This window comes from Telmatherina bonti (genome assembly GCF_933228915.1).
Source record: "Telmatherina bonti genome assembly, chromosome: 23".
NCBI lineage: Eukaryota > Metazoa > Chordata > Actinopteri > Atheriniformes > Telmatherinidae > Telmatherina > Telmatherina bonti.
In genome coordinates this window covers 25,059,211-25,131,299 of record NC_136632.1, presented here as the reverse complement: position 1 = coordinate 25,131,299, position 72,089 = coordinate 25,059,211, and the positions used below count along the sequence as shown (strand labels likewise).

General features: G+C 40.5%; 2 protein-coding genes across 2 annotated transcripts; one reads left to right on the top strand and one right to left on the bottom strand.

Moving 5' to 3' along the window:
• Positions 1-12,344: 12,344 nt before the first annotated feature.
• LOC306773565 (E3 ubiquitin-protein ligase TRIM21-like) lies at positions 12,345-14,012 on the bottom strand (the record flags this gene model as incomplete). The annotated part of the gene is made up of 2 exons (XM_079263420.1): positions 12,345-13,590; positions 13,777-14,012. The coding sequence occupies 2 exons, from the start codon at positions 14,010-14,012 to the stop codon at positions 12,345-12,347; spliced, it is 1,482 nt and encodes a 493-aa protein (XP_079119546.1).
• A 9,866-nt stretch (positions 14,013-23,878) lies between these two features.
• Positions 23,879-59,324, top strand: cpm (carboxypeptidase M; the record flags this gene model as incomplete). The annotated part of the gene is made up of 10 exons (XM_079263419.1): positions 23,879-24,152; positions 32,225-32,404; positions 36,667-36,764; positions 46,005-46,177; positions 51,616-51,718; positions 54,109-54,214; positions 54,491-54,655; positions 58,487-58,639; positions 58,721-58,869; positions 59,028-59,324. 10 exons carry the CDS (start codon positions 23,879-23,881, stop codon positions 59,322-59,324), a joined length of 1,698 nt encoding a protein of 565 aa, XP_079119545.1.
• Positions 59,325-72,089: the final 12,765 nt, after the last annotated feature.

The window sequence follows — 72,089 nt, the reverse complement described above, 5'->3', positions numbered from 1 at the left end:
TAATATATTGTGTATAGTCTGGTTGGAAAGACATGTAGCTTAGGAGGATCGTGTAATGAGCAGCACAGCTTAATATTTTTGTATTGATGTCGTTGATTCAACGTGCACCATGTCACAAGCGTCCCAATTTCAGCATCTTAAAAGCTGTTTGTTTGTTGGGAATGAAAGCAGGTTTTATGAGATTTGCAGAGATCTGGCTTAATTCATATTTTACTCTGCATCCCAACTGTTTGGGATGAAATTATTGTTATTATCTCGGTGCCATAGTGTTTAGGTCTCATAGAAGGAAGGTCGCTGGTTTAATGCTAGGTTGGTGGAAGGCTCAAACAGTGGCCTTCCTGTCGAGAGGGGCTTGGCTGCAGACTGGAGAATAAAGCGGGGCTGGAAATTGGACAGTATGTCCAGTCCTGCCCCATCAGCATTTTGATTGGTGGCCATTGCTAACCCTTACCACTAACACCCATTGTCTTTCTAACCATGTCCATCTGACATCCAGCCCTGCCCCATTCTCCAGGCTACAGCTGGGGGTTATTGTTTTGGTGTGGAGTTTACATCTTCCCTCCGTGTACTTCAGCGTCCTCCCACCATTTAAAGAGATGCATGTTAATTGGTTAATCTAAATTGCCTGTAGAAGTGAGTGGTTGTTTGTCTCTTTGTGTTGGCTTTGTGATGGACTGGCGAGCTCTCCAAGGTGTTTTTAGGTTCCCCGTGACCCTTAATCGGACGAAGTAGTTTGGATAATGAATGAATGATTTGATTTGACTTTTAACATGGGACTCTATTAGGATTGAATCCCTTTTGGCTGACGTTGCGGTAACGTATTGTGTCATTTCCTGTTTCCCTAGCGTGTATCACTGCGGATTGCTTCGAGCCGTTGGCTCCTTTAACTTCTTTCTAACTTCTATCTATTGTTAACCAACCACTCACTTTAGCGCACAATATCTTCCCAAACCACTGTTCTATATATTGCATTTATTTTTGGGATCTTTTGCTTTCTGTTTACTGACTTAAACAGCTCAAGCACTCGGTTTTAGCATGGCTGCTAGCTCTCTTCCCACATCCCGGTCCCCTGCCTTTTCTTGCTCGGTGTGTCTGATGTTTAGCTACTCCTCCGCCTCCTTTAGTGATAACAGTAGGTGTATTAAGTGTAGCAGCTTGGCAGCTTTGGAGGCGAGGCTCTGTGAGTTAGAAGCCCAGCTCCGCACTCAGTTAGGGAAGCAGTTAGTCAGCAAGCCCCCATTAGCCAGTGCGGAGCTACCAGCCAGGGCAGCCATCCCGAGCCGTCCCTCAGCAGTTCCCGCGCAGCCGGGAGCCGAGGCGGGCTGGACGACGGTCAGGCGGAAGCGTAGCCCCAAACCAAAACCCACTGGCCACCACCGACCTGTTAACGTTTCTAACAGATTTTCCCCACTCGGCGACACACCCGCTGAGGCAGAAACCCTGATTATAGGTAGTTCCATTGTCAGAAACGTGGCTCTAGAGACACCGGGGACCATAGTCAAATGCATTCCTGGGGCCAGAGCGGGCGACGTCGAATCGTATTTGAAACTGCTGGCTAAGGCTAAACGTAAATACTGTAAGATTGTAATTCACGTCGGCAGTAACGACACCCGGTTACGCCAATCGGAGGTCACTAAAATTAATGTTGCTTCGGTGTGTAACTTTGCCAAGAGCATGTCGGACTCCGTAGTTTTCTCTGGTCCCTTGCCAAATTTAATCAGCGATGACATGTTTAGCTGCATGTCATCCTTCAACCGCTGGTTGTCTAGGTGGTGTCCCGATAAGAACGTGGGTTTTATAGATAATTGGAGCGCTTTTTGGGGAAAGCCTGGTCTTATTAGGAGAGATGGCATCCATCCCACGTTGGATGGAGCCGCTCTCTTATCTAGCAATATGGACTCTTTTATTAGTCAGCTAAATTGACAACTCAGGATTGGGACCAGGAGGCAGAATTGTAGTCCTACACACTTTTCTGCAGCTTCCCACCTGCCGCCGCCCACCCAAAACCCCATTCCAACCTTATACAACTTCCCAGCAGTAAGAATTAAACAACACAAAAACACTTCTGGGGTTAATCGTGAAAACCTCATAAAAATAAAAACAATGGATCTAATAAAATCTGAAAATAAGACAATAAAGTGTGGCCTACTGAATATTAGATCCCTCCCAAATAAGTCTTTATTAGTCAATGACTTGATAGGTGATCACCACATTGATTTATTCTGTCTAATGGAAACCTGGTTACAGCAAGAGGATTATGTTAGTATTAATGAAGCTACGCCAGCTAACTATTTAAACTTCCACATTCCTAGAACTACAGGCAGAGGAGGAGGTGTTGCAGCTATTTTTAAGTCAGAATTTTTAATTAATCCTAAGCACAAAACTAACTATAAATCCTTTGAATTCCTGACATTAAATTTATCTCATCCAAAATGGAATTCAGAGAAACTGCTCCTTTGAGCATTAGTGTATCGCCCACCTGGACCTTACTCCGAGTTTCTGACCGAATTCTCTGATCTCTTGTCTGAGTTAGTGCTGACTACTGATAAGGTCATTGTACTAGGTGATTTTAATATTCATTATGACGATGAAAATGATAGTTTAAACATTTCCTTTAGCTCTATTCTAAACTCAATTGGGTTTTCACAAAATGTCAATGGAGCCACTCACTCTCATGGTCATACTCTTGATCTTGTTCTAACATATGGTATTGAGACTGATAAGCTCAAAGTATTTCCTCAAAACCCTGTCTTGTCCGATCACTTCTTATTAACCTTTGAATTCACTTTATTTGATTACTCACTGACCAAAAATAAATTCTACTATAGTAGATGTTTATCAGACAATAATATTACAAAATTTAAACAGTCAATTGAATCAATTTTTTCACCTCTACCATGTGTTAGCATGACTGAGAGTCCCCCTTTAAGCCTTACTCCTGCTCAGATTGATCAACATGCTGATACTATAACAGCTTCAATGCGTACAACCTTGGATAATGTTGCTCCCCTAAAGAAGAAGAAATTAGGTAAGATTATGAAGGCTCCCTGGTTTAATTCCCAGCTTCGAGCTCTAAAACAGGCATCAAGGCGTTTGGAAAACAGATGGCGTTCATCAGGACTAGAGGAGTCTCGCTTAACCTGGAAAGAAAGTTTAATTGTATACAAAAAAGCCTTACGTACGGCAAGAACAGCTTATTATTCATCATTGATAGAGGAAAACAAAAACAACCCTCGGTTTCTTTTCAGCACTGTAGCTAGGCTTACTAGGAGCCGGAGCGCTGTGGAGCCATTTATTCCTTTCTCACTTAGCTGTGATGATTTCATGTATTTTTTCAGGAATAAAATTGACACTATTAGAGATCAAATTCACAATACTCTTCCTTCTACCTATAATGTTGAGCCTGTTGTGGTCTCCAAAGCATCCTTAGAACCAGGATCTGACTTGTGTCTAAATAGTTTCTGTCCTGTCCAACCCTCTGAATTAACTAAAATAATAGCTTCATCTAAACCATCCACCTGTATCTTAGACCCTCTCCCAACGAGCCTCTTTAAGGACATTTTCCCTTTAATTGATACATCACTACTAAATCTTATCAATATGTCTTTAGTGACAGGATATGTACCACAATCATTTAAAACTGCTGTAATCAAGCCTTTACTTAAAAAGCAATCTCTGGATCCAGAGGTGATAGCAAATTATAGACCTATATCTAATCTCCCGTTTATGTCCAAAATTCTAGAGAAAATAGTTTCCGCTCAGCTACATGCCCACCTGAGCAGAAATAATTTATGCGAGGAGTTTCAGTCAGGATTTAGAGCTCATCATAGCACTGAGACAGCATTGGTGAAAGTTACTAATGACCTTCTTATGGCCTCAGACAAAGGACTTGTGTCCGTACTTATCTTGCTTGATCTTAGTGCTGCATTTGATATAGTCGATCATAACATTCTGTTACAAAGACTAGAACAGGTGATTGGAATTACAGGTACAGCGTTAAGCTGGTTTAAATCATATTTATCTGATAGACTTCAGTTCGTTCATGTAAATGACAAGTCCTCCTCACAAACTACAGTAAGTCATGGAGTTCCTCAAGGTTCTGTACTTGGACCAGTACTCTTCACGCTATATATGCTCCCTTTAGGCAAAACTATTAGACAGCATGGAATAAACTTTCATTGTTATGCAGATGATACTCAACTATACTTATCCTTTAAACCAGATTAAACAAATCAGCCCAATAGGCTACAAAATTGTCTCATAGACATAAAGACTTGGATGTCTAGAAATTTTCTCCTCTTAAACTCAGATAAGACTGAAGTAATTCTCGTTGGATCTGAAAAACTCAGAGCTAAATTTTCCGGTTTTGTAATGAACCTGGATGGCATCACTTTAGTTTCCAGTGCTACAGTGAGAAACCTTGGAGTAATATTTGACCCTGACCTGTCCTTTGGCCCACATATTAAGCAGGTTACTAAAACAGCCTTCTTTCATTTACGTAATATAGCCAAAATTAGGGACATTCTGTCTCAGAGTGATGCATAAAAACTGGTTCACGCTTTTGTTACTTCGAGACTAGATTACTGTAACTCTCTATTACTGGGCTGTCCTAAATATGCCCTGAAAAGCCTTCAGCTGATCCAGAATTCTGCAGCCAGAGTCCTGACCAGAACCAGCATGAGAGATCATATTTCTCCAGTTTTAGCCTCTCTTCATTGGCTGCCTGTTGAATCTAGAATAGAATTTAAAATCCTTCTCCTTACATATAAAGCCCTCCACAACCAGGCACCACTATATATCAAAGACCTCATTGTTCCTTATATACCAAGCAGAGTACTTCGTTCGCAGACTGCAGGCTTACTTGTGGTTCCTAGAGTCTCAAAGAGCCGAGCAGGAGGCAGAGCCTTTGGTTATCAGGCCCCTCTCTTATGGAATAAGCTCCCAGTTAGTATTAGGGAAGTAGACACCCTCCCCACCTTTAAGACTAGGCTGAAGACTTATCTTTTTGATAAGTCCTATAGCTAGGGATGGTTAGCATCCCTTAGTTATGCTGCTATAGGTTTAGACTGCTGAGGGACATTTCCTGATACACTGAGCTTCTTTCTTTTTCTCTTCATCTCTCTCTTTTATCCCCCATAACAGTGTTGCATCATTAACATGTCTCCTGTCTCAGCAGGTCTCCCTGGCCGGGAGTAGCAGTTCCTGTTGTCTGTTGTCTTTCTGTCCTCTTCCCCCCACACAGCAGAGGCAGATGGCTGCCTGTCCTTAGCCGGGTTCTGCCGGAGGTTTCCTTCCTGTTAAAAGGGAATTTTTTCCTTCCCACTGTCACCAGTGTGCTTGCTCAGGATGGGAGATTGAGTTGGACTCAACTCAATCTGTTGGTTTCCTTATATAGGCTGTTATGAATTGGCCTTCATTATGTTTTCCCCTCTGTCTGTAAAGCATATTGAGATGGCATTGCCGTGATTTGACGCTATATAAATAAAGTTGAATTGAATTGAATTGAATTTTGGAGCCCCTGGTGGATGAGGGGGGAACTGCAGTTTTTGGCACTTTTTTAACTGCTGGATGTTACCGCTTGGTTTCCACTCAGGAACAGCGTTGTTGTGTTGCAGGCAACGACATTTTGAAACCTAAAAGTTATGGATGTCCGAACAAGCACAGAGTATTCACAAATCTTCATTTTAGCCTAAGGTTTTGAAAGAATGTCGTAAATATGCACTTTTTGTCGGTATGGCAGGCCAAACTGTAGGAAAATCTCTTTGTTTTGTGATGTATCCTGCTACATGTGGACAAGGCTTAAAAGGAATAAAACACTGAAGGAATTCTTTCTCATCGGGAGGCATGGCTGGTGCAGAGGATGAGCATGTGGATGAAAGGAAAGGTTTATAACCCTTGAGTTGTTGGCGTTTCTTAGAATAAGTTACTGTCATATCTGTTTTCCTGTGTAAATATTAACAAGCAACAGTAAATGCTGTTGTTTGCCAAGCCAAAAGTAGTCCACATCCTTTTCCGTTTTGCTGTATTCCAGTCAAACTTGATATTCTGGTGTTTCATTTACTCTGCCAGGTGTACTCTTCAGCTGCTCCCATCCATGCTCCTGTTAAAGTGAACCGACAGCAGTGTAGCAGTTTTTAATCCTCTGTCTTGTGCAGCGAGGTAATAATGTTGGAGTAATTGTGGCTTCGGGGCAGAGCTGGCTGACTGACAGCTTATTTAATCAGACACGGTCAAGAAGATGAGAAGCGAGGTTTAGAAACAGGAAGTTAATGAAGCTGGAGGGATGAGGGACAGGTACAACAACACTGATACGCTCATCTGTCCCTCTGTAATTGAAACCTCGTTTAGTGGAACAGGAGGATGCTGATGAGATGGTGTTTCTGAAACCTCAGCAGGAAAGTAAAAAGCTTTGATTTACCTCAAAGTAAAGAGCAAGTTTTGTTTTATGTAAAAACTGACTCCCCTGAGTGAAATCTGCGCGGATTACTTGTTGCAGACTGGTCACTTTATTTGGTCCACCTTGATCGGTTGGACTCCTCTTTCCTCCACAGATATCTTTATTCTGGTTCCATATATCCAACGAGGTGTTGGAAACATTCCTCAGAGATATTCCCCCATATTGACATTAAGCATCACACATCATGAGCTACCATCCTGCAGGTTTTAGTGTTTCCCTGATGACCAAAATCAAGGGCTCATTAACAGGCAGGAGTAGAAGATAACAGGTTGTTGGAGAACCTTTGCACCGGGGAAACTTAAAATGCTGCAGGATGGTGGTTCACGAGGACCAAAGTTGCAGATCCTTGTTGTAGACGTAAAAGATGGACAGAGCCCATGGACTGTATATAGAAAGATGGGCGGAGCCTCCGTGACGTCACCCGTAGGTTTCTGAAGAGATGAATTGAAGCTCGGTGGGCGGTTTCTACCATCACCATCTTGGCAGGGGCATGTGTGTCATCTCACCCGGAAAATACAAATATGGGCAAAGAGGTGAAGCTGAGAGGGGGGCTGTGAGCGTCATGGTGGATAATTGACATCGAGCAAACTCTGCGCTTTCTGTAGCTAAGAGCTAACTGAGCTAACCCAGAGCTAACGGGAGCTAACCAGCTAACGGAGGTAAGCAGGCTAAAGCTAAGACACGTTAACCGGCTAAAAACCGCGGTTGTTCTACGTTCTTCTGACTTGAAGCCGGATATTGGTACCTGTCAATCAAAAGGACACGCCCCTAAATATGATGAACTTCGAGATTAAATTACTTTTAAATGGGCGAGTTAGAAAAAAATTCACTCCTCCCACAGTTGTCATGAAGGTAAACCTGACCTATTAAACCTAAAATGGATTTTTAAACCAGGCTGTAAACATGTTTATTTCTGCTGTAAACATGTTTATTTCTGCTGTGAAGTTGGTCTTTTTAACATGGGAGTCTATGGGGATTTGCTCTGTTTTGGAGCCCCTAGTGGATGAAGAGGGAACTGCAGTTTTATACACTTCTGCATAGGCTTCACTTTTAACCGCAATAGGTTGCCGCTTGGCTGCACCTCACCATACAACACCCCCTCCCACTATTCACACCGAGTTGAACCCAGAATGCACTTTAAGTAGTCTCCTTCCGGTTTTTGGTCCACCTGATGCTGAACGGAGTCCATTTCTTTGGATTCAGCAGCACCTTGTAAACACCCCTATCCCATCTAGCCTTGACATGCTCTCCAGAATTTGAACATATCGGAGAACTTCAAATTCTCTATCTTCATCCGTACTTTGCACATAGTACTGATAAGGCTGGAGTGTTGTCAGCACTCAACACCTGACCCTTGTCTGAGAGTTCATCCTTGTTCCACATCAGGATGTTACCTGGATCATCTGGTCCATGTCTCAGAGTTAGACAACCACAGATAAGAGGTTGTATTTTTTTAAACCAGTAAAGTGCACAGTAAATTTTATTACTGTGAAGATTTTACTGTTTTCTCCAGCTGATTGAAGTTGCATGACTGTAAAAGATGTTGAAACTTTTCCAGAGGTGATGACAGATTTTAGGGGCTGTTGAGGAAACTAAAACTGGAAATGCCGGACCGGTAGCTGAAACCCATAAATCCACTTTCACTGAGCCTATCAGGAGTCGACGCCCTGAGCATCTCCTGCCGTTTCTGTCACCGTGGAGACAGCTCAGACACTGAGGGTCCATCTTCCTGTCACACAGATGTTTCCGTTGCAAAGCAGGCAAAAGATGATCCGAGAGAGCTGAAAGGAAGTTAATCTGACTCGGATAAAACCGAGTCATTGAGCTTTAGAGGTAAATCTGACACGTCCCGTAATCTGCCTCATGTGCTAAACATCACACTCTTCTCCTCCCATCATGCACCGGGTCTGTGAGGCAGCATCATAATTCAGTCTGAGCTGGGGTTTTTTTTTGTTTTTTTGCAGACTGCTGACGTGCTGCTGTTTACTACATTTACTCCAACTGAAGCAGTTTACTATCTGATAAGAGAGATGTGAGCTCTATCGTTCATCTGCTTCAGATTCTGTTATAGTTTGTTTGAAAGAACGGAGAATGTTGCTTTAAAAACATGCAACGTCAACACCCTGAAATTAACCAAAGGCTAGTTTCTATTTATTGTCTCCACAGGATGGTAACCCTCTGATACATGAATGATTTAAAAAAATAAAAATAAAAAGCCACATTTTTTTCACATCATATTTTACTCCTACAGACATGTAGAGACTCTTTTCTTTTAATACACTGCTCAAAACAAATGCCAAACGTCCTGCTCGGTGTTGGGCTGTAAGCACAACCCCCACCTCTGTCACATCTGTCTCATGTGCTCAGTGTGAACCTGCTTCCATCTGTGAAGACCACAGGGCGCGATCACAATCTTGATGTTCTCTGGCAAATGCCAAACATCCTGCACGGTGTTGGGCTGGAAGCACAACCCCCACCTGTGGACATCAGGCCCTCATACCACCCTCATGGAGTCTGTTTCTGACTGTTGGAGCAGACACATGCACATTTGTGGCCTGCTGGAGCTCATTCTGCAGGGCTCTGGCAGTTCCTCCTCCTGTTCCTCCTTGCACAAAGAAGGAGGTAGCGGTCCTGCTGCTGGGTTGTTGCCCTCCCACGGCCTCCTCCACGTCTCCTGATGTACTGGCCTGTCTCCTGGTAGCGCCTCCATGCTCTGGACACTACGCTGACAGACACAGCAAACCTTCTTGCCACAGCTGGCATTGATGCATCATCCTGGATGAGCTGCACTACCTGAGCCACTTGTGTGGGTTGTAGACTCCGTCTCATGCTACCACTAGAGTGAAAGCACCGCCGGCATTCAGACCAAAACATCAGCCAGAAAGCATGGGAACTGAGAAGTGGTCTGTGGTCTCCACCTGCAGAACCACTCCTTTATTGGGTGTGTTTTACCAATTGTCTATAATTTCCACCTGTTGTCTATTCCATTTGCACAACAGCAGGTGGAACGGGTTGTCAATCAGTGTTGCTTCCTAAGTGGACAGTTCCATTTCACAGAAGTGTGGTCGACTTGGAGTTACATTGTGTTGTTTAAGTGTTCCCTTTATTTTTTTGAGCAGTGTATTATTTGACTTTTTGGAAGTTTTTTTTATCTATTCTAAATAAATATTTATAAAATGATATATTGTCATATTTACGTAAGAGAAATATTCTATTAAAATGTACTAGTATCCTTTTCTTGTCCCGTTTTATCACAGAGGTAAACTCAGTAATTAGTTGTACATGTATATATAACGTTTTTTACTGCATTAGTTTATTCTTCAGTGGATGGCAGTGTGTTGGGGGACTTTACTAATGTCCACTGAAGTGGGAAAACTGCAAATATTCCATCTTCAATTAAAAATATACAGATATATAGAAAACATCCTTTAACTAGGAGCCCACTGTAGTGGACACGATGCATGAAAGGGTTAAAGTCAGGTTATTCATGCAACATAAAACATGACAATCAGGCTAAAACAAATGGCTTTATATAGTTGTACATTTGCCTTTGCTTGGTAAATCCTTGCTAATGCTACAAACACAACTGATTAAAAATGAAATGCAGTTAAATGATAAACTGGACAACAACCAGTTTATCCAGTTTATCCCAGTACATGAGTCACATTTCAATGTTTTGACTTCTTCTCTAAAACAAAGTGTAAATATTGAATTCAGCACCGTCACGCATCAACCGACACGAGTAAGATTTGATTTGATTATGAACTGCCAGTGGCACTAAGTACGCCCCCACACACACCCCAACCCCCTGCAGACATCCCCCCCCCCCCCCCCCCCCCTCACACACACACACATGCAACATCACACTCCACCATACACACACCCCTACACCCCCACACGCACCACTACACATCCCCCACACACACCCCAAACACACACCCCTACCTGAGCAAACGGACTCGGATTCGTATAAAAATGGACGATGTGAATGTGCCCTTAGTTGTTCCCAAAACCAAAACCTGAGGCCTCTTTCCAACACTGCCGCCCTCCTCGGTGGAACAGCCAAAGCAACCACTGCACCGTGGCACACTGGCGTGCTGTGAGAGGTCGTCAGATGCGCCATGAGAAATCATTCAGTTTCACTTAATTGGTCTAAAAGCAGCTGTGTGTTCATCCAAACAGGCCCAGGTTTGTCACAGAGTAGTAAGAGATGATAAAATAACGTTTTCTAGTGTTTATCTGATTTAACTTCAGGACACTTTGACGAGTGGACTTTTTATTATTGTCTGCTTTTTTAAACATTTTTGGTTTATGGTGTGCCTTGTGATTTATTGAGTTAAAAACTGTACCTTGGTTCAGAAAAGGCTGTAAAACCGTGTGCAGAGAACCTCGGGGCTGCAGAGACTATTAATGTTTATTAAGAGGCTGAAGACCCACTTGTGTAGCTTACAGCCAACCTCTTATTTGATTTTGTTTTATTCTGTTTTATTCAATCCTTTTCATTTTATCATCATTTTAGTTTTATTTCTTCCTTATTTATGTAATTCTGATATTTTTACCAGGTATGCTGCTTTTACTGACTTTCTATCCTGTTGCTTTTGGTGGCTTTTATTTTTGGTCTCATTGTTAAGTGTTAGTAACTCCGGTGTTTATCCTCATGGGAGTCATCATGAGGCTTTGCCTGCTCGGTCTGCAGGGTTGTTGTCGCAGTGGTCGCCCTTGTCTGAGTGACTGTGGTGTCCTGCTGCAGCCCTATGGCTGCGGTGTGGACTTTAGGTGACTTTTTGTATGAAAACTGCTTTCTAAATAAAATTTCCCTTGATTTTATTTGAACTGAAGAGATGCTGACAGGCAGGGATGAGCAGAGGAGGGGCAACGTGAAATCCCAGCTTGACAATAATTGTTTCTGTTTGTTTTATACCATCTTACAGTGAAGTTACACCAGTCCAAGCACTCACATCGTAAGATGACAAACTGGATTAACTGGATTTGTTTTGTGGTGAAAAAAAGTTTCCATAATCTTGATCGTTGCAGTTCAGTAAACCAGGACAATACTAATGTGAAGCAGTTTTCAGCATTTGTATTCAGCTCATGACATCACAAACACATGACTTAAATTTACCTGCATTCAGTATGGGAAAAAAAAGAAATGAAGAAAACATTTTAGATCATAAACTCATTTAAACTTTTGCTGGTTCAGATTTACAGTCAACTTTAAATCTTGCAGACATGCAAAAACACATCTTAAAGTGACCTCTGAGATCAACTTTTACGTCCCAGGTAATGTCAGAATCCAACCTAAACTCTGGTCTTCGTGGGCCGCTACACTGCAGATTTTTGTTGTTGCTCTGCTCCAACACACTTGTTCCAGTCAAATGGATCCACGGGCTTTCATCAACTTCTTCATAATGACTCATACTTTCAATCGGCTGTGTTTGGAACTGAGAAACAACAAAAACCTGCAGGATAGTGGCTCTCGATGGCCAGAGTTTAATGCCTATGATAGATGTGAACACAGAAAATGGAAATGAATGTTTTATTGAAAGAAAATAAAAACAAAGGGATTTAGTGTCAACAGAAATAGGTTTTAATGATATACACATTTTTACTGTCTTTGACCTGTGAAACCTGTGAGATTTGGCTTAAGTAGATTTGGTACATTTAGGAAGCATTTCAGTTTTTCCACTGTTAAAAGAAAGAAAGAAAGTTAAGTGGGAACCTGGACTTCCTTTCATTAAGACAGTGGAGAAGGTAATCTAGTGGAGCTGGGTGTCTCATAGCAACGGAAGCTAACATCGTGTTTCATGAAAATGTGGCTAAATGGAAGTATTCCCCAGGACTGAACCCTGGGGCACACCTGTAGTGTTGTACAGTTGCAGCCGTTGGTTTAGGTTGTGTTAGCAGTCAAGATGATCAGAGGATCTGAATTTCTGCCTCCATCACAGTTACCAGGACTTAAGAATGGGTAGAGCGTCTCAGTGAAGGAACATTCAGGAAAGGAGTATAGAAGAATTGCAGCATCGGCGTCATAAAATGACACAACACCTTCTTCATAATCCACAAAAATTCGCACCTTCTCGAGGTGATAGTTTACAGACAGAGGGATGGCTCTACTCCCAAGTGCAATGTACTCATTTCCATCGCGAAGGTGAAGAGCCCAGTATCCGTTCTCTGGGTTGAGTTCAGTCTCTTCTTTCCTCTTGACCGACCCTTTCGCCACTCCAATAGTCCAGTCGGTCTTCCCTTTAACCTGGACGTCATAGTGAAACCTTCCACAGGAGAAACTCTGCTTTCCTAAGACATAAATCACAGGTTTAAGTCTTTTTAAGTTTTTTGCGGGTGTCTTCCATGCCTCACCACAGTGGACTTGTTTCCCGTCATCAGACAGGACGAGTGCAGGATGAGCCGTTTCCGAATCCAGAGTCACCTCCGCCGCATACTTCCTGATATCTAGTATCTCTTCGTCCTGCAGCTTCTTCATCTCATTTCTAACCAGCTCTGTCATTTGGTTAACGGCACTTATCATAGCTGTTCTTGTCAGTGCTTCATATCTCACTGGACAAATGTTCAGATCCATCCAGTCTCTGGTGGGCGGAGCAGCATTGACAGATGGGAAGCTTTGTAGGAAGTGGAGGCGGTCTTTACACTGCAAGAGCTGCTCCACCTCGACGCGCCGCCTCATCAGCTGGAAGATCTCCTGCTCCAGCTCCACAATGATACTCTGTGCCCTTTGCTTTCTCACTCTCTGCTTCTCCTCAGCCATCCTGATCAGATCTACCTGGGCTTTTTCCAAAAACTGAATCAGAGTTGTGAAGATCTGAACGCCGTCAGCCATTTTTCCATCCATGACCTCCTCGCTCAGCTCCACTGAGTGCTTCAGCTCCTTTAACTTTAACTGCCTCTGCCAGATCATCTCCTGAATTTTAGCCTCCGTTGATCCAAGTATTGTCTGCTTTTCTTTATATTCGTCTTCCAACAAAACCACCTGGTGATATCTGTGATGCGAGGCCGCGCAGGACTGGCATATGGGTCTTTGTTCTAGCTTGCAGTAGAGCTGCAGAGGTTTGTCATGCTCAGTGCACATGCTTTCTGCTGCTTCTCCCACAGAACCTAACAGCTGGTGGCTTTTCCAGCTGGATACAGTTTGATAAAAATTTAAGTTAGCGGCAAAGAACAGGATCAAACAAGTCAGGCTAAGCGCTAACAAAAGATACAACTTTAAGAACTGATGTTTGGGTCCAGCAGGAGCATCTTGGGAAAGTCTTCTTGGTGTCACATCATGTTGATGTGGAGCTTTAATGGGTTTTTTTCCAGCTGACTGTCTGAACTGGACAGCCATCTCCGATATGAAAGTGTTCACCCCTAGCTTATATTTCTTCTCCACCGGCTCTTTGCACAGGGGGCACTGGCGCTGGGGGTCTGTATTCAGATGTTGTATGATGCAGCTTCTGCAGAAGTTGTGTCCACATGGTAACGTGACGGGATCAGTGAAAACATCCAGACAAATGCAGCACCAAAGCTGCTCCTCAGTCAGTAGATAGTTGGCAGCAGACATCTTGAAGATCTGAGGACAAACAGAGTTGTGATCAGGGGAAGGAAAAGCTTGTTTGTTCTGTTGGACCTGGTTAAACACAAGTGCAAAAAAAGGTACACATTTGTAGGACAATAGACAGCTCTGGACAGGACAAATATCTCATGGTCAGACATGAAGAATTTGGTACTTGATCAATCTAGACCACCAGGATTTGATCAGTCCAGATCACTCTGATCTGAATCAGATCCATATTTTTCTCCCTCTGAAGGAAGATAATCATGTTGTTTAAAAGGTGCAGTTTTGCTTCTCAGGTAAGGTTTCGGTTGGCTGTAGCAATGCAACAACAGTACGGTTAACCTTCCTGGATGATGGGGTGCCCGGACTCCAAAGGGGTCCCCAAAGAGGTCCCTGATGCTTCGACTGTTCAGAGCCAGAAATGAAAATGAAGGCCATGCCCACACAGAGACACGCTGAGGTATTTTTGCTTAAGTTTTTTTCTTTTACATGGAATCCATTTTTCGGGAGCCTGAAAATACAAACTTTCCACCATTTTATTGATGAGACGTGATGAAATGCCACAGCGCAGAGGATTTGTCTGGATTTTGGTATTTTTGAGTAAAGCTAGATGTTGGTAACTTGCTCAACTTTGATTTTTATCAAAGAAAAGGATTCAGTCAGACTGCAACAGTTCTGGTGAGAAGCAGGGAATGAAAGCAGAAAAAATTAGCTCAGTTTCACTGGGGCGGCCGGAGGGTCCACAGTCTGCTGGTCGTTGCATGAGGGGGGGGTCTTCGGGGAAAACAGGTTGGAACCACTGCTTTGAGTTGAAAATAAGCCCTCACATTCCTAATGTCTTACTTAACCTAATTTAAAAATCAACTCAATCATTCATAACCCCCACCTACCCAGTTGACACCCCACCCATGACCACAGAAGCCCAGATCAAGGTTTGCTGTTAGTCTGCAGGAAGCCTTGAGTAAAAACACAGTGATCCTTCATCAGGTATTTACTTACAGAGCGATCCGACGTGCTGAGGAAGTGGCATCATGCCTACGAGCCTCCTACAGAAAACATAGTTCTTTCTGTGAACTTACCTCAATAAATGACCTTCATATTATCCCCTTCATCCCACAACGGCTCCGGTACAAAGACAGCAGCTGCTCTCGTGTGTCAGAAACTAACATTCCTTTGTGTGTGCCGTCCTGCTGTGAACATGAAGAACGTGTTCCTTGGAAGGACAGGATTTTTTTCCCCACACCCATTGGCTGTTAGATCAACTCAGTTTCCAGTCAGCTTTGAGTTCAACCTTGTCAATCACTTCAAAATCTTTTTGTTTGTTGTTTTTAATCTTCTAACCATGACAGCACACCACCTTCCAGTGATGTCATTCATGAACGAGTCAGCTCTAAAAACTGATTCTTTGCAGTAAGAACTAATTCCTCTCTCATAGAATCCAATCTTTAGCAGGGGTAGGACTTTATTTTGTAGGGAGTGGCATGCGGTCTATTCCATAGGAGGTAAGATGAGACTATGTAAAGGAGAAAGGACCTCTTAAAGGCAGTGTGGCGGCACAGAGCAGGTACACAGTTGTAAAACAACTTGCTATAATCTGATGTGGAAGTGTGGAAGTGAACTCAACAGTGCCTACTAGTGTATAAATTGACTTTACAACCATAAAATATGCATGAGGGCACCGACGTATGACCACGTTGGAAATGGATGTCCATATTTGTGCACATAAGCGAGCAGAAATGGGTCTTTAACGAGTGAAAATATGGTCTTTTATCGATAACTTAAAGGTCTGACCTAAGAGATAATAGACAGATAATCCTACTTTTTTCTTGGTATTTTTCAAAATGTTTTTTTATTCAAATAAAAATAATGAACATTCATGCACAGTTTATTCCTGTGCTAAATGTATTCTGGTCTGCAGCAGGTTTATGAGCTAAGTTTTAATCATATGTTGATGAAAACAGTGATTAAAAGAAATGTGTTGAAATAAAACAGTGTAAAAATGGCAAATCTGACCCTCTGCAGAGTTATGTAATCAAACAGTCCAGTCCAGTCAAGGAAAAACAGTCATCGTCAATGGACTGTTTAGTGGTTTAGTGTTTTTGTTTGTTTGTTTGTTTGTTTTTTGTTTTTTTGTTTTTCATGCACAGCAAACTGGTCAAAATGATTCAACTCTTGCAGTCGGATTTTTGTTTTGTGTTTTTGTTTTTACACTGGAAGCCAAAAATTGGTTGCTGTCTGCATCTTTCATTTGCTATCTAAGAAAGCTATGCACCAGGTAGCCTACTGTCATCTTAATGACTGTGATATTCTCATTACCGGGACAAAACTCCACAGACTGTCCCACTCGTGTTTACCTCTGGATGTTTACACTTACTGCTCACCTTAAAAGTAGCTTGCATGCTGGAAAGCAGGTGAAATCTGCAGCCCCATCATTTGTCCTCATCTGATTTGCAAGAGATGACTACAGCACCCATCCAGCTCGCTTTCAGAAGGAAAATGCTTTTAATTTATATCTGCTTTTAAAAGTTAGTATGTGGTGTGTAAAGATGATGCACACATACTTGGCATCTGAATGCAAACTTAAACCTTAAACAGACGGTCTCTGCTGGTAATTCACAGTATAAAAGCTGCTGGGGTGTGTTTCCTTTATTCTAAGTGGCTGTCTGGTTTCCTGAGTGTATCTCTTTGTGTTTGTGTGCATTCTGGATTAAACTTCACCTGATTTGTGCTGTGACTCCGACGCCTTCAATTCTGCTTTATTTCAGTGTCACGAGTGCACTTGTGTGTGTGTTTGCGTGTGTGTGTGTGTACTCTGGGTTTTATGTCAAGTTATAATCCTGTCAGATTCCAAACGCCCAGCCGACAAACAAGACACATGAAAGAATCAGACTTTTTCTCTCTCTTTGGGGTAACCGTGGCAACAGAAACAAGCTGAATCTGCACCTGAGTTCCCGGGGGCAAAGCAGAGAGAAACGTTTCCAAAGAACAGATAAAGAAGTAGAAAGTATTTTAAGGAAGCTCTAAAACGGAAAGAAATGTCAAACCAGAGAAGATGGTATTACTGGCATGTTTATGAGCAGTGCTGCTGGTGGAGCCCTGACCTGAAACCCTGCAGCTAAAAGCTTGTTAGTACTTGTGTGGAGGTCAACTTCCCAACTGAAAGTCAGTTCAGGGGACATGGATCAAATCTGTCCTCTAACTATCAGCTATCTATCTCTCTGTCTGTCAGTCTGTATGTCAGTATGTCTGCATGTCTCGAGTTTTCGAAGGTTTTAAACTTCTGATATTTTATCCATGTTGACACAGAGAAACCATCTGTTGGTGGTGGACTTGCAGGACTGTAACCAGCAGGTGGTGCCAAATGTCCATGAAAGTTACCTGATGACGTTGACGCTTCCAGTCCTGAATATCTCCATCAGAGTTGGAAGTATTCTGTCAAACACACACTTCAGTCCTGTTTTAATCTTTAGAAACAGGGTTAAAAATGCATCATCCCAGCCTGGTCAACTAGCAGAGGACCTGGATACTGCAATGGGATCTTTTGCAGATGAAAAGAATCTAATTGTGAGAATTGATTCACATTAAATTAACTAATACTTTTAACATGTAAATATGTATTTATACATGACAGAAGAGTGAAAGAAGCAACAGGGAGCACAAAGGGCCACAAATAAAACAATTTATCATCACAAATTCAGTCTCCCCTCCTCCTCAGCTCATCATAAGGACTTAAAGCCTCTTCAAGGATTCCTAAATCCCTCTCAGAAACCTCTACAACATCCGAAAAATGTGCTATGTTTCAACATATTTGAAGACAGCGTGACTGAGTATCTGCAATGATAATTTGCAGAAATTTAAACAACCAAATGAATGCTGGTAGACTCCCCTGTACAACGACTGGCATGACACACAACAGACTGGAACTATCCAGTTTGATTGAATGGGATTTGCTTTCCAGTGTGTGTGAATGATGGATTGTTCTGCGACTGCGATTGTTCAACAGACCTGACTGATATCTAACTGACGGGTCTTCGTTGCATCTGGTTCTGGCTTTTCTGTTACTCTACTGGGAGACTTCTAGCTGAAGGACACGTTTCATCAGAAAAATTCTGCTAAACACAAGTCGTAAAACATTCATAGCAGAGTTAAACTAGTTCAGAATGTAACCTGTATTTGCAAGAGACCACTGTAAAACTGTAAAACCACAAATATGGCACCTGTAATGTTCAAGTTGAAAGTTATTGTTATCATACGAGTATAATGAGATTAGAGGAAGAGCGGGGGGGGGGGGGGGGGGGGGGGATCTTTAGAGTCTATTTTTGCTCCTTTACGTTGATATGGACGTCTGTTTCAAACATTGTCATATGTTGCTGCCCTCATACTTCCCTGCACCTTTTACGTTGCCATAGCTGTTAAATCAGTTCGTCCGCTAGAGGGCAGTACCGAGTTCAGAGTTCACTCCCACATTTTCATGCCGTTTGCTAGCGGTAATGCATCACTAAAGCAGAAAAACAATGTGTTTAGTGAGTTTTTTTTTTTTCTTTTTAACTTCTTCAGGTGCTTTTCTGCATCATCTTCTACCTGTTTCTCTTCTTCTCTGGTTTGTTTCTTTCTCTAGTTGCACATCAGCTGTACAACCCAAGACTGCCCCCGTGATTTTTGGTGGTATTGCTTTGTTTTCTGAATCAAGTTACCGATAGCTAAGCCCCATTAAAAGTGAAGGGAATTATGTGTGTAAACCAGGGGCGGGCAACTCCAGTCCTCGAGGGCCGCAGTCCGAGTGTTGGGAGTTTCCCTGCTGCAAATCAGTGGGTAGTTAGCAGACCAGTGCAGTTGAATGTCAAGCTCTGCAGCAGTCTGCTAATCAAGTCTGATGTGAATCAGCTGTGTTGCAGCAGGGAAACTCCCAACACTTGTAGGACTGCGGCCTTCGAGGACCGGAGTTGCCCACCCCTGGTGTAAACGATGCAGGAGACAGACGAGACTGTCCATCTGCATGTCCATTTTCTACATCAAGCATAAACAGGCCTTTAATGCAGATATGATACACTGAAATATACAATATACAGTATGTATAGAATAAAAACATAGTTTAAGTCTTTTTAAAAAGACACAAAAAGATTTTAGCCAACAATCAGCGAATAAATAAGTTTAAAAAGTAAGAGTTTATACGGCCTTGTGGGAAATATTCCACAGACATAGTAAGCATTTTATGGTAAAAACACAATGTAATACTTATCTTCTGACCCTTACTGGACACCAGGGAGCAGATTATAAAATATCAATTTTGACATGTCACATGGTTATAAATATCAAATATCTCTAAAAATATTTACATTTTGTTAAATGTAATAAATAAAGTCCTCATAAAATAAGACTCATCTTACCATGTTTTATTGGGCGGGGTCTTGAAGTGGGACAGGGATTTGTTATATTTGTTTGTCCTGGCTTTAATTCACCTTTAGCGCCTACCAGAAGGCAACAGTTTAAACATGTCTTGGCCAGGATGTGATGTGTGCTTCCATATGAGTCAGCAGGTGGTGTAAATGTCCATCAGAAAGGGGACGTGTATGTGCACCCATGGCAAGTAAATATAAATAGCTCATTCTAAGAGAATGCCTGCTAAACTTAGGAATTAGATGCCAGTGGAAGTGATGCCTACATTTTTCTGTCATTAACCTTTGATTTTGTTCACCTTTAATGCATTTCAGTCTGCACTGTAATTTTAGAAACTGCAGAAAATCCAGGTGGATGATGTCTCAACCACCTGGATTTATGACTGCTAACAGACTCACCAGTTTCTGAGACTTGGAGGTTGTGTAACTGAGGAGGTGGTCAGCTGGACAGAGTATGTGGATCTCTTTGATGACAACAACTTCCTTTTTTACTGAGTCAAGTGACCCTGAATCATCAATTAGCTATGTTGCTGCAGGTCTGGACTGCTAGTGGACCTCCCAGAAATGCCATTAGCGCTTCTCCTGTATCATTATTGCGCCACCAAATTTGCGTCTCGTCGCCATAATGACTGTTTTTTCCTCCAACTGTACTTCTGACCTGCAGCAAGTTGCTCAACAAACTTTACCATTGTTTTTAAGTTGCAACTGTGTCTGCATGTTTACACACCCAGCAGTGGTTAGGGCTGTTGGGGAGTATTATTCTGCCCACTGTCCCCAGCTGTGTGCTTAACCCTTTCACCTTTAGACTAACAAAAAGACCAAAAAAAATGTTTTCCGTTCGTTTTCTATAGGAATAAACAAAAGAAATAATATTTAGCAAATGGTTGTAATGTTAAAATAGTTAATAACAATGTAACAACAGTGAAATGGTGGAAATGTGAAACAGTAGTGTTATAACTTACTGTACACTGTTACTTACTGTTATCACACTGTACACCTCAGACTTCCAGGACTTGGGGTTGAAGATGCCATCATATACCTGCTCCAGAGAGCACACTCTCATCTGGACCATTCAGGCAGCACTCTGAGGGTCATGTTCTTTCATTTCTCAAGTAATTTTAATACCATTCAGCCTGCTTTGTTATGTGAGAAGCTCCATAAATTCCAGGTGGATACCTCCACAACCACCTGGATCTATGACTACCTCACAAACAGACCACAGTTTGTGAGACTGAAAGGTTGTGTGTCTGAGATGGAGGTCAGCAGCACTGGTGCACCACAAGGAACTGTACTCTGGCCATTCCTCTTCACTCTGTACACCTCAGACTTCCAGTACAACTCTGAGTCCTGTCATCTGCAGAAATACTCTGATGACTCTGCAGTTGTGGGGTGTATCAGGGATGGACAAGAAGCAGAGTACAGAGAACTGGTCAGTCAGTTTGTTAAATGGTGCGGTGACAATCATCTCATATTAAATAGCAGCAAAACAAAAGAGATGATTGTTGACTTCAGGAGGAAGAAGAATAAACAAAGCACTGTTTCCATCCTGGGAGAGGAGGTGGAGGTGGTGGAGGAATACAAGTATCTTGGAGTTCAGCTGGACAACAAACTGGACTGGAAATGCAACACTGACTACATCTACAAGAAAGGTCAGAGCAGACTGTACTTCTTAAGGAAGCTGAGATGGTTTAACGTCTGCACCAAGATGTTGCATATCTTCTGTAAGTCTGTTGTGGAGAGTCCAGTCAGCTTTGCAGCATCTGCTGGGGTAGTAGCATCAGAACCAGAGACTTGAAGAGAATCAACAAACTGATCCAGAAAGCTGCTTCTGTGCTTGGAGTAACTCTGGAGCCGCTGGAGCTGATTGTCCAAAGAAGAATGCTGCACAAGCTGATGAAGATGATGGAGGATTCTTCACACCCTCTCCACAACACAGTGAAGAAACAAACTGTGTTCAGTGACTGGATTGTCTGCAGGACCAGAGCTGGACACCAACTGGCTTGGAGGATTGGGATTTGGGGTTTTTCTTGGGTTTTGCTCACAATTGTGTCATGACCCGGCTCAAAAGCCATGACAAAGACACGGTGCACAGTAGAATTACAACCAAAACTGAAACATAATATTGTTAAACAAAGCAAGATGTCCAACGAAACCAAAACACTGGAAGGGAGAAAGGGAAGAGGGCAAAAGCGGGGCTCTCCATACTGCAACGGATGGCAAATAAAGAAGACTGGCCAGGTGCTCCTTGTTGGCCTGATGGGCTCCACCTACCACTCTGAAAGAGGGAAAAAAAACACATAAAAAGGTAAACAAACCAAACCCATTAGGGCCGTCACAGTTGGTATTATATACAACCAGCTGTCACTTTTATTCGCTTCACCTTCCCAAATGTTTAACACACATAGCAGCCTGCACTGTAATGTTAGAAATGTTAATGTTCATGTTAGCCAATCACGTCAGGAAATCAATGCGTTATGTAGACATGGTCCAGATGACTTACTGAAGTACAAACTGAATGAGGAATAAATGGGACTTTGAGTTGTTGGTCGGAGCATTTACTGGGATTATCACGCACAACCATCTTAAAGGTTTACAGAGAAGATCTGAAGAAGAGAAATGTCCAGCGAGCAGCAGTTGATGTCAAGACCCCCTTCGCTACCCCTCCCTGTGCTGAAACCATGCTTGCTTTATTGCTTTTAAAAGTGAGATTCTGACCCCTGGCTGAGTCCTGTCCTTCCATGCAACCAAAGTTAACTTAACACTTTTTATAATCCTTTTTTTCTGAAATTAAGAACAATGTTGGGATGAAACACAATATCTCTGAATGTTTAAAGCCTCAGGGGACCCTTTGTGCCCTTGGGAATCAGTTCAGTGGAGCAGCTATATTTCCATCGCCCCGAGAATTACACAGAACTTCCCATCTTCTGATGTGGACTGGTCTGCTGGGTAGCAGTCGGGGGATCCTTGGTCCTTGTTCTCCTTTGGCCAGACCCTGTCTTTGTGGGGAGGTTGCTTTTGGCTCCTGGGCCCATGCTCTGTCCGCTCTGGGTGTTTGGTGCCTGGCGGCGTCAGTGTTTGCTGGTCTGGGCCCACTGGGACCTGTTTCCCCTGACTGTAGAGACCTCTGGCTGGGCTCTCCCTCTGCCACCTGCTGGGTAGATGTAGATGGCTTTGGGGTGCAGTGGGTGGGGTCTGTGCTCATGGGTGGCTGCCGACCAGCTCTTGGGGTCCACTTGGCCTGCCTCTGACCTTTGTGTAGGTGGGATCACATTGTCACTGTTCGCTCCGTGTCTTCTGTGTGTTGGCCTGCAGGTTATTCACTAACAGCAGGTAGTTTTTCTGATCTTAGCTGAAAAACATGGTTTATACATAGTTTGTCACCTCTCGTGCATTTGACAGTTTTCGGCTTTGTCCTCCTGCGGGAGGCCGTGAGTCCCCCTATGTTGATGGTCCAGAATCTGTGGTGGACTTGCATAGTTTTCTGCGTGGTGTTTTTCTGTCTCCACCCTGTAGTCTACTTTCCTTTGCCCTATTTTCTGTGGTGAGGGATGGTGAGGGAACTCAGCCATCAGGTGTGTTGGAGAAGGGATGCATGTAAAAGTTTCCAGATAGTAAATTTTCAGGACAGGACTTGAACTCCCCTGATCCACATGATGCCAGTTAGGTATGATTGTTTTTCTTAACTGGCTTGAACAAAGATCAGATCTTGAATGAAACACAACATTCCACCTGGCTGTTTATTTACACAGGAGGATGATTGACTTAATGACCAAAGTACACATAAAACTGCAGACCTGTAGACTGTGTCTAAAGATGTTCAGATTGAGCTTTTTTCTTTCTTTTTTTCCCCTCTATGTCTTGTCTAGCATTTAAGCAAGCAGAATGGTGGTCTGGATGCTGTGTTATGCAAAGTAAATTTACTTTACCAAAGAGAGCTTCATAGATATGATCCCCTTGATACTGGATTCTGGATTGTTTATACTGTATTACAGAGTTTGTATTGTACTGCTGGAACAGACCAGACAGGATAGAAAAGGATAGAAAGAGAACCGAATAAATAATTAATAAATAATTATTTTAAATAATAATTTAAAAAAGAGAGAAGACAGTAGACAGAGAGTAGGGAGGAGACAAAACAAACATACACATACATGGGCATGTACATATACATATACACATACAAGTCAACCACAGATTCACGGTCCCCCTGCGGGAGGACAAAGCCAACAACTGTCAGGAGCACCAGAAACTAACAAGTTAAATATAAACCAGACCCACAGAAAGAAAACCGGCTGCTGTTAGTAAATAAACCTGCAGACGATTCAGTGACTGTGTCACATGCAGAACTTACAGAGTGGAACGTGTTCAGAGAAGAGTGATCGTGCCACGTGACCCCGCCCACACAAAGGAAAGAGGAAGGCCAGGGGTACCCCGAGACCTGGGCAGCCGGCAGTCATCCCCAAGCACAGACCCCCAATGCCCCCTCCGAAGCCAACCATGCACCCACCCAGGAGGTTGCAGAGGAGGCCCCCAGCCAGAGTACCTTGCAGTCAGGGTAAACAGGCCCCAGTGGGCCCAGTCCGGCAAAGCCTGGCCCCGCCGTGCACCAGTCGCCCAGGGCAGATAGAGCACAGGCCCCAGGGCCAGCTCAGCCAACGCCAACGAAGGGCCAGGACCCCCAGACCGCCACCAAGCAGCAGCCAAGCCGCATCCGAGCCCCAGCTGAGCCAGCCCAGACTGAAGTCTATTGGTCAGCACTCTTCCCCACCTGAAACACATTATATATAAAAAGTAATATGAAAATCTTTTAAGTTGATTTTTGGTGAGTCTGTTAGAAAAAGAGGTGACTTAATTTTCTCTGCGACACTTCCGTGTGTACATCCAGTTGAACTCTAACTTGAATGTAAATGAGATAAAAACGCAGAATGTGTCAGCCTTTTTCTGTCTGAACCGAATGAATAGGCCTCCTGTTTCATTCATAAACCTGTTGAATACACATGCGCGCGCCAAACAAGCGCACACATACACGGGCTCCTCTTAACTCCGCCCCTCTCCGGCCGTGGGAGGGAGACCCGCTGGTGAATAAGTAACATTCATTGACAGAAGCGGCAGGCAGATGCAGGCGTCCCCTCCTCCAGTCAGTCAGCCGGTGTTGGCCGGAGTTCGCAGCCGCGAGGAGACGACAGGCAGCGGACAGGTACGACTCGTGACCGCCGGTAGTTATGGCTGCTTCTAGTTCAGCTGCTTTAAGGTAAACGTCGCTGTTAACCCTTGCTTAGCGGTGTCAGGGTTAGAAACCATGTCAGCATTTATGTATTATTGACTCCGTACTTCTACAGGTTTTATTTCAAATGTCTGCTGCTATTTGGAGGTTTCACTCTGTTTGTTTCCACCTGTAATATTTGTAAAAAATAAATAAATTTTAAAAAATTATATATATTTAAACTGGTTGTTAAGTCAGTTTACTTTCTCTACAGCTGGCTGAATGAGTTAAAATAACCAAGTTTAATATGTTTACAAAATGTGTTTTAAAAATTGATCTTTTTCTGAAGATCTCTACTGACTGCTCAAAAATATGAGCTCATATTCAACTACATGTGTGCAGATGGTTTATAGTATTATGTTGATCCTGAAATATGTTGGAAAATTAATCTTCATAAGTAAATTATGGTTAAACTTACAGAAATATACTTGGACGAATCTCTCGATTATTTTTTTTGTAAGAATGTTTTATTTCAGCATATTTTTAGAGGCTTATTAAAATACCTAAAAAGATCATAAGGATACATTGCAGCAACCCAAAATCAGCTTATGATAGAATTTCATGTGAGATTTCACCGTGTTTCAGCTAAATAGTCGACTTTATTCTTAGTGACTGTTGGTTTTCTGAAAGGTGGATCAATCATGCAGAATCCACCTCAAACATTGTCTGAAACCTTCCCACTAGAATTATTGTTTAAAGACTGTTCTGATAATTAAACCACACATTTCTCCCTTTTCATCATGATATAGGGAAGTGCAGGAATTTACTTAAGATAGTTAACTGTGTTAAATATGAGTGTAAACACAGTAACTGAGGCACAAACTGAGTTTGTCCAGCTGTAAGGAGATTAAAAATCTATATTTGATATGAAGTGGTTTATTCTTAGAGAAGCTTTCTGTTATTTCTAAAAGTAGTCCTCAGGAATAATTCCCCAGGTTCCTCAAAAGACTTTCCAAAGCTCTTCTTTGGATGTTTCTATGTTTTATTCAGTTTTCTGTCCATATGATCCCACACTGCTTCAGTGATGTGTCGGTCCAGGTTCTGGGGAGGATCCATCGCTCCATCAGACCTGTTTCCACTGATCTTCAGTCCAGTTCTTGTGCCATGGGACTTCTCTCAGCCGTTTCCCACCGTCCTTAAGAATGGCAGGTCCCACACACGGACCAACGTGTAGCGCAGATTCCACTCTTACCGCGAGTATTATTATTAAAATAATCTACCAGATCCACTTCCCGACCATTTATTTTAAAGGTAATCCACTGGTTTACGTGAAACTGGCATCCCGGAGTCATGTGCATGTAAAACAGAGTATTAGGTTGCGGTTTTGATGCATAGTTTAACACGAGGAACCTGCATTATTAGCATATTTTATCCCACTTTGGTTGTTTTTTGCAATTTATTCCTTGAATATTACATAATCTAGAGTTCGGCACAAGAATTGTAAAAAAATAAAAGTAACGGTTAAACTTCATTGTAAATTTTGGTGATTAATTCTCAACATGAAGCTTAAAAAACAGGTTTTCCTTTAACATACAGTCCAGGTGCTACTTCTGCTGGCCTCCCGTGTATGGCCGGATTATCCAGTGGGAATTATGGGCACAGGCTCAGGGGCCCACGCCCACTTGGAGCCCAAATGGGGCCCAAATGGGGCCCACTCTGGGCCCAGATACTTGTGCACTTTTAATCCGGCCCTGCTCCTGTGTGATGTATGACGAGTTGGGGCGAGGAATGACACCAGGCAGCGTTCTGGTAAAAATGGTTTTAGTCGTCTTTCCCTTCCAGAACTTTAATGAAGATTGAGCTGAATATATTCTATTGCTTCTTGTAGCTGAGAAACGGGTCTCAGCAGGTGACTCTGAACAGATAAACATACAGGAAGATAGGTAATATAGCCACTCAGGAAGTGTGTGTTTGAAGCATAGACTGTATATAAAGAGATGGAGCCTCCGTGACGTCGCCCATAGGTTTCTGAAAAGCTGAATTGAAGTTCGGTGGGCGGTTCCTACCATCACCATCTTGGCAGGGGCATGAGTGTCATCTTGTCCGGAAAATATAAATATGGGCAAAGAGGTGGAGCTAAGAGGGGGGCTCTGAGCGTCATGGTGGATGATTGACATCGAGCGAACTCTGAGCTTTCTGTAGCTAAAAGCTAACTGAGCTAACCCGGAGATAACGGGAGCTAACCAGCTAATAGAGGTAAGCAGGCTAAAGCTAAGTCATGTTGTTAACTAGCTAAAAACCGCGGTTGTTCAGAACCAGACTCCTCATCATTGACAGACTTTTTCCCACAACGTTCTACATCGTCTGCAGTTTAGACGACATGCCGTACAGGACAGAAGCCCAACAGAAAATATCCACATGTAGCCTGCTTGACTGACTGTGCATAACCTCGCCATGGAAACGCTTCTGTCTCTGACATCACACGACTACATCCCCTTTCATTGTGATTGCGCAACACTTTCCTGGAGATTTCATCCGTATCCATCCACGATTTTTTCAGTTTTGTTTCTTTTCGTCTTTATGACCCGTATTTCGAACCTGTCTTTCTAATCGATGGGCAAGAATTTCTCCCTCGTAATAAACTCAAAGATGGTGGAAAAATTATGAATACATTGTTTAAAAATCAGCAGAAAAAGCCATGTGAGACGTGTGAACCATGGATGCAACATGCTAGAAATCGCATTAGACAGCAATGATACAAGTTCACACAAAGTTAAAATCTGCTAATGTTATGATGCAGTAATGCTGCCAAAGCAATCTATCAGGAAAACGATATGAGGAAAATATTGTATAGTAGTTCTAAACATGGGCCGCAGGATAAAAGCAGAAAAACATCCGATTCTGCTGAACTATTTATCAATACAGACAGAAAACTACAAAATAATCTGGAAAAGAAATATGAAGGAATTAGAGAGATTTCAGGCATGTTTGTGCTACTCAAAACTTTTTTTTTTATTAGTTATAGAAAGAATATGTAGTTTTCAGTTATGTTTGCTTTATTTATGTGTTATTATTTCTGTCCATTTATTTATGATTACTGTTGGCCTTTTACATGTTCGAAATAAATTCATAATTTAAAAAAAGATATATACGTCAGAAGATGCTATCTATAAAGTCTTTGCTAACCATCACGTCTCTTCATAGACACTGGAAAGCCCAATGATATCTAGCTGCTAGCATCAGCAACTAGCTGCTAGCATTAGCAACACCAACCTCCAGTTTAGTTGCTTAATGCTTTGCATTGACATTTTTAAAGCTTGAAGTACATCAGTGGTATATGATGTAAAGTATTTGCATTTTATAATACTGATTTTGTCATGAAGATGTTACATTCATGGAAAGCACCCCGGAGTCATGGTTTCCAGCGTTCCGGATAGCAAAGTTAGCATTAGCGAGTAGTGGTGTGCTGTTGTTACCTCTGCTAAAAGGGTTTTGCTTTTACCGCCGTTTATCTGTTTGTTTGTGTTCAAGAACACTCAAAAAGTTATGGATAGGTTTTCATGAAATGTTCAGGAGTTGTTGGAAATGTGAAAAGGAAGACGTGACTTAATTTTGGTGGAGATCCGGATCACCGTTTGGATTAAAGAATGTTGTAAAGGATTTTGGTCCTTGTTTACCCACAAAACAAGCTTTTCAAGATGTAAATAATCATTTCAATGCAATTCTACGAAAATTAAGATGTTAAAATATTTTGTTTTCTTTGTTTTCATTTTGAGGCTAATTCTGTACAGCTTGGATATGACTCTATAGCTACGTTTGGATGTTTCAAAATGAATTAGTAGTAAGCTGTTAAGCTTAAATTTGATATTCAACTGGTTCAGGAGTTGTTCTTTTAACTTACTAAAGGACATTATGTTGTGACTGACTGGGAATCGGGGGCGTTCATATGATGCAAATGAAGAGAGTGGGCTAAAACATACTGGAGTCTGTAGAGCTGCATCAACTGGAAGCACAGATGGTGGGCGGGACAGAAATAATCGTGATTAATCGACTAATCAAAAAATTATTTACAGATTAGTCAACTATTAAAGTGTTATGATATGAGATTTTCCATGCTCCAGGTTCCTGTTTTATTTTGTAATTTCCTGTTCAGTTTCCTGTGTCGCCTTTTGTTTCTGTTCATAGTTTTCACCTGGTCTTGTTTCATTCACTACACCTGTTTCTTGTTTGGTTTCACTGTATTTGTTGGCCGTTGTTTCAGTTCTGTTTGCTGGTTGGTTGTGTTAGTTTCCTGGGTTCCTTCTGAGCCGATTAAAACAGTCTTGACCCTGCATCACAGTTTCTCGGCTCTGCGTTTGGGTCCACACCTTCACCGCCACCCTGACTGAAATAATCGTTAGTTGCAACCCTAATGAACACAAAGCTTCAAGAATTGGCAAAGTCAGGTCAATTCAATAAAAAAAACACTTTGTGACCATGAGAGAGTAGTTTTTAGGTTTCCCAGTGGCAGGAAACCTAAAGGAAGACTAGAAAACAACAAGAAACAGGTCAGAAAACTGGAGCAGTTGTGGAATAACAAAATTGAGTCAACAATGAAGAGAAATGCAAATTTAAACAGGAAAACTACATATCAGATTTTTTTTAATAAACAATACAGTACAGTAGTATTCGATAATATTTAATGTATAATAAATTTATTGAATAGAAATAGTGTATTATACACTAAAACCATATATTATAGTGTAATGTAAACAGTCTAATAATAGTAAAGGTGGGTTTTTTGGTGTCTCTTCTGGTTCAGTAACAAAATATTGCCTGTTAAACTTCAGATTAATTTTCTGTCTTACGAGAGCCGTTAGATCAGGGGTGCCCAAGTCCGGTCCTGGAGATCTACCATCCTGCTGTTTTTAGGTGCAACCTTCTCCAACACACCTGAATCAGAAAAGTGTCTCGTTAGCAGGTCTCTGCAGAGCTGGATGACATGCAGAAGAGGAATTCAGATATTTTACTCAGCTGTGCTGGACAGGGGTTGCATCTAAAGGTTGCAGGATGGTAGATCTCCAGGACTGGACTTGGACACCCCTGCGTTAGATGGTTATGAAGTATTTCTTACAGTATGAACTGATCAACATATTAAATCCTGAAACTGTCTGTCTGAACATGGAGAGCTGAGCTGAGTGTGTAGAAACGTGCATCGTTATTAAAAACATCTGCAGACTGTTGGCTTCCTGAAGGCATCCAGAGGAAAAACTCCCTCAGCTTCTCCACATGTCTGTCATATGTTTTTGACGTGTTTAAATTCCTGAGCTGAGACGCCAACAGTCGAGACAAACGTGCGTCTCAGGACGGATCAAAATGTGCAGAATCTGAAGACACAAGGTACACTGATGCCTTGATGGACTCGACAGGTCCGACAGGTTTTTAATTTCAGACTTTTCTGCACGTGCAGCTGTCAGCACGCTGATCCGACCTCTGGGGGTTTTTTACTGTTTCTTGCTGCTGTCAGAACAACAGAGAACAGTTTAGTAATGTTGAGGAGAAAATGACTGGAAGCAGTAAAATGTGCGGTGATCTTAACAAGAATTTCCTGGGTAGCATAACATGACTGATAATTAAATCTGTCTGAACCAACTTTTGGTTTCATTTTTAACTCAAATGTGAAGTATTTCGATTTCTATACTTTTTCTGAAGCGTTAGCCAAAACGTCTTTTTTCACGCAGCTCCTTTTAAATACATTAAAACCAGATTAGACGATGAATACAATAAATGTTAAATGAAAGCAAAATATCAAAAATAGGAGAATTTACTGGAAATTAGGGCTTGGTGATATGGCCGAAAAAATAAAATCTCTTTTTTTTCCCCTTTCTGTAAAGAAAGAAAATGGTAATAAATTACAAACATCAAAAATTATTCTTTTTCAAAAATGCTTTTATCACAGTCAGCCTATGAGTTTACCTGAATTTAAAATTGCGCTGCGTGCTCATTTTGCACTAACCGCAATTAGGAAACGTGATGCTAATGTGCTAAACATTGTTCAATGGAAACACCCGCAAATCACAACTTTTGTTGGTCGTAATGTATAAATATCATTTTTATTTAGCAAAAAATGTAATGGAAACGCAGAGGGGGTGCTTGTTGTACATTGCGAGCTGCCATGCTGTTGTGTTTTTGCATTTCTGTGGGAAACCAGCGGGAGTGCGCTAACGTGGCTATAAGGTACAGAAGCCCAAACGGCGCTGGCAGGGTGAAAAAAAACAACTTGATTTTCATAAAAATAAATCGTCATAAACAGCAAATTCGAATTAATCGATTAAATTGATTAATCGTCCAGCCCTACTGGAAATGTGAATGTAAATCAAATATTACTGCTTATATCATCAGAAACAGTAGTGTGTAACTGTGAGGGGTAAGTTCCGCTGAAATTTGACCCTTCTGGTGATCTGCAGATGTTTTCGAGGCGTTAATATCCCATCCAGGTCTACAATCCAGTCACATGAATGTTGACTTTATTCAGAAAGTCTTTATGATTAATCCACATTGATTGATCTTAATCGGACTAAGCAGTTAGGATAATGAATGAATCTTAGATGGAAAAATGAAGCAATGACGGATTTCTGAAGACACCTTTATTTTGGTCCTGAATGCTAACCCCAATGCTAACAAAAAAAAAAAAAAAAACACAGGAAAAAAAAACGAAAAAAAAAAACATGTCTATTAAAAAAACAAAAAACACAACAACAAAAGAGAAAGCAAGTAATAACTAATTTAAAATGCAAAATAAATTGATAAACATGACATAAACACAGCAACCAGCTGATTGGACGACGGTGCCAGCTGCTGGTACCTTAATGTCGTTATGTTTTACATGTTGTGTTTTTAATTTAATGAAAAAAATGTTGCTCTGCACACAAGAAATGGTTTCTGATGTGTTTTTTACTCACAAATGAAAAAAAAAAAAAAGGAGTGGAGTTTCGGGGTGGAACCTTCCAGGTCCAGTTCTGGTTCTGGTACCTTGCTTTATCATGTTGAGGATTTGCGTGATTTAGAAATTTTTCCACTGGTGTTTTTAGTTTATCATGTTTAATTTTTCACTTTTGCTACGTTTTATTAACTGGGTTTTTTTTTGGGTTTTTTTTGTTTGTAATTGAATTTTTAAATTTGTCGTGTTTTTCAATCTGTAATTGTGGTTTTTTTTTTATTTGACATTGTGGTTTGCACTTCCGTGCCCCCATAATGTTGACCTGGAAATGATGACAAAGTCACTTCCTGTCAGACTTTCCACCAGTCAGAGAGCAGCAATCGATTAATGTGCAATCAGGAGAAGCCAAAGATCAACAAGTTGGCAGAAAAGCAGAAAATTATTGATCCTAGTGATGAAGTGATGAGTAAAGCCAATGTGATGTTTGTGAAGCACAGTGGCGACAGAAAGCGGCTGAGTTGGTTCTTCTGGTTCTTGCAGCCTTGAGAACAAGAACAAAGTTCTGGCTTGTCATAGAGGACGTAACAAGTTTAGCAGCCATCTTCATTTCTATGAGGGACACAACAAACCGGGTTTTTCTTGTAGCAGATTAAACTGTGTACATGTTGCCTGAAGCGTAAACTTGGTTTCCCTCCTGCAGCTCATTCTACAGAGATGCCACCAGCCCTCCTCCTCTTCCTCCCCCTTCTCTTCTTCGCCTCCACCTGGACACTGGAGTTTCGTTACCACAACAACCGTGAGATTGAGCAGTACCTCCTCCAGGTCAACGCATCCAATCCCGACATTACACACCTGTACAGCATTGGCAAGTCAGTCAGAGGTAGGGACCCACATGCTGCCTGTACATTGATGGCTTTAAGAAGATTTTGCAGATGAGATTTCTCAAAGTGAGACACTGACAGATGTTACAACATGAGGCATATCGCCATTCAGGTTTCTTGAATTTCTTATAGTCTGCCGCTGACCACAAGTTGGCGTCAGTTTACCAACTGCAGGGAAAATTTAACAAAACGCTTCAGTATTGCGAGAATTTGGTGCGTGTGGTGCAGTGAGTTTATGCTGATGGGGTACAAGATAAACATACAAAGCCAAAGACAACAGTCAGCAAAACACCCGTCTCGCAAGCAAATCTACCATGGATACGAATAGTTATTTAAGATTAAGCATCCAGTATCCAGTAAGATCCATCAATCAAATCTGCAACAGAATGAATTTAGTTTTCTCAGAAGGATTTTTTTTCTCATTTAGTTATTTTAATAGATTCATTTAAAATATAACAGATGTGTGAAATATAACAAAATAAAAATTATTTCTTTTATTTATTGTTAAGAAAAATTTAAAAAATTTAAATAATTGAAAAAGGTTAAAATTTGAATTTCAAATAAAAAATTGTTGAATTTTAAAATTTCAAATCAAATAATATTTTTTATATTATACAACTTTTACAAAAGAGTATCATAGAGTGCTTTACAAAGTAAGGCACCAAGTATAAATTTAAAAGCATCTCACCACCCCATCCTGTTCTGCACCAACAGAAACGCAAACCTCTGCTGGTTTTCTAACCTCTAAACCTGAATATTAATATTAATGTAAAAAATTAATTTAAAAAAAAAAAAATTAATACTAATGTCTGGTGTTGCAAGTTTAGATCAAACCAGTTCAGGCTTTAATTTTATTTCTTTATATTTTGTCTATTTATTCTCTTTTATTTGCTAATTTATTTTTTTAATTTTTTATTAAACTTTATACACTTATAATTAATTTATTTCATATTATACTTCATTTTGTCCCAGTTTTTTTCCTGTTATTTATTCCAGATTTTTTAAGTAAAAGCGTAACAGGGTTCAAATACTGTAAAAATTTGTAAATGCAAATAAATGCGTGGCTTACTGCTGTTATGAGGAAACCAGATGTGAGGATGTTATTCTAGCCATGACCACAGAGGGCGCCAACACAGAAACCCCATCATGTCTTCAAACGAATATGGCTCTAGCATTGTCGTGGAATTTATCCGATGAGAAATAAATCAATAAATCAGCTGTTTTCTGTTCAATTTATTGACCATGTACAGATGTTGCGAGCGAGAGGTCTCGAGAGCTCTGGCCCTGCTCAGGGTGTTACAGCAATCTTTAGGCATACACAAATAACCTTTGCCTGGCAGCACTAGTCAAAACAACTGCTAGCTTGAAAATAACAACAGTCAAAGCTGAAACAGGCCTTGAACAGAACATTTGGTTTTATGCATCAATCTACTAAAGCAAGCTTACTGAACTACTCTAACTATGCAGAACATGTATCTTGTACTACAGAAAAGAAACTTAATAAAGGAGTAAAATATTAAAACCACACTATACGCATAAATTCCACCACAAGCATGTAACTGGATTAGCACTGCTACGTAGCATCATGCTAACATCAGGTTGACAGCCTTGCCTAACATTCTTAGTTGTACCTGAACACGGTCAAGATCGTTTAACGTGCATCTAAATTTCAATATTTTAAGTTCTTTGGACTTTCTTAAGGTCTGTTGTTTTATAAACTGGCAGATTTACACAAAAAAAAGCTGTTTTATAATCTGTATTTTCATTCATTATATATTTTTCTTGTTAAATATTTAAAGAAATGAAGGATGAGAATTTTATAAAAGTTCACATTTCTCACAGCTTGTTCTTGTCAGTGAATGTCAGTTTGTCATCAAGAGCAACTTCACACACACACACACAGACACACACACAGAGGATAGTGTTTAACTGATGAAGCATCATGTGTCAGTCACTATGGCAACCGGGACACTGGCTGTAAGTCTGTCTGTGTGATCATGTAACCCCGCTGAAGGCGGTGGTTCATTTAATCTGGGACGACTTAATCCGGCTAATCACACACACACATACACACACAGCTAATCGGAGGTAATCCAGGACGCCAGCTGGCTCGCGTCCAGCATGTGTGTGTTTTGGTTGTCATCCTTCCTGCCTGCAGTGAGGAAATTTTTCCTTCATGTTGCTGTGATGACTTGTTCACACTTTGCTGTGATTCATTGCTCTGTGTGTGTGTGTGTGTGTGTGTGTGTGTGTGTGTGTGTGTGTGTGTTGGGCTTGCAGCGGCATGCAGAGCTTCATTCATTCAGGCTTTTGCAGCTTTCAGAATAGTTCCTGTTCCGCGCTGACGTGGAAATTTTTCTTTTTCACTGAAACCAGCTGCCTCGCTGGAGCAGCTGCAACTTGAAAGCTGCGAAACCAAAAAGGATGAAAAAGACACTTCGGTGCCTTGAAGATCATTGCGTCCATGATTAATATTTGGTATTGACCTTAATTTCACATGAAGAAACTAGAAGTTCTCAGACCGCAGACGCCCATCGAGCCATTGCAGTGTGTTCTCCCAGTGACAGTGGGCATTCGTTTTAGCCTCAGAGGCTCTATCACCCCATGTTACATCCAAGCTGATGCGGGGGTGCCAAAAACTTCAGTTCCCCCTTCGTCCAGGGGCTCCAAAAGGGTGTCAATCACACCCTCTCACAGAAAAATTAAACATCTTTACAACCTGGTACAAAAATCATTTTTGGTTTAATAGGTCAGGTTTAGCTTCATGACAACTGTTGGGGGGGGTGAAATTTTTATAACTCACTAATTTGGATGTTATTTCATCTTAAAATTCTGCATCTGATTGACAGGTAGCCGACATCCGACTGCAAGCTGCATTTTCATTACCTCTCAAATTGTGCAAAAACTCAATTTCACAATAAAAAAAAACTTGTAATTGGAACACCTACATTTAAAAAAAAAAACAACTCGAGTATCCCTAAAAACCTTTTACTCTCATTTGTTTCAGGTCATTGATCATTTTCAGTCAGTCTTTTTCTTAACCATTTAGTCCAATTAAGGGTCATGGGGAAACTGGAGCCTATCCCAGCAATCACTGGGCAAAAGGCAGAGTACACCCTGGACAGGTTGGTAGTCCATCACAGGACCAACACAGAGAGACAAACAACTATTTACACTCACTCTAAGGGACAATTTAGAGTAACCACTGAACCTAACATCCATGTTTTTGGATGGTGGGAGGAAGCCGGAATACTCGGAGAGAATCCATGCATACACAGGGAGAACATGCAAACTCCACAGAGAAAGGCCCCTGTTCAAGCCAAGGCTTGAACCAGCAACCTTCTTGAGGCTACAATGCTAATCACTACACCACCATGCAGCCATCTTTTAAAGTTATTTTTTCATGAATTACTTTTTAAATTAATCTTTATTTTCATTTTATTATTTTAATTTTAATTTTAATTTGATTAGTTTTATTTTTATAACCATTTTTATTTCATTATTTTACATTTTTATCTTTAAATAATTTTGTATTTTTGTCTTTTATTAATATTTTTAACATATTTTATTTTTAATTCAATTTTTTACTATTTAATTTTTTGTTTGTTCAATTATATTTTTGGTTTTGTTCATTTTACTAATTTTATAAAGATGTTCAAACATAGCTGCCGTGGTTCCCAATGTTGGCGGAACTTTTTCAGATAAAGCCTCCTTCAGAGCACACCCAGAGGTAAAAGCTTGCATTGTTCGGGCTGGAAATATTTGGTGAGATGTTGTCACAAAAACAGACTAAATTACACAGATGATCATCACAGCCTTCGTCTGAATAAGAGCTAAAAGTCCAGACGTAAAACATTACCTTTTTTTCTATGTTGGTTGTTTGATCAACAATCACAAATTTTGCATCCATCACTGATTGATGGATGCAAAATTTGCTTTTGTAAGATCATTGCTGATGTCTTTTTTCCTTGGTACTGCATTTGATTTAGGTTTAGTTTGTGTTAACTTATGATGTTGTGGAATATGCTGTTCTCAGGTTTGATTTATTTAGTTACACCTGAGGGCGACCAGATCATGTTTCAGATCTTTTTCTAGTGACTGTACGCTTTGTGCGTGCCTGCCAAATACAACTGCCTATACAATACACTCATTTCACACATAGTTTGTACCCTGACAGCAGAAACAGAGTTTTTACAGCATGAATACTGAGACAAACAGAAAAAACTTACAAAAAGCTCCGTTTGCTTTCTCCGTTCCTCAGGTCAGCAGCTGTGGGTGTTAGCTCTGGGTGCTAGCCCTCACCGTCACACTGTCGGCATCCCGGAGTTCAAATATGTGGGGAACATGCATGGAAATGAGGTGAGAACACACACACACAGAATAACTCCTCACTATGAACAGGAAGCAGGACTAAATGGAGACTAAAAGGATCCACAAAAGCCTTTCAGAGTTGGACACACTCCACACACTCTTTTGTTTGCAGACGACAGGCTGTGAGGTGGCCTGCATTGTTCCCAGATGAAAGCAGACAGTATGCTGAGTCAACATTTAAATGTTATAAACTAGATTTGAGGATATAAGTTCAATGAAAACAGCAGCAGGAAGACCTCAATGAGACAAAAGAACTACACTGACGGCATTCATCCAGCAGCTGTGGACTGTTAAATAAAGTTTATCACAACTGTTGTTTCCAGGCTCAAGATAGTTTCTCATGGTATAACTTGGGTTTCGGTCATGTGACTTCAGCAGACTTTTCTGGTGAACAAACCAAGATGGTGTTGTCGGATTATTGAAAATGTAGATGAAAGTTCATGATATGAAAGTTTATGAAATCCGTTATGGATGGATGGGTGGATGGATAGATCAATGGATGGGTGAATGGATGGATGATTGGTTGGATAGATCAATGGATGGGTGGATGGATCAATGGATGGATGGATTGGTTGGATAGATCAATGGGTGGGTGGGTGGATGAATGGACAGGTGGATGGGCGGGTGAATGGATGGACGGGTGGATGGATGGATGGATGAATGGACGGGTGGGTGGATGGATGGATGGATGGATGGGTAGGTGGGTGGATGGATGGGTAGGTGGGTGGATGGATGGATCGATGGATGGATAGATAAATGGATGTTATTCTATTGGTAAGACATTACAACTACATCTTGGTGGCAGTAGTCAGTCTACATCAAAAGCAGATAGTTTGCTAGTACATATATAAATAAAAGATCGTGATTTTTATTAATTAATTAATTAATATTGATTAATCTTAAAAGCATGAACACTCATGACATGTACATTGTATATTACAATATATCCAGTCAGTCAGTGTCTGCAATAATGTTAAAACTTGTTAATCAATGAGGAACAAGAAACTTAAGGGCCACAAGAACAAGAAAAAATTTTGCTTTGGTCTGGTCAACTCATACTCCATGAACGCTTCATCCGTTACTGGGAGAGGGGGGGGTCTGTGTTTTATTTCCTGGACCCCAACATGAAGAAAGTTCTGCTTGACTGATGTAGTAAGAAAAAACCACAGGATGTCCTCAGTCGTGTCTGCAAGAACAAAATTATGTAATTTAGCTTCTTTTTGCACAACAACAAGAATAAAGTTCTTGCTTCTTGCAGCGAATGTGACAGGCTTTGATCTCAAAATGGCACATATAAGAGCATCAACATGACAGCGCTCCGAACCAGTCCATCCACTTTCAGAGTGGATTCTTCAGCAGCGTGTCCATGGCACGAAGAAAAAGCCTGTTTGAGTGTTCAGTGAGTCCTCATTGTGACACAGTCGGTACACAACCTCGAGTTGAGTGGGATGGTGGAGGAAGTGGTAGAGCCAATCTTGACATGCAGGGGTCCATTTGTTTTTAAGTGCCTGATCCACAGACACAGGGGTACTCCCATCCCCAGTGTCCCCAGTTTCTCCACCAGCTTGTTTGGGTTGATGGAGTTCAAATCTGAGCTGACATCTGTTTACTTTATTGGGAGTGTGGTGGGGGGTTGATGTGGTCTGGGATTAGTCTCTCAAAGCATTTCATCATCACTGGTATCAGAGTAACTGCACGGTAACTACTCAGGGCTCATACTGCAGGAGTCTTTGGTGCTGAGACAGTGGGAATTATTTTGAAGCAGGTGGGAACCAGGAAGAGTTGAAAGGACATGTTAAAGGTTCCATTGATTTCCCCCTGTTGGCCAACAAATCCCCTCCCTCTGGTCTGGACCAAATGCCTACCTGATGTTGATTTTTCCCAGGACCCTCTAGACCTTATTGGAGTGACTGCTTGCCCTCTAAGGTCACTGACAGTGGTGTTGTGATGGCATGGTCATTTCTGGAGTTGTTGTCAAACCAGTTAAATAATGTGTTGATTATACATGATCCAGAAAAGATTTAAGCTTTTGAATAGAAGCTTCAGACCAGGTTCCACATGACACAACTTTGTGGGTGTGGATGGGCGACAACAGTCTGGAGTATGACTCTTTATGACTAATCTTGTATTATTTCTTCTTCTGGATGTATGCATTGTTGTGTTTTATTGCGATGTTGCTTCATGTGTTTGGTCTAACAATCCATGACCACCTATTTTACTCCATCGTGGCCAAGATTCTTCGTAGGAGTCTGGTCTATGTCGTCTTTATCAGAAAGGTCTGAACTGCAAGAGGTCTGGTCCAGAACACCATGTTTTCTACTGTAAAGCCATGGCTTTGTAATGGATGCAGTGGGTGGTTTAGCATCGTCATGCTGAAATAAACAGAAGTGAACTGGAAATCTGCATTTGTTTATTTAAAATTTGCATGTATCTTTGAGCATTTCCTTTCCCATACATTAGAGATGCTGATTGATAATTGGAAGACATTTAATTTAATAAAAGAAAAAAAATCCAACATCTTTCATCAGGCTTCGCAGAAAGATATTTCTGCATTAAAATAACCAGTGGAGTTCCCCAAGGCTACACATCGGAGACACTGCTGTTTAACATTTGCATGCTCCCACTTGCTCAAATTATGAAAAAACAATTTATTATGTACCATAGTTAGATTATAATCCCATCCAAACACTGATAAGATGCACTGAGCCAAGGGAAGATTCAATGTGCCAGAGCTTACTTCACCTAAATGAAGACAAAAATGAAAAAATAGGTTTTGGAACCAAGGAAGACAACAAATTAACTTAGTATTAAGCATTTTTTGTCAGAAAATCTGTGAAGTAAAAATAAATAACAAAGATATGTAAATGTATGCTGGCTGCAAATATTCTGTGGAAACTCTTAAAGCCACACCTTTTCAAATTTCATTAGTGAAGCGCCTCCGAATGACATCCTGTCTCTTTTCTGAGCGCTCTATAATCAGTAAAAGTTAGCCTGATGTTGACTCATCTTTTATCTTACTTTGTCTCTGTGATGAAGCAGCCATAGTGTGCGTTGAAAACAACCAATGTGTTGATATGTAGTTGCTGGCATGTTGATAGGGTGCCATAAAGCTGTAAAATGGAATAACAGCATTTAAATAAACTGCAGGTGTAAATTTAGTCTTTGCTGAACATGCAGATGAAATTCAACGACTTTATTTCGATTACTTTCCAGAGTACTGATTTATTTTTGTAATGCTCTCCTCAGTTACTTTTTGGGAGAAGTGACTATGTCTTTATATTAATTTAAGTAATATGCACTCAAAGTTGTCTAGTCTCTCAACCTTGAGCCGTTGCGATTCAAATATGTGCATAAAAAATGTCACTGTCATGAAAATGAACAAGAAGCACGTGTTTTTAAGGTCAGGACGTTACATAGTGCTACTTTAATGACCCTTGACTGGCATCTGGTTGCCATGGCTACAATGCACGGCTGATCACGCTGGATGTGTGAATCAATGGAAATGTCCTTAAAGGGTTAAAGGGACAAGTCATGCCTGGAGACACACACACAGGCAGCAAACAGAATCACCAGACTGTGTCGTCCAGAAGAAACTTCCAGAAAAAGACTTTTTCTCTCAGTCCACACACACACACACACACACACACACACACACACATTACAGCAGTAATGCTTAACTGGAAAGTTGAAAGGGCGTCACAGCCTCAGTTCCCCAGACAAAACTCTGTGCAGCTGAAGTTGATTTCCTGTGAGGCAGACCAGCTTCGTCGTCTCATTGACACTAAGAGGATGGAGAAACTTGAGCTTAGTTTCTGTGCCGACAACAGCTGATGAGGCAGCAAGAAGCCACAGCTTAGTTAAACTGTTTCTACCTTCTTTATCGTCTGGGTTTTCTCCCCACAGCAGTTCTTTTATACCAGAAAATTTCTTGGGTTCATCAACAGCACAACCCACGCTACGCACACTGGAAATATCATGTGCTTATAAAATGTCTTATTTGTCTCTATCCTTAAAAACTCCACACTATTCTCTACTATTTTTGGTCTGCCTAGTATATTTTTATGTAAAATCTCACGTAAAAACTCATCCAGATTTGTATCTGAGTCACATCCATGCAGACATGATGTTGCCATGGAAATGTGATGTTTTCAGCCTCAGCTGTCAGTTTGAGTCTGAAATGATGTAAAATAAATGTGTACAGCAGCATAATGACCAACCAGAAGAAGAAAACAGAACTTTGTAGAAATAACACACAGATCAACACCAAGCCATTTCTCATCTGCATGAAGAACCTAAACACAGTTATTTCTGCTACTATTTTCCATCCAACTCCAGTTCAGCTGCTTCTTGGCTTCATTCCAGTCTTGTTTTCCGCTTTCTTGTTGGTCTTTGGCTGCTCCTCATTGAACATTACTGTCCAGCTAAGCTCTCTGATTGGTGGAAAGTTTGATAGGTAGTGGTTTCATTATCATGTCCAGGTGAAAATAGATGTCTCCTAGCAACATTGTAATGATAGTTATGAAAATGTGATAAATAATGGTGTTATTGTAGATTTACCATATAGTCTGTGAGAAAGCTGCACATGTTGTAGCTGTATTGTAAACCTCCTGGACGGGATAGAAAATTCTGGAAAACTTCTGTAGATCACCTAAAGGGTCAGATATCCATCACAATTTATTCCACAAAGATACAGACTGCCGTTACTGAGAAACTGATGACCATCAAGGCTCAAAACGTTCGGAGGAAACTTCTGAGAAACATCGTAAAATATCATTTTAAAAGAATAAAAATAACGGGGAAACCTGGTTTGTTATCCATTTTAGCACAACTGCTGAAATGAAGTCAGATAAGGAGAGGAACAAAAGGGTTGATGAAATCATATGTTGTATTTGAACAAAAAGTTTCCATTTCTGTTCGACTGGATCAGAAAGTTTATTTTCCAGAAGAAAAAGACTTGACTCTTGCATCTAAAGAGGTTGTGTTGAAACATCCTCTTGCCTCTCCCATCCTGATGGCCTGATTGTCTGGATGTGCAGCAGATGGCTGCTTCCTGTTTCTAAGCTTTGTTTGACAACCGTTTCCAAACAGGAGGTAGATGTAAAAGCAGTGAATATGAGACAGGAATGCCTGCAACTCATATGACCACAGACTACATGAAATGGGATGATTTCTACCTACAGGTGGAAACATGTGATTTTAACATGCGCATCAACCTGCTGATCAGGTTTCATCTTCTTAGAGCTATAAACTATGCTCACAAGTCCAGGAGATAGTCTGGAGAAGACCAGAATGTGTCAGAGAAGAAGGGACAGACTGGTTGGGGATGATAGAAAGTCAACAGGAAGGCCAACCAAGATCTGCAGAACAGAATCAACAACCCGTCCAGCCTGGAAGCAGATGGTCTCCAGCAGCAGAAGACCACAGCGGGTTCCCTCCTGTCAGTAAGAACAGGAAACTGAGGCTACAATTCACACAGACTCACCAGAACTGGACAATAGAAGATGGAGAAACGTTGCTGGTCTGATGAGTCTCCAGTTCAGCTCCACATCCACATGGTAGGATCAGAATGACATGGTTAATCACCACAGCCTGCATGATGATGTTCTCCTAATCCTTTGTAACAAACTTTAAGCTTCACTCATCCAGACTCTTGATGATTATTATTTTTTTCTACAACTCAACGGCCTCCACAGTCACCAGGTCTCAGACTGACAGAGCAGTTCTGGCATGTGGTGGAACAGTAGATTCTCATCACGGATATGCAGCAACTCTGTGATGCTTCATGTCAATTTGGACAAAATTTACCAGTTTTCATTTTTTGCTATATTTAGTTTTTTTTTTTTTTTTTTTTTTTTTTTTTTTTAACAATTCTAGGGGTAATAAACGCAGCTCATGACACCTAAACTTAAAAAGGAATAAGGCCGGAGTGCCCAACGTCGGTCCTCAATTGTAACTGTCCTGCAAGTTTTTGATTCATCCTTGTTCCAACACACCTGGCTCACACTGAATGGATCCAACAGCCAATGAAGTTCTACACATTTAATGAGTTTACCTGGGAATTTTAATTCCTGTTTAATTCCAAATAAAAGTTAATTCCGCTTTAAACTCATGAAAAATGACCATGTAAACACTTAATGCAAATTCGGAATTAAACTTAATTCCGAACTATTTAGTTCCTCTGTCATGTAAACCTTCATTCCTCTCTAAGTTAATTCCGGTCGTTCTGAGCATGCTCGTTACCTCGTCCTGTCCCGATGACGCACGTTGTTTTACCTCCCGTGTTCGGTGCTCTATCTTTCTTCTCCTTCTCAGTTGCTGCAGAAAGTGAAGTAGTATGCTCTTGTTGAGCTGCTACTTCACATTTATAATAAAATAGCAGCAAAACTGATGCTTATTATATTTTTACAATTTACGACTGAAAAGACGAGAAGCAGGGAGCGAACTTTGTTTATTTCTGGTATACGTCATACGTCACATGCACCCTCTGTCCAATCAGAACCCTTCCCAACCCGCCGCTCTAAAGAGGAATTAAGTCAGGACATGTTTCAGGTAAACGTTCATTCGGAATTATCTTCATTTAAACTCATAGGAGAATACATTAATTCTGTATTATTCAATTCCGAATTAAAAACCATGTAACTGTAGCCAATGACTGATTAATTTGAGTCAGGTGTGTTGGAGCAGGGACGCATGGAAACCATGCAGGATTGTGGCCCCTGTAAACCAGAACTGGACTCCCTAGATTGAGGTAGTCTGACTCAGTAATCATCTGATATTAAACCGAATCAGACTCTTATTTAGAAGCATCTTCTTAAGTCAGTAAAAGCTTCTGGAAGCAATATAAAGTAGATTTCCTCTCATCCATTTTCAAATTCTTGGTTTTCCAGCAATAAATGGTCCTATCAGTCCAAACAAAGGTAAACTACACATACTCGTAGCTTCATATGTAAACGTAATCTCTGAAGTAGCTCCGACTAATATTAATCAACCTTATAACCAGCTTGAAAATAAAAGCTGTGATTTTATGTAAAGTGGTTGATTTGGATGAATTTTGGCTTTCGATGAACAGTGAGCTGAAACTGAAAACTGGTGGCTGTTGTGGAGCAGAACTGGTCTCAGATTTAACCCGCCAGTATTTAATCCACACATCCTGTTAGCTATTCATCAGAAACTTAGATCATTTTTAAGAAAGAACGTTGTCTATTTTTGTACATGTGGGCTGGATGTATGCAGGGCGTTTTCCCTGGAAACTCAGCTGCAAACTACACACAAGCTCTTCTGTCTTCAGCTGTTGTCTCTGAGGACAATTTCAGTGAGGCCCACCTTTGCTGCAGCTCTGTGCATTAGCTTACAGCTGCTAATGCACAGCAAGATAAACACAACTCCACTGACTGAAAGATGTTTTAGCTCATCTACAAATAAAAAAAAGTTTCCAACTCCCAACCTTCAGGCAGTTAATGATCACAGCTGATGAGTTAATTAAACATTTAAAGGTATTTCTAATATATTTAGGTGTCACAGATGACCCGGCTGGTTTGGAGCTTATTGGATATTTGCAGAACTGAAACTTCCAGATGTTTGCGTCAATAGTATGATGCAAGGGGAGATGTTCTTGGTAAATACAGCTTTCTAAAGTCCTCCTTCTAAAACTCTCAGTCCAGGATCTCAGCCTGTAAACTGTTCATTCTCTTGTTTATACCGTTTTCTTTGTTTATGCTTCATAGTTTGCTCCAAACAAGTCCTATCTGGAGCCTCGAGAGGTGACTGCATTAGAGCCGGAAGCTCTGGGTGTGTCCATGAGGGTCCACATTCATCCACTTCTTTGTCATTTATCTTTCAGTTGTCCAAGTAATGTCATCACATTAAAGTCTGGTCAGACGGGAGGAAATGTTCAGTTGAGTTTACAAAGTCTTTATTTATGTTGCAGACACTATGGCGATGTAAGTTCAATTTATAATCCACACAGAAAACGGATACGCAGATGGAAATATACGTCTCATAGTAAATATACGTCGCATTGAGTTGGAATAAAGTTTGCAATTAAAGAACAAATAAACAGTTTACATAAAGTCGGCGTTTTGGACAACAATGGGTTTGGGTTAGGCTCTCTGTCTCACAGACATCATTTATTGTCCCATCATCCCCTGATTGTTAACTTCTGTCTTTCATTCATAATAAAAATATGGACCAGACTAATTCCTGGATTGTAAAACACAACCAGGTGTGTTTCTGTGTGACGGCAGCAGAAAGGAAGTTTAGACAAGTGATAAAGTGATGAAGCGAAGAAGAAAGATGGCCGGAGGCTGAGCCAGCCCTGACTTGTGAGTGTGTGTGGCGCCTTTGTACACACACCTTCTCACCTTTCCCACCCTTCTCTTGTTCTCATTCCTGAAGCTGGCATTCAGTCACAAAAGTTTCTTTTTTTATCCGATCCCCAGCTTCCATGGTCCTCGTTGGGACAAAACAACCTTGGATTCATGTTTGGTCTGTTTGAGTCACAAACACTCATTTCCTCCCCCGTTGTTTCCCCCAGAAGACAAGAAACAGGCTCATCAGGGTAAAAAAAAAAGACCGGAATTAGAATATCAAGCAAAAAGGATTCTGATGCACTTGAATGTTTAATTAAGCCTTGATATTATAAGTTTAATCGCTTATAATGTTCATTTCTCAGGAATGTCATTGTGTAACTCTGTGGGGGATAATTGTGATGGACGTCTGACCCCTTTAGGGGTTAAATAAAGTTTTCCAGGTATTTATATCCCCTCCAGGAAGTTTACACTTCAGCCACATGACGTAGTGTTTATTCAGAGACTCTATGGTAACTTCACAATGGTGTGATCCATGATAACACCATTATTTATCACATTTTCATCTGGACAAAAGGTTATAATGACTGCCATGTTGCTTACAGACCTCTGTTTCCACCTGGAAACCAAGATGAAGCCACTTCCTGTCAAACTGTCCACCAATCAGAGAGCTGAAAATGACACTAACGTTCAGTCAGGAGTAGCCAAACATCAACTAGTGAGCAGAAAAGAAAAAAAGATGACGGTGCTTTCTGACTGGAATAGAGAAAGAAGATGTCGGCACAAAAGTACATCAAAAACAAGCCAAGCTGGAGCTGCTTTTAGGCACATAGCACATTAATTGTTCTTCGTGCATTTTTACATCAAGTTTTCTTACAAAAAGACTTTGAGGTTAATCTGAGTGTGTGTCTGTGTGTTTTAGGTTCTCGGCCGGGTGTTGCTGCTCCAGTTAATTGACGACCTGGTGCGAGGGTACCGCAACAATGAAACGTGGTCATTGCAGTTGCTGAACAGCACTCGAATTCACATCCTGCCGACGATGAACCCTGACGGCTTTGATGAAGCAGGAACACACTGCCAGTACAGCCAGGGCAGGTACCCAAACACAGCAGCCCATTAAAGATTCATCATGCAAGCTACATGAACAATGGTTGGAGCCAGTTTTGTAGCAACACTAAGCTTCTTAGCCTGCTTTAGCTCCTAGTCTTAGCTTCAAGACGTAGCTGCTTATTTAACAGTCTGAAAATTCAGTGTGAATTTCCCACTGAGCTCCAACAGATAAAAACCACTAGAAATGAGATGACGAACATCAGCTGAGACCAAAAACCGAAAAAAGTAAGGAAATTACTGTTTATTGCATTATTTCCATGCTTCCTGGGATTAAATCTCACTGCGTCGGACACTGAAGCACATTTGTTTAATAAATCTGTGGTACAAGCAGCAGAGCTGACTGTGTGGGTTGCATAGAAAAACTTGCCAAATCTACTCCACCAATGGGTTTCAGTAGCATGTAGAAGATAGGTGTCCAAATCCAGACCTGAATGTGGGAGTCCTGCAGGTGTTTAGATGTTTCCTGCCCCAATTTACATTTATTAACACTCTTCAACAGCTTGTTACGACCCATGTATCTGATTCAGATGCTGCAGCAGAAACATTCAAAACCTGCAGAACTTTGCCCATTTAGGACCACCTTTGGACACCGCGATGTAGAAGAACCCTACATATCCGTCAAATTTTAATTATAAAGCACTTTTCACGCGACCACCAACACAAAGTGCTTTACATAACATGAACAATTTCTGCTTTTTAAAATAAAGCCTTCACATCTGTATGCATCTTGTGAACACATCAGTTGATCTGATCAGCTTCAAACTGAACAAATCTTTGATCCCATGGAGAGAGATGGTTTGAACCTTTTCACTGTTTTCACCATCTATACACTTATTCCAATTAAATTCAAACAACTTTATTTATCCCCAAAGGGCCAATCAGTTTGCAGTCCACCAGACAGAAACTCTCCGGCAGTCTGTCAGTTGCCGCCTGTAACCATGTGAGGATAAAAAGCAGTGAACACACAAGTCCCCATAGTGTATAACTAATCAATAAAAACAATAATGTCCACTGGCTGCCATCAGCAAGAAGCATGGTGGCAGAAGTAAGAAAAGTACACATATCTGTTTTCCTGGTGGCGTGGGGGCAAGTTAGTCTAGGATGCAATCAGAATGTTTTTCTCAACAAGGATTTTTTTTTGCAGAAAAAGCTACAGTCAGTCCATAAAACCAACCAAAACCAACATAAAAACATGATTAAAAAGCAGCTTAAAACACATCCAAACCACCTGGAAGACTGTTGGGTTGCACACTGTGTAGCGCTCCGGATGGTTTAATCCCATGTGCTGTAAATAGTTTAAAAAACGGTGATAGTAAAACAGAGTTGGACTTTTGCAGATGCACGGAGGCTGAGACAATGCCTCAGTGTGTAATTTTAATTGTTATGTATACACGTATAATACATGTATTTAGAAAGTTATTCATTGATCAAGGAGGCAATATGGGGTATTAAGGATAAAAATCTGACTTACACTGAATTTTGGGTTACGTCGCAGCGGTAGGAACGAAACTAGTTTATAAAACCGAGGACCATCTTTATTTAGTTTGTGGAAAACCCAAACTGCTTTCCGTTACCATGGATACTTGTAACAAACTATTGTGACAATAGAGTCCATCGTATGAAGTGAAACTACTTAAATGGAACAGCATGAAATATGTTTAAAAAATTACCTGAACAGTGATTTTACTTCAGCAAAAAAAAAAAAAAATTTTGGTAAACTGGCGACTTTCAGCCTTTTTGTCCAAGTCGTCTCCCTGGTACCACTTGAAAAGTTGTTCACGGTTCTAAACGCAACAACTTTCCTCTGCAGCTCATAACCTTCTGCTCAGGCCCCTGCAGTTCTGGATCCTGCTCCAGTTTCTACATCGACAAAAAGGAGGTGAAGAGAGCCAAGTTAGCACCGGCCACCTCCAGAGCCAAGCTGAAATAACCATCTTTCTGTAGAAATTCAGCTCTTTTTGTTTCAACTGCTGCTCGGTTTCATATGGAATAAATCATCATATTTTCCTTCCTAAATGCAAAAGTCATCGCTGAGTTACAACCATTATTTTCTGACGTAGAACCGCTCTGCAAGTTAAATCCCCAGTGGGAATCTGGCTGCATTAAGACAGCAGGCTGAGCCGTTAAAACAAACACACAGAAGATAAAAGTTGTCAGCAAACATGAAATGTTTGTTACTTTAAACCTTCTGAAGTGAAATGTTAATTAAATACCTGTTAAACACACACACACTCTTCACCACACACACAGTTTGTTGTGCAAAGACTAAACTATGCAACGCTCCAACGCCCAAAATACTCTGATTAGCAGGAAGCCGCACACACACGGTGTAGATGTATATCACACACAGATTGCTGACACAGTTAAAGCCTTTAAGCATCCAATCATGTGTGTTTTGACTTGTTCTACACTGTTGATAGGAGACGGCCATGTTTGTGCGTCTTTGTCACAAACTTCAGTTCACACAGCCTCATTATGAGGACTCACCTCAGCAACCGCCCCACTGCCTGGTTCACATTTGGCTTTATTTGGAGTGTGTGTGCTGCATTAAAGGTCACCTCTTTCCACCCCTTATAAGGAATCATTTTAATAGAAGTTAACAAGATGAGATGTTTAAATGTGATTGTGCTTAAATTTAGAGGATTGATCTCACACAGCTGCTGAATTTACGTCCTCCTGATATAATCCCAACTCCCCAGAGAGATGAGTCAGGGTCGTTCTACCAGTGGCTCTCTCTGATCATACCAAGAAAGATGTTTAGCTGACACAAAGTTTATTTATCCACGTCTGAATCTGGAGTTAATGATTAAACATGAAGTGTTTGTATAAATACACAATAACAAGATTTTTACCGGCTAAGCAGCAGAAAGCTGAGCTGAAGCCATTTTCTACAGAGCTTCACTTTAATAAACGCAGATGATCTGTGTGTTTCAATGACATTTGATCTCAGAAACTTCCTGCGTCAAGTCAAAGGACCGTGGGAAACTGTTGTCAATGAGCGTGCCTTGCTTTGGTAGCTTTTGAGAAAAATGTGACTACATTCAGAAGCATCATTCAGTCATTTATATGTAAAATTTACGTTTAATTTGTCAAAGACGAGAAGGATGTCCACAGGGATGAAGTCAGAGAAAACCGTTTATTTGGGCCTAAAATATGAAACAGTAAAGTTCCTGTCAGCCTGTGTGAGGTGGATTTAACTAAACCAAACTGCTGGGAATGGAGCTTCTGGTTAACAGGACTTCTGCAGGCCCATAAAAACAAAAACATTTTGCTGTTTTTAGACCAAATTACAACTTTTAAAATGAGATGCACCGACCAAAACAAGCTGATTTAGCCTTTTTCCTGGACTGGTGCTGCAGGTTTATCATCATTGCTCTTAAAGTCGTTAATACACTGGTCTAGTTTAGTTCAACTTTCCAGCACAAAAAAACACTTTTTATGCCCAGGGCTTGAAAGACCAAGTGCATGTGCATGTTTTTGCTCATGAAGCTGGAGTGGTGCACGTAATTTTTAACCAAATATGCACGCGCTCAAGTACAGAGTATTTGAGCAACTCTTTTCCAAAGAGACGTGACTTTTTCTGGTGTTGTTGGAGACTTTTGGAGACTCTAATGTAAAAGCACGGAGCATTATTCTTGATGAGCAGCAGCGAACTCGGAGGTTGGAACGCTGCAGTGCCTCCAGGCTGCTGAGCAGGAGGGGAAATTGATGGCGCTGGTTGCTGCTGATCCTGTCCTGACTTGCTGAAAGATGTTAATGTACAGCAGAGATTCCCAGCTCCGGACCTCTTAAGCCAGTGTCCTATAGGTTTTCAATGTTTCCTTGCTGCAATACACCTGATTCAAATAACAGTCTGGTGGAGAGTCATTTCATTTAAACCAGGTGGGTTCCAGCAAGGAAACCTCAGGACACTGGCCTACGAGTTGGTGTCGACCAGAGATGTCCAAAGTCCGTCCTCGGGCCGCTGTCTTGCAGATTCTCGATGTTCCAACCCACCTGGCTCACATTAAAATGGATCCAACAGCCTATTAAGTTCTGCACAATGAGTCTTTAATTGGACTGAGGTTTGATGACACTGAGAAACATGGAAAAACTGGCCCTGGAGGACCAGAGCTGGACACCACTGGTGTAGACTGTAGACCAGAGCCAGCCAGAGGAACCATCAACCCGTTACTGATGCTGGATCATTTCATACACTGGTTCATGTAACACACCCAGTCACTGTCATCATACCAGTATGGATTTTAACCTGAGGAAGCTAGTTTAGTCTAGTATTAATTAGCATTCTTTAGTATTTAGAGACATATGTGAGTAGGGAGCACTGAACTTGTATTTGTACCATAAAGTTTCACCAAGAAGACACACTCCACACCTCCTGAGCGTAAATACCATTTTATTCCGATTTTTGGGTTTTGCACATTTCGAGTGGTGATGGAAACACAGCTGATGCAGTGCTGATGTTACTGGTTTCTCCAAAATAGAAGGAAGAGACATTTAACCAAAGGAAAGACGCCGTGAAGGCGGGAAAAATTGGTGTAAAATTCTACAGTCCAGTGAACTATATGGCTTCACCATCTTAAATGCTAAAGTTTTTTCTGTTCCAACAGAGAAATCTGAGGCTTTCAGGGTCAAACGGAAATCTAAATAACAGCAAAGAAGTGCCAGTAGGGTGGAAGACTGTCAGGATATAGTACATTAGCTAATCATGTTTGTTTTAACAGAACCTGACAGGTTTCATGCTGATGTTACCTGTCAGGGTGAAACCTGCTTAAACCTGCCAGACCTTTTAGGATTCACAACCAGAATTCAGAAAAAAATTCATGTTTAAACTGGTTTTTACTTGTTTTGAGCCCAAAAAAGAGACGTGATGTTGCAACTTTTATGCCTGTGCTTGATCAATGATCGCTATAAGCTCCGGAGGCTGTTTACCACGCACACCAAGGGTCATCACACACTGATCACATTGTGTCCTGTAGTTGGATGTTCTGCTTCAGACTCGTGTACTGGTACGTTTCCACTAACAGAGCTACTCTTGGCCTTATTTTATCCCTCCTCCGACTCACTAGAAAACTTTGAGGAATTGTTGATTTTTCTCCTTTTAATCGAAGTGAAAGTAGAATTCGTACAGAGTTGGGGAAGATTTGTTTTAGAATCTGAAAGAGCTGTTCTCACAAAATAACTTCATACTGTTATTTTTTATGACAACTGATCTTTTTTTCATTATCTACTGCTGTTCTTACCTGGTGCTTCCTCAAACACTCCTATAAAACACATTCAGCATCTGTGTGTTTTTATCTCGTGGCTCAATACAGATTTAAAGGATGGTTCTCGCTGAAATAAACACAGATAATAAATAAAACATCTCAGCAGCTTGTTTTAGAGAAGCTCTGCTGTATTGATCAGTTTGTTTCCGTCTCTTTTAGGTTCAACCACCACGGCGTCGACCTTAACAGGAACTTCCCCGACGCTTTCGCCAGTCACCGAAGGAGGCAGTTCCAAACTAAAGAGGAGAAGAGAGAAGCTGAGGTCAGTCAGACATCTTAATGAAAACACATTTTGTTTATGTATTTTGTTTTCTTTTATTACTGAATAAGGACATATTGCACGATAATGATCATAGGGACAAAAGCACAATGTAAATACAGTTAGCATAGCATAGCATTGTTGACAAACAACCAAAATCCATATCAAACAAAGCATATGAGACAATAGAAGTAGTGAATTTGGGCTACGTGTTGTCTTGTGATTTAATAGCAACGTTCTGATATGTTCCTGAGTGATTTTCCACAGTGATATTGGTTTTTAATGGAGCGCCACCTGAGCAGATCATTCAACTTCCCATTTTCTATTCATCCACACTCTTTTCCCATGTGAGGGAGGAAAATAGCCAAAAGAAGAAAAAGAAATAGTAACCAGAGTAAAACGAGAGTGTAGCATTTAACAGAGGAAGACAATTCATCGTGCATGTTGGTCTCTCTCTCCTGTCCTCCCCAACCCAACCAGTCAAAGCAGAAGATGTCCTCTCAGAGCCGGGTTCTGCTGGAGGTTTTTCCTTCCTGTTAAAAGAGAGTTGTTTTTTATTCCACTGTCGCCTCATGCAGCTCAGGATGGAGGATTGGATCCACTGTCGCCTTGTGGGTTAGGGTTAGGGTCAGTGGATCCATGTCAAGATTCCACCTAATCTGTTGGTTTTCCTTCACCAGGCTATTTATGATGAAGTGGCTCAGATTGATGTCTGTAGAATGACCTGAGATGACATTGTTATGAGGAGGTGGTTTATACAGATAAAGCTGAAATGAATTGAATGATGGAGAGGGACTTCAGAACTGAGGTTGAGGGTGCAGATTTCTACTGGACGGGTAATCTAATTCAGTCGAACAGTGAAGTTTATTTTGGCGTTGTGTTAGAAACAGGGCAGGTAGTCCAGCAGCTACTGTATCCTCCCGTTTGAGTCGCATCATTTACTGTTACTGCTGGATAAAATGGCAGAGATGCTAGTTTGTTAGCCTACAGTGGAAAAGCTCCGTTGCAGCACTTTGCAGTTGATGTTACTCTTTACAGAAGTGGTACCAGCAGGTCACTGTACGCTGCTTTCAGAGTTTTCACTCCCGTTTCATCATGTATTTCAGCTGATTTGTGAGGGGGGAGGAAGTTAATGTCTGTCTTCTCGTCACAAGGTGACATTAGCTATTAGCAGTAACTTGGTACCAAATACAGCAAGGACATGATTGTACTTTTTGTGTATCATTCTGTATCTCATCACCTGACGCGACATACTGAACTTATGCATGACGTTGACGTTTTCACATTTGTGGCTCTCTGCGGCTTCGGTAGCGGTAATGACGGGCTTAAACGGCAGAACACCACTACTAAGTTGTTTGCATTTAGTTAGCATGCCACAAGATGGGAGTAATTCTCACACTGGGGCTTTAAACACTAAACATCTTGTCTTTCTCATGTATTCAAATGAATACAGGTTAAAAAGAATTTGCAAAGTGTTGCATTCTTTTTTTATTTACATTTTAAACAACATCTCAACTTCATTAGAATTGGGGTTTTCATCATGACAACATGTTGCTTCGTCCTTGATGTTTTTGTCTTTCCTTTCAGGTACAGTCTGTAATTTCAATTAATTTTTAGGGGATTTTATGTGAAAAAAGTCTCCAAAAATAGGTGAAAAGGATGAAGTGAAATAAAAGAACATATGTTTTGGGAAACTAAAATAAAAAAGAGGATGAAAAGAGGTTCATCTGTATTCCCCAAGTTTTGACCACTATGACCTTGACACATCCCAGTATTATTATTATGTGTTAAATATCCCGATAAAGTACCATGAAAGTTGCAATAAGCCGTGATAGACTTCATCATGTTACCTGTTCAAGCTTTGAAAGATTTGATTTTGTATCATTTTAAATGTTTGCTTCTTTTGTTTGAGAGAGATACAAAATAAAAATAAAAATTGGGACCAGTAGCAGACAGCATGAATTGATTTATTTTGACCCATCAATCCAGTAAATAACTGGTTTCTTTTTGCCAGAAGTAATAAAGATAATTCTGTATTTTTATGACTCAAATAAAGACTAGTTTAGTTTGGCAGTGAATGTTGTCCGGGTGTGGCAGAGAAGTGTTGAATGGAGGCTGATGAAGAAATACAGCTTGACTCATCTTCATGGTTCAGGAAAGTGAGCCAACCTCCTGTTTCTCTACCCTGCAGCTAAAACAAACCCTGTCAGCTCAACGATCAGCAAATCCAAAACGTTCCTTCACCATCACCAACATTCAGCTCATTTCATCAGTCCAACAAACCCGACACTAAACGTCTTCTCCTCCAATCGGCTCCATGTCATTCATATCACAAATAAGTAAATCTGTTGAAACATAAAAGAAATGCTTATTTTCAGTTTGATGTGTTCCAGGTGAGAGCTGTGATTGACTGGTTGAAGACTGAGACGTTTGTTCTCTCTGCCAACCTTCACGGAGGAGCTCTGGTGGTCAGTTATCCCTACGACAACAGCAATGGAGGTAAACAAACAGTTTATCACCACAAAGCTGAACATAGATGCTGAAACAGCAATCCACTGATCACATTTGGCAAAAAGATCAGCTTTTAGGGGTTTCAACAGGAAACAGGAGCTGTAGTTATGTTTGGGGTTAGTGCGCCCCCTGCTGGCAGCCTCTGAAGGCGTCTGTCTCCAGACTGGAACACCAAATGAAGGAGTTTGTCCTGATTAGGACAGAAAAAGCAACTGTGAACGAGAAAGAGAGCAAAAACAAATTCTCACCTGTTCGTTTCTGCAGGCAGCGAGCTGGTGGACTCGGCCAGCGTCACTCCAGACGACGATGTGTTTGTTCACCTGGCCAAGGTGTATTCCCACAATCATGCCTCAATGCACCACGGCTGTGAGGACAGCAGACCCTTCCTAGACGGCATCACAAATGGATACCAGTGGTACCCACTGGAAGGTCAGCATGTCAGCCTGATGATGAAAATCTGTGTTTGGACTCTAATGTTAGCTTAGCTTAGCATAGCTTAGCTTGGACTCTAATGTTAGCTAAGCTTAGCATAGCTTACCTTGGACTCTAATGTTAGCTTAGCTTAGCTTAGCCCGGTTTTGTTAAAAATATCATAAATCTGTAATTTTATCTCAAACTGCTTTGGATAACTAAAATGGTTAAAGTTACACACTTTAACAAAAAACTTCATATCAGGAAAAATAATGTTTTCTTACATTTTTACTTTTTCTGTCACTTTTAATAGAATAAATGCAAAGTTGCTACATTAATTCTCAAAGCAGACAGACAGTTTAATCAGTTTAATCGGTTTAATCGGTTACGAACGTAATTTAGTCCCTTTTCAAGGGGCTTAGCTGTCCGACTCCAAATGCAGAAAATGGAGTAATACCACGTGGTGGTGAACGCTGAACTCAGCCCTGCCCTCTAGTGGATGAAATGATTTAACAACATGGCAACATAAACGATACATGGAGGTATAAGGGGGGAACATATGACAATGTTTGAAACAGCCATCCATGTAAAATGAAACCTGAGGATTTACAGCTGAAGTCATTATCTAATCATCTTAAGGTCAACATTTTTCAGCAACAAAGTGAAGAAGATTAAAGAGAAAGGTGTCAAGTCTAAAAGAAGTGAATTTGTTCAATGGAAAAATGAAAAATATATTTGAACATTTATTTATTGATGTCTAACTAAACAAAGTCTAAAAAGAACTAATATTGATTACAACAAACAACACAAGCTTCTCAAGTTTGAAAAAACTTAAATTAGTGAAGAAATCTTAATCTTCTTTTCTAAAGGCTTTATTTCTTAACTTTTCTTGACTTTGTCATGTAAATTGACAGAAAAATCGATCACAAGGCAAAAACATCCTGAGCTTATGAGGATTTGGAGCAGCTGTTTACTTGTCACTCCCCATCTTCTCCGGTTTCCTCCAGCAGAAAGTCGATCACTGCAACCTGATCACATCATAAATGATAGATCCCAACAGTTCAAGGTCTTAGCTTAGATTGATAGTCTGGCTAAACACAACATTTAAAGAGGTTTTCTGGAGTTTTTAAAAAATACAGTGGAAAAAAAAAACTTTTTTTTTTTCTTTACCAAACAATAACCTGTAAAACAGGAAATAAATTAAGTAAAAACAAATTTATCTGTCATCTCTTCTATAAAGAGAGACATGCTTAAAGCATTTGTGAAATTTATCATGTAATTATTCCCGGACTCTGGACTGAACTGGTTAATTGATTTTTGACTGATTTTAATTATTGCACTTTAAAATCTGTTGACTGTCTCAAATTGATAAATGATTTGGATTAATTTACTCTTAAAAGGTACTTTTCTTGGCCATCTCATCTTTCAGGAGAGATCTTGACCTCAGCGGGGTTTTTATCTGGTTTTATAAATTCAGGAACCTTTGTCCAGGCTTCTTGAAGGACTTTCCAAACATCTTCCTTGGATTTTTCCATTCTTTTCTTCTCTGTCCAGATGATCCCACACTGCTTCACTAATCTTGCTCTGACTGCATCATTAATCTTGCCTTTGCATGTCAACGTGTGAGCTCTGTGTGGTGACGACTCCAAGAATGGATTCAGCAAGTCAATGGACAAATGTAAATGTGGAACAGGTGGGAAAGAGTACATCATCAATGAGTGCAGGTCCAGTTGGGACGGGACAGTAGGGTCCAGATATGGTCTGCATTCTCACAACAAACTGTAACCTTACCTGAGAGTTTTAGCCGGTTTGCGATTAGCTACGTAATAGCATTACAGCATCATAGTGCAATGCCTTCTTAAAAGTCCAATCGAACCAACTCAAACAAAGAAGGAGCATGCCGATCATCCGACAGTTTTTGTTCTTTCTTCTTCCTCCTCAGATGTCCACAGAACTGTCCTTTGTGTTGCTAAAACAGAAATTTAAGAAGCCAGAAAGAAATCTGTTGCGCTACCCAAGGGTCCTGCTTTGTTTTGATAACAGATGGTCTACGGACGTGGTCTTGTCCTTGGGGATCCCGCCCCTGGTATCGTGGTGGCGCCGGCCCGCGATGGTTTTGCTCTGGGCGGGCGGGGCCCGCTGGGTCTTGGCAAGGGCTCTGCCGGGGGGTACGAGTGGTCCTGGGGCCTGTGGGCTGCCGGCTCTCTGTGCGGCCCGAGCTTCGGCACCTGGCACCCACCGGGCCGGCTTGCCGTCGCCCTGTGCTACCCGGTGCCCCTGCCTCGTCGCCCCGGGTGGCGCCTGTCTGGAGGCTTCCACTGCTCTGGGCTCGGGGGACGGAGGCTCTCTCTGCTTTGCCTGCCTGGGCTCTGTGCGCGGTGGGCTTGCTGGGCCCTGGGGGCCTTGGCTTCCTCCCCTACACCTCGGGTCGTGGTTGTGCTCCCCTACAAGCACTCAGCTGATCTTTGATTGCATGATCACAGGTTGAACAGTCACATGTGCACGCCCACAAAGTGCTCATCTTCCCATCTGCTTCCTACTAAATGTTGTTGATGACTCTCTGCTGGACAGGACAGGTTAAAAAAAAAAAAAGACCAACTTCACAGCAGAAATAAACATGTTTACAGCCTGGTTAAAAAAAAATCTGTTTTCCGTTTAATAGATCAGATTTACCTTCATGACTACTGTGGGGGGAGTGAATTTTTTTCTAAGTCGCACGTTTAAAAGTAATTGAATCTCAAAGTTTGGCATATTTAGGGGCGTGTCCTTTTGATTGACAGGTACCCGATCTCCCACTTCAAGTCAGAAGAACGTAGAGCAACCGCGGTTTTTAGCCGGTTAACAACGTGACTTAGCTTTAGCCCGCTTACCTCCGTTAGCAGGTTAGCTCCTGTTAGCTCCGGGTTAGCTCGGTTAGCTCTTAGCTACAGAAAGCTCGGAGTTTGCTCGATGTCAATCATCCACCATGACGCTCACAGCCCCCCCTCTCAGCTCCACCTCTTTGCCTCTTTGATGGGAGATTGAGTTGGACTCAACTCAATCTGTTGGTTTCCTTATATAGGCTATTATGAATTGGCTTTCATTATGTTTTCCTCTCTGTCTGAAAAGCGTCTTGAGATGACATTGCCGTGATTTGATGCTATATAAATAAAGTTGAATTGAATTGAATTCAATTGCCCATATTTGTATTTTCCGGGCGACACAACATGAATGTCTCTGCCAAGATGGTGATGGTAGGAACCGCCTACCGTGCTTCAATTCAGCTCTTCAGAAACCTATGGGTGACGACCGAGGCACCATCCATCTTTTTAAATACAATCTATGGTCCAGATAATATTTCTCAGGTTCTGGTTCAGGTCTTTGCAGTATTTCATACTAGATAGTTTCAGTCCTGACTCTGGTTTAGTTTCCTCAAATGTTTTCAGCTGACAACTTTTAGCCTCCATGTTGCTGCTAAAATCTGTTTAAAGATAATAAAATAATAATAATAATAATAATAATAATAATAATAATAATAATAATAATAATAATAAAGAAAAGGGGATAAATTATGTCTTTGTGATGGGCTGCTAGCAACAAAAAAAACCCAGAGATCTAATTTAAACTTGGTTATTTGCTGTGTTGGAGACTTTATATGCCTTTCAAGTACAAATATTGAGTGAAAAAGCACCAAGTATTCAAAGAAAAGTCTTCAGAATACCTGGAAACTGTTGCTTTAGACCACATTGAGTAGCAATCCTGCACAAACCTGCAAATCAAAACATTGTTGGAACGAATCAGCTAATTGATAAATGTGTGTGTGTGTGTGTGTGTGTGTGTGTGTGTGTGTGTGTGTGTGTGTGTTTGCAGGTGGGATGCAGGATTACAACTACGTGTGGGCGCAGTGTTTGGAGCTAACTCTTGAAATTTCCTGCTGCAAGTTTCCTCCCCCCACAGAACTTCCTGCTCTGTGGACGGACAACAAAATGTCTCTGCTGGCGTTCATGCGGCAGATCCACCTGGGTGAGTTCCTTGCCGTCCACCTGATTATTTCCGCTACTGATTCCAAACTGTGCCTAAATCAATGCCTCTGTCTGCATTCAGGAGTGAAAGGTCGTGTGATGGATGGCTCTGGGACACCGGTGGAGAATGCAGTAGTGGAGGTGGAAGGTCGCAGGAATATGTGTCCTTTCAGAACCAACCAACACGGAGAATACTACAGGCTGCTGCTGCCAGGAAACTACACCTTCACTGTAAATACACCGGCATGCGGTGACCCCTCCCAGCACCGATTATTTCATGTCTGAGACATCTAAAGTTTACAAATCCACCTAAACTGGCATGGTATACCCCCAAAATGTTTCTCAGTGTCCCTCATGGACGTCTTTTTGTCTCTTTTTCTGATGGACAGGTGACGTACCCAGGCCACGAGGTTCTGACAGAAACTCTCAGCATCCCGTATGGTCCAGATCAGTACTCCGCCATGAAACATGACTTCATGTTACGTCGTATCCTCCCAACAACCGGCCCCACACCAGCTAAACCTTACCAAGCTAACCCTGCCCCAGCTAAGCCCACCCCTACATGTAATTACACGTTACAGTTGGGACAGGAACTGGAAGGAGGCGGAGTCATGACGGAGCCCACATTGAGGGCCCCGGTTATGGGGATCTGTTTAGTGGCCTTGCTGCGATCGCTAATAGACTGAAGCAAATCCTGGCGGTCTGCATGAGGTCCAGTTAGCAGGTGGTTGCAAGGTGGAAAAAAATAACCTGATGTCATCTGGATTTTCTGAAGGTGCGTGCAGAAACTGGAGTTTGGGTTTGCCAGCTGCTGCCAGCCTTATACCCACAGAAACATCCAATCTGCCTGCAGATAAATAAACTAGAGGGGAGCAGTAAGCAGCTAAAACTGCAGCGGGTTCCTCCAAACAGGGGAATGCGGATTGTTTTACAGAAGACAGTGGGGAAACCAGAGTGAGAACATATCTGGGTTATTAATAATTGCTTTTATTTATTTTTTTTTATCTCGTTCAGTTCAAGGGGCTGATTAATGGGCACAGACTGGATTACCATGCACACGTCACTCAAATTTAACCGGATAGAGAGCATTTCCAACGGCTAACGATGTTAGTTCAGGTCTTTGCACACCAGAGACATTTGTTTGGGGTGGCATTAAGCCAAATATATTTATATACTTCCATTTTTTTCAGGTGAGATTTTATGTTCATCACTTCGGATGACTTTAAAGAGTTGTTTGACTCAAAGGCACAAGTACAATTCTAAAATCTGAGAAACTGATATTCTTCTTCCTAATGCAGCACTTGTGATAACTCTGAAAGTCTATAATTCATTTCTGAAATTGACCCTTTTATGCATAGTAGCCATATAATGGACGCTTATTTATAAGCTTTTTTCTTGAGTATTCATGAATGAGGATGGTATTTTTGTAAATAAACCACTTCAGTGGATGTTGGAGAGTCATCAAATACATTTCCACTCACTGGAAAATAAAGAAATATATGATATAATCAAACATAATGTAATTACACAACATTGCCTTTGCGATAAATAGGAAGAAAATTTTAAAGATTTTATGGAAGATTCACATAATATAATTGAAATAAATCATAAACCATGATAAACGCCAAAATATTACCAATAAACAAGAAAGTGTCATTGCTTTTGTCTGGAGAGGTAAAATACTGTATTTTTAAAAATGTTGCATTGTTTTTTATTAATTCTTGCATTAAAGGGTTAATATCAGATAAAATGAACCCAGTATTTACTCCTTCCCAATACGAAGTGTGCTCACTTCTTGAAGAACATCATGTTTTTCAGTTAAATTAATCTGACAAAATATGCAACGTGTTTTAAAATGAGCAAAAGCTGTTAGCATGTTGTAAAATGGCAGTTGAGGCTAGTTTACGTTGCTAACGCACAAGCATTATTGTTTCTAAAGGTCCGTTTATGCTCCCTAACGTATGTAAATGGAGATTTTCATTTCAGCCTTTGTCATACTTCACTGTTGTCATAGTTCCATACAACTTTTACGTTGCTGTGGTTGTGCAGTTAGTTCACCCACTAGTGGGCAGTGGTGAGTTCAGAGATCACTGCAGCATTTTGACTCTGACTTGTAGCAGTAATGCACCCCTAAGAAGTTGTTTGCAATTGTCAAAAAACAAGAGAAAAAGAAGACAAAATAAACCACGAAGTTTTTGATGACTTCCTTTTCTGTTCTACCTCAGGTGCTTTTCATTTAGCAGTTTCTATGTCGTCTTCTTGCTGTTCCTCCTCTTCTCTGATTTCTTCCTTTTGCCGTTTGTATATTAGCCATACAACTCAACACTGCCCCCTGTGATTTCCAGTGGTATTGCTCCTTTTTCTGAGTCAAATCGTCACTCGTCCCTAAGCTAAGCCAAGTCCTTTGAAAATGGACCAAATTAGAGGCGTAACCGATGCATGAGACATTAAATTTGTTGATATTTTATTATCTAAGTGTAATCATGCCAGCCCTGGTACTGGCTGGTTCAGCTCTCTCTCGAAGACAGTACTCTACGAAATGTTTCATGAAAGTACTGAGACAGTGTTCTGGTCTCGCCTGCACAGGCTATTTATTCTGCAGAGAATACAAACGTGCTGGTCGGGCACAGTTAACATGCAGTCGAGTTACATAACACTCGGACCCATCCGTCCTAATACTGGCAAGAATCAGGGTATAGACAAATTGATTTGTTATTCAGTGATGGCAGTGTTTCTTAATTATTAAGCACTTGGAACCCTCTGTCCTGCATTTATTATAGATAACCCTACCTTAACACACCTAAATGAAATAAAGGGCTCCTTAACAGGCTGTAAACACCTTGATGAGGAAGTTCGATAATTTGACTCAGATGCTTTGGAGGAGGGGCATGTCTGAAATATGCAGGACATGGAGTCCTAAGGCCTCAATTCCTGAGGAATTGAGAAACACTGAGTTAAGGTTGAATATTTGTTGCAGCAGTTGTGATGATGCCTGTGATGATTACTTGATAAAAATCAAGTAATATCTTATTGTGACTTTACTTCTGGTCAAATTGATCCCTACTTTGCCCCAAAATTACACCTAACAATATGTGGTTAAATTCTGATGACGTGAACAAATAATGTTTCAAGGAGACATAATTCACGTGACACATTTCACATTTTACAGTGAATCTATCCCGTTGTAAGTTGATAACTTTTATTTTAGTTGACAGCTCTACACTCATGTTCAAAAGCTTGTTCGGTAGTGCCGGAATCTTTGCAACTAAAAAGGCACAGTGAGAGGTCAGACGTCTGCCAAGCAGCCCAGTTCCACCATCAAGTGGTTCCCAGCCTGTTCTGGTCCTACATTCATCTAATATGGATCCACTATCAGATTCCAGATCCATTGATAATGAATCCACAGTGTCTCGGCTATATTGTGGTGTTGTTGCATGTTTGTTTTCTTGCAGTGATGAAAGGTTGTTCCTGTTCTGGATGGTAGTATCCAGAATGTTGTTCCTGTTCTGGATGGTAGAATCCAGAATGTAATCCCTGTTGTTGACTGTATCCAGAATGTCATTCCTGGTCTGGATGGTAGTATCCTCAATATCGTTCCTGTTCTGGATGGTAGTATCCAGAATATTGTTCCTGTTTTGGATGGTAGTAGCCAAAATGTTGCTCCTGTTCTGGATGGTCGAATCCAGAATGTCATTCCTGTTCTGGATGGTCGTATCCTGAATGTCGTTTCTGTTCTGGATGGTGTTATCAAGAATGTTGTTCCTGTTCTGAATGGTATTATCCAGAATGTTGTTCCTGTTCTGAATGGTATTATCCAGAATGTTGTTCCTGTTCTGGATGGTTGTATACTGAATGTCGTTTCTGTTCTGGATGGTGTTATCAAGAATGTTGTTCCTGTTCTGAATGGTATTATCCAGAATGTTGTTCCTGTTCTGTATGGTGGTATCCAGAATGTTCTTCCTGTTCTGGATGGTAGTATCCAGAATGTTGTTCCTGTTCGGTATGGTGGTATCCAGAGTCTCATTCCTGCTCTGGATGGTAGTGGCCAGAATGTTGTTCCTGTTCTGTATGGTGGTATCCAGAATGTTCTTCCTGTTCTGGATGGTCGAATCCAGAATGTCATTCCTGTTCTGGATGGTCGTATCCTGAATGTCGTTTCTGTTCTGGATGGTGTTATCAAGAATGTTGTTCCTGTTCTGAATGGTATTATCCAGAATGTTGTTCCTGTTCTGAATGGTATTATCCAGAATGTTGTTCCTGTTATGGATGGTAGTATCCAGAATGTTGTTCCTGTTCTGGATGGTTGTATACTGAATGTCGTTTCTGTTCTGGATGGTGTTATCAAGAATGTTGTTCCTGTTCTGAATGGTATTATCCAGAATGTTGTTCCTGTTCTGTATGGTGGTATCCAGAATGTTCTTCCTGTTCTGGATGGTAGTATCCAGAATGTTGTTCCTGTTCGGTATGGTGGTATCCAGAGTCTCATTCCTGCTCTGGATGGTAGTGGCCAGAATGTTGTTCCTGTTCTGTATGGTGGTATCCAGAATGTTCTTCCTGTTCTGGATGGTAGTATCCAGAATGTTGTTCCTGTTCGGTATGGTGGTATCCAGAGTCTCATTCCTGCTCTGGATGGTAGTGGCCAGAATGTTGTTCCTGTTCTGTATGGTGGTATCCAGAATGTTCTTCCTGTTCTGGATGGTAGTATCCAGAATGTTGTTCCTGTTCGGTATGGTAGTATCCAGAATGTTCTTCCTGCTCTGGATGGTAGTGGCCAGAATGTTGCTCCTGTTCTGAAAGGAAGTATCCAAAATGTCGTTTCTGTTCTGAATGGTCAAATCCAGAATGTCGTTCCTGTTCTGAATGGTATTATCCAAAATGTTGTTTCTGTTCTGGATGGAGGTATCAAGAATGTCGTTCCTGTTCTGGATGGTAGTATCCTGAATGTCATTCCTGCACTGGGTGGTGGTATCCGTCCAGTAGTTTTTGTGTAAAGTTACAGACAGACTGACAGACAAACCCCAGTGGCGAATGTAAACACGAGCTTCCATTGGGATGTAGGAGTTTCCGGACATGGACGGATAAACACTTTTCCTTTCTTTTGAGGTATCCATTCAGGAATGAATGTGGATTTTAATTCATCGCTGCAGACAAAAGACGAATGTTGCTGTTTTTTCCTGGATTGTTGATGAAGCTGAACTTTTCTGTCAGGCTGGATTTATTTCGGTTTATAGCTATTAACTTGGAAATGTGAGCAAAACAAGTGACACGAGTAGAAACGCATAAAAGTTAGGGATCAAGGGAACAAACAAGAATAAATCTCAGCACAGCAGCAACGTGATGTATTAATGAGACACAAAGTTACAGGAATATTATGCTCCATGTTGGCATCAATAGGTTTTAAAAATGGATTTGAATTCTTCAAAGGGTTGTCAGGGAGATTGTCGAGGGATGAAAAAGCTCCGCTGCTTCCCTGCTGTGATGCTCCAGCATGTAAAGGAGATTTATTACACGTGGTTGTGACAGTAATCTTACATGTTAGAGGAGCGCTGTAAAAATAAGTCGACAGGAGAGATGGCTGTTTTTAGACCTAAACCGGAGGAAAGCGTCTCTCTGTGAATCATGTTGCATGCCATGGGATTCATCGATCCTGGTGATTCACACATATCTGAATGTCTTCAGCGGAAAATTAGCATTCTGTCCAAAAAGTCATCACTTCATTGCAAACAACTTTGATAATTTGTCATTTTTCTTAACCTTTTTACTATTTATTCTATATTATAGCTTCATATTTGTAAACCTTTGGAAATTCAAACATCAAATGGAAACATTTTGTTGTGGAATGTGTAGATGTGGACACAAATGCAGAACTGAGAGGCAGGAAGGCAGAGGAAGTGCAGAGAATCTTCTTTTAATCAACTGAAGAATTAAACGAGGAAGAACTACAAACCAACAAGCAAACACAATGAAACAGCAAATTCAAATAGGAACAAAGCAGCTTATACACACGGAAAACACGATGACACACAGGTGGATTGCACTAATTAACAGGAAAGGGAAGTTAAACTAAATACACTAAGGGAAAAAAGTACAAAATAAGACAGGAAACAGAACAGTATATCACACAAAAACACTAAACCATGACACATTTGTTTTTTATCATTTTATCAGAGAACAATGGGCTTTGTGAGACTTCACCATCAAACTCCACGGCTGCTTCTACACCAGCTTTGCCAAAAGCAAGACTCTAAAACTGTTCATACACACTTGCAAGAAAGATGATAAAAAAAATTTAAAAAAATACAATAATTGCTGTTCTCTCCCCTTTATCATACCATTTAAAAGATGGTATTAAAATCAACAAAAGTTCTGCTATCAGAGTATGTGTATATATCAAACGGGATAATTTGTTTCATTTTGAGAAAATTCAGCTTTTTTCCAAATGACATATTTGGGGGTCAAAAGTAGGTAGTTATTGCATTCCACTAAGAAGAAAAGTGAGGCCTATGTAGTGCCAAAACTTGTAGTTCCCCCTTCATCCACTAGAGGCTGCAAACCAGAACAAATCCCCATAGACTCCTATGTTAAAAAGATCAACTTCACAGCAGAAATAAACAGCGTGGTACAAAAGACATTTTAGGTTTAACTGGTCAGGTTTACCTTCATGACAACTGTGGGGGGAGTCAATTTTTTCTAACTTTTTTAGAAGTAATCTTTAAATTCGGCATATTTAAGGTTGTGTCCTTTTGATTGACAGGTTCCCAATATCCCATTGCAAGAAGGCAGAATGCAGCACAATCATGGTTTTTAGCGGATTAACAGCATGACTTAGCTTTAGCCTGCTAACCTCCGTTAGCTAGTTAGCGCCTGTTAGCTCCAGCTTAGCTCTGTTATCTCTTAGCCACAGGCAGGCCAGAATTTGCTCGACGTTAAATATCCACTGCCATGAAGGCTCAGTCCATCTTTTATATACAGTCTATGTGTTACACACAAATTTATTGATCAAATAGACCTCATGACAGCTGGGGGAGAGGCTAGAGTCATGGTGTATGTATGTAATTATCTAAATGAGTGATGACTCTTGAAACTTAATATTGAGCCACGTCACAATTCCACATGAACATTTGACCTTGATTACGATTAATCTGCGCTAACTTCAGTTTTGTGTCATGTTAACCCTCTTAGCTAGTTGCAGAAGAAAAGCAGTTTTAGTATACAGTATACGGTCATTAAATTAATACTGTTAATTCACTTAAAAGAAATTTCCAAACATTTCAGATCATTGACTCGAGCAAGATTACATTGATTATTGGTTCTAAATATTGGTTTTGAATCATTTCCCAGCCCTGGTTGAGGTGTTGAGAAAGTAGGAGATAATGGCTGAGTTCCCATCCATGAAGGGCAGCCCCCGCCCCATTGTCTCACAGCCCTGCAGAGCTCCTTCAGACACAGACTGCTGCACCCAAAGCGTGCAGGTCCTTGATTCCTGCACCAGTCATACTGGAAACCAGTAACACCACAATCCATAAAAGCCTATATTATTTATTAATGTACAAACTTACGTTCTTATTTCTATCATATATTCAGTATGTTTCTGCAGGGAACATGTGCAGAGTTTGCACGTTCGTCCCGTGTTTAAGTGGTTCTTTCTCATCTTCTTCCTACAGACCAAAGACATGATGTTTGTCTGCTCTGAGTGTAAAATCTCGTCCAGAGTGAGGTTGAGTCTGATTGGACAAGGAACAGGTCTAGCCCCCTCGTGGCCTTGTGTTTGAATAATCTGTTATCTTGACATAAGATATCACGAGAAAGCGGTGTTATAAAACATATCAGTACGATTGCATGATGGGAACTGGAACACTCAGGATGTAATTATCTCCCAAGCAGGAGGAAAAAAACAACAAACAGAAACAAACAGTAATCATATGATAAACTAAACATGTCTTCGACATTGTCATTTAGCTCCATTTAGCACCTCAGTTCCCCCTTCTGTTGTCTAAAAGGAGAGAAATCATTCATGTTTGCATGTTTTCATGAGTATTTAAAGCAACAAAAAGAGTTTATACAATTCTAAGTGTCTACTCTGAGAAGGTTTATTATCTGTCATGTCTTCAGGAATAGTTCTCCAGGCTTCTTGAAGGAATTTCCAAAGCGTTTGGAGGCTTTATGTTCTTAATCTTTAATGATTCATAGGTCAGTGGCTCTACGAACAAAAACGCATTCCTCTGAAAGTGGTCAGGTACAAGAACTGGACTAAAAATAAGTGAGAAAGGCCAAATAAAAACCCTGAAAGGCCTTCAGATTGTCTGGAGAACTAATGCTTAAAGAGATCACGATGCATTTACTGAGACATAGATGTGTTTTAAAAGTCTGCACATGTGAAAAGTCACGTGTTTTTGGGTTGAAAACTGGAGGTTAAAATGAAACTTGAGCAGGAGGAGGGATGGAAGAATCATTTCCAGATCAGGACCAATAAAACACAGGAGGTCGACGTGCATCAGCCTCACTAACTTTGTTTTATTTCAGGTAAACATGTTTTCCCTCAGACTCAATATTTACTTGCCAAATATCAGGGTTTTTTTCTACTTTTGTACTTTTTTTTATTTTATTTCCTGTTATGCTGGATCAGCAGTGACTGCCAGTTTCAGTCACACCGAAAAGGTCAAAACTCAGGATGATCTTTGCCATTCTTCTGATTTACGTTGTGTTTTCACGCTTAAGCGCTGAATGTGATGTTGACGATGACCTGAACAAAAATGAAGCTGAGTTTTGACCATAAAAAATCATTCAAATAAAGAAATATGCGACAAACTGAGTCTGTTGCCTTAATTTCAGTTATGTCCTTATCCACAGGGTTGGTTGGTTTTATAAAAATAAAAAAAAATAGTATCAATAGTGAGAATTCCCTTTATCTTTCCATATTTACTGAATATTTAACTTTTCGTTTTTCTTTTTTCCTTTTTGGGACTTAAATAGTCGTCCACGTGTTTAATAATGTCAAGTTAGGTTTGGTTTTCTATGAAAAAGTTAATACTTTATTTTAATTATGTTTTTCTGGGCAGACATAAGATCCCTAAAATTTTTCCCAGTTCTGAATTCATTAGTTTGTTTTTTTTTGTTTTTTGTTTGTTTTTAATAAGTACACTGAATTGTCATTTCATCTGAGTTTTAGTAGTCATGTTATTTCCTGAATTAACTGTATTCCATATATTTAATACTCTCTTAACTTGGCTAGGTCTTTTATGAGGTTAAACTGCTTTTTTATATACGTGTTAAAAATAAGGCAAAGCAGAGACAACACCGCCACCCTGTGTTCACAATCTGGAACTTGTGTTCTCGTTCCTCCCTCTGCACTTTACGCAACATAATCAGGAGAAAATGACCAAAGCTGATGGAATGAAGCTAAACATCAGTTGGGTTATCTGCATAACATCTCTATTAAAACATCTGGAAACTGCTCAGGTTCATGTTTTCAGCGCTGTTCCTTTACAGACATGTTTTTATTTGTTCCTCGGTGAACTGGGCTGCTATCACTGGCCTTTACTGAATGCAAGTGGTTTTCTTTGAGAGATAACTGTCTACATTTTCTACTGTGTTCCAGCAAAATTTTCTGTTATAGAGTAACACACAGTTATTTTTCTGTTGTAATCTCACATGTTGGCTTTCCGTAGAGACAAGATTACACACATGACCCTTGTCGTTAAGATTTACTTTATTTAGTTTTAGTATGTCATTTTGGGCAGGAAAAAGTGTTGGGGTTTTTTTTTGTTTTTTTTTTTATTGTTAAATTTTCTTGTCAAGAAACGGTTAATGACGACATCTTTAACATGTTTCTGCTCAGATTCTACACTGTATCTATCCCATCAGCAACACCCTGGACCAGCCACCAGTCCATCAAAGGGACAACACAGACACAAACACACACACACAACCACTCTGAGGGATTATTTATATGGACTTATTTGCCTTTACTTAGAGGAGAAGAGATGTTCTACTGGTCTTACAAAGGGTTGGTTTCATTGTTTTTGTGAAAGTGTCAAATTTACTTTTTTTATCAAAATTTTTTTTATGTTTTTTTAATTCATTTATGAATACATGTTTAGCTCCTTAATATTTGAACCATATGTTTCTGTTTAAATGTTGGGTGTGTGTGTCCTAAATCCATCTTCAAATGCACACGTTTGTTCATAAAATGACAATTCACTCTACTTATGAGAGTTATAGTAGTTATTTATTTTTGTTCTGTTTCTTCCTGAATAAATGGTCTTCCATATATCTATTACTGTCTTAACTTGGCTGTATTTTATAATATTGTAAACTTCTCTGGATTGTTTTTTTAAATACATTTCTTTCTGACCATAAACTGCCTACAGTATATTTTAGCCATTTCTGAATTTCAATGTTTGTTTTGTTGTTCTGTAATGTAATTTAACTTTTTGGGGAACATTTTATATTGGTTGTCATCTCTTGTCCTGAATGGGCTTCCGTACAACCAGGGTGTTTGAGGTCATTTCTGATTAGCTTAATGACCAGGATCTGGTTGAAGTGTTGAGTTAACCAGCAGTTCCTGACTCTTTTACTGTGACTTTTTCCACCATAATAATTCAGTTATGCTAACACAAACCCTCCAGATGAGCTGCAGCAGGTGTTCAAACAGATACATTTTTCAGGTTACTTTGCAGTGTGTGTCAATTCCTCCCAAAAGGATCAAATTTAAGCTGCAGGATTCTGCATTGAACTTAATGGAAAATACTTAGGGGAATTAAATAGTTTGATTTTTTTTTTTTCATTGATTAATTGGCCTCACTATCCATGAGTAAACAAATACATTTTACCTATTATTAATAATTCGCTTTAGTCTTACTTGTGGATAAAAACACTGCATCACCCTTGCTCTTACTGCTGTTGTGTCTTGTGTTTTTCTTCTTCCCTGATCGATCAGAAATAAGGCAAAGCAGCGATAAATGTGACAACACCGCCACCCTGTGTTCACAATGTGGAACTGCACTTTGAAATGGATGCAGTGGTTGAACTGGGTAGTGTTCTCATTCCTCCATCTGCACTTCACGTAACGTAATCTGGAGAAAATGACCAAATCTGATGGAATGAAACTAAACATCTGTTGGGTTACCTGCACAACATCTCTATTAAAACACCTGGAAAATGCGCAGGTTCATGTTTTCAGCCCTATTCCTTTAGACATCACATTTTAAGTCAATCCTCAGTGAACAGGGCTATCACTGGTCTTTACTGAAAGCAAGTGGTTTTCTTTTAGAAAGAGAGAACTGTAGATTTTCTACTGTTTTCTAGTTTAATTTTCTGATAAAATAACTCAGTTATTCTGATACTTTTTTGTTTTTTTTTTACTAATCTCACATGTCGATTTCTGCAGAGACCACATGGCCCTTGTGGTTGTTAAGATTTACTTATTTTTGTGTGTCATTATGGGCATGGGATTTTAAATGTCCTTGTGAAGCAGTGGTTAATGACAACATCTTTGTCATGCTTCTGCTCAGATTCTACACCTGGCTGACATGAGCAGTTCCTCCATTAAACCTAAATAGCCTGAATATGTTTTATTTGGCTGTTTTAATTATCACCTTCCATACAAAATAATATTTGTCAATAACCTCTTTACTCAGTTAATTTGCTAAGCAAAAACCAAGTATGTCAGTTTTCCTATGTTCATATGTTTCCATATGTACATGAAGTCATTGAAATTTTGCACAAATTTAAATGCTGTGAAAACCAGAATGATCTATAATGCTGCCCCTGAGCTTGAGTTGTGAGTTATAATATTCTCTTGTACATCCTTTGGATTTTACTGTAAATACATTTCAATAAAAAAAAAAAACAAAAAAAAAAAAAAACAACTTTACATGTTCAGGAAACACAAAGATATGACCCGGAAGTGATGTCATGACGTGTTGCGTCACGCCGGGTAAATTAACTTCGGAGTTAAACAAACGGGACTGATCAGCAGAGATGGAGATTGTTTTCACTTTAACTTTGTTTTAAAGATATTGTTAAAATTGTTTCATGTCACTACAGTCGAAGTTTATTAAGGACTTCAAGTGCTTTGTGGAGATTTATAATAACTATCAAGGTGTGTCGTCTTCTAACGCAAACATAATGTGAGAAAAATATCAACTTAGCTGGCATGTTTTTATCCTCAGCTTTATCAAGTTATGTCTTGCAAAGAATTGTGAGATAAATTTAAAATAAAGTTGCTATAAGAATGTTAAGATGTCGAAAAAGTGTAATACCATTCATAAAATATAATGCTGGACAGAGGGTGCATGTGAAGTATACCAGAAATAAACAGTTTTGTTTTGTTTTGTTTTTTTAATTAAATTTTATTGTGACAATACATATACACATATAAATGATACAAAGTAAATAACTAAGTCACATTCAATAAAATATTATATCAAATCTTTGTAAATCACCTCTTCTTACGTGTCTTTTGAGATATTTTCTTTAGAACCCATGAAAATAATTGATGTGGAAACAAACAAGTCCATTCACAATTGAACCTTTTCACAAGATGAAATTCTGTGTGAACTTAGCTTAGAAAAGATCTAGATAAGTTAATGTCGTGTTTTAAAAAAAAAAGGAACAAAAAAAGTTTCATGTGTGAATGATAAAAATGTCAAATGGAAGATAAATCATCAAATGATAAGTTTGTAAGGGTAGGGACTTAATTTACATCATATTTATCAAGAAGAAAAATAAAGTTTGGTAGCTTGGGCAATTTTTAAGCTTTTTTAAAAATCGATTGAGTTCATGTTTCAAGGCATTCCATGTTGGGGAGGATTTTGTGAACCGGCATTTATGTATGTAAAATTTGGCAAAAATTATAATATTGTTAATTAGAAATTGCATTGTTTTGGAAATAAACAAAGTTGGCTCCCTGCTTCTCGTCTTTTCAGTCGTAACTTGTAGAAACTACATAATTAGTACCAGTTTTGCTGCTATTTTTATTATAAATGTGAAGTAGCAGCTCAGCACGAGCATACTACTTCACTTTCTGCAGAAACTGAGAAGGAGAAGAAAGACAGACCACCGAACACGGGAGGTAAAACAACACGTCATCGGGACAGGACAAGGTAACGAGCATGCTCAGAACGACCAGAATTAACTTAGAGCGGAATGAAGGTTTACATGACAGAGGAATGAAATAGTTCGGTTTTACCAGTTTAAAGCGGAATTAACTTTTATTCGGAATTAAACAGGAATTAAAACTCCCATGTAAACGTAGCAAATGTGGAGTCTGGCTGAAGACCTGACACCATAGACCGTATATGAAAGATGGACGGAAAAACACTTTAATTCGCCTGTTTCTCCTCCTTATTTCCCCGTTTAAACACCCAGCTGCGAAATATGACCAAGTTTAAATTCCAAATAGAAATCTGCATTAGGAATTAAGTGTTTACATGGTCATTTTTCATCAG